Source organism: Bombus bifarius, unplaced genomic scaffold, assembly GCF_011952205.1.
Source record: "Bombus bifarius isolate JDL3187 unplaced genomic scaffold, Bbif_JDL3187 scf7180000008038, whole genome shotgun sequence".
Lineage (NCBI taxonomy): Eukaryota > Metazoa > Arthropoda > Insecta > Hymenoptera > Apidae > Bombus > Bombus bifarius.
The window spans coordinates 148,650-209,597 of NW_022884408.1; the positions used below are offsets into that span (position 1 = coordinate 148,650).

The 60,948-nt window shown below is 33.4% G+C and overlaps 3 protein-coding genes and 1 long non-coding RNA gene across 11 annotated transcripts; 3 read left to right on the forward strand and 1 right to left on the reverse strand.

Annotated features, from left to right (window-relative positions):
• Window positions 1-19,083: 19,083 nt before the first annotated feature.
• On the reverse strand, window positions 19,084-29,387 carry LOC117207550. The gene is made up of 14 exons (XM_033447861.1): window positions 27,090-29,387; window positions 26,664-26,852; window positions 25,801-26,036; window positions 25,404-25,615; window positions 24,766-24,842; window positions 24,426-24,622; window positions 24,081-24,241; window positions 23,565-23,733; window positions 23,099-23,292; window positions 22,889-23,018; window positions 22,619-22,808; window positions 22,397-22,539; window positions 21,541-22,061; window positions 19,084-21,437 (listed from the first exon to the last, which is right to left on the reverse strand). Exons 1-14 carry the CDS (start codon window positions 28,609-28,611, stop codon window positions 19,967-19,969), a joined length of 5,412 nt encoding a protein of 1,803 aa, XP_033303752.1. The 5' UTR covers window positions 28,612-29,387; the 3' UTR covers window positions 19,084-19,966.
• A 3,869-nt stretch (window positions 29,388-33,256) lies between these two features.
• On the forward strand, window positions 33,257-39,894 carry LOC117207551 (cytochrome P450 6k1-like). 3 transcript variants are annotated; one of them, XM_033447862.1, is made up of 6 exons: window positions 33,257-33,528; window positions 33,843-35,057; window positions 35,411-35,981; window positions 37,304-37,525; window positions 38,533-38,784; window positions 39,274-39,894. In XM_033447862.1, the coding sequence occupies exons 2-6, from the start codon at window positions 34,722-34,724 to the stop codon at window positions 39,438-39,440; spliced, it is 1,548 nt and encodes a 515-aa protein (XP_033303753.1). In that variant the 5' UTR covers window positions 33,257-33,528; window positions 33,843-34,721; the 3' UTR covers window positions 39,441-39,894. The 3 variants fall into 3 exon arrangements, with proteins under 3 accessions (XP_033303753.1, XP_033303754.1, XP_033303755.1); XM_033447863.1 differs by having other exon boundaries at window positions 33,257-33,466; XM_033447864.1 differs by lacking the exons at window positions 33,257-33,528; window positions 37,304-37,525 and having other exon boundaries at window positions 34,527-35,057.
• Window positions 39,895-40,623: 729 nt separating this feature from the next.
• On the forward strand, window positions 40,624-51,842 carry LOC117207554 (phosphatidylinositol 4-phosphate 3-kinase C2 domain-containing subunit beta). Of its 5 annotated transcripts, none has more exons than XM_033447867.1 (26): window positions 40,624-41,026; window positions 41,469-41,716; window positions 41,801-42,010; window positions 42,110-42,347; window positions 42,444-42,494; window positions 42,679-42,940; window positions 43,022-43,242; window positions 43,323-43,428; window positions 43,509-43,667; window positions 43,753-43,982; window positions 44,055-44,154; window positions 44,253-44,672; window positions 44,758-44,959; window positions 45,097-45,270; window positions 45,340-45,600; window positions 45,680-45,868; window positions 45,982-46,207; window positions 46,281-46,427; window positions 46,513-46,761; window positions 46,833-47,269; window positions 47,342-47,498; window positions 48,113-48,348; window positions 48,463-48,663; window positions 49,573-49,769; window positions 49,846-50,093; window positions 50,186-51,842. In XM_033447867.1, exons 2-26 carry the CDS (start codon window positions 41,469-41,471, stop codon window positions 50,357-50,359), a joined length of 5,343 nt encoding a protein of 1,780 aa, XP_033303758.1. In that variant the 5' UTR covers window positions 40,624-41,026; the 3' UTR covers window positions 50,360-51,842. The 5 variants fall into 5 exon arrangements, with proteins under 5 accessions (XP_033303758.1, XP_033303761.1, XP_033303760.1 ...); XM_033447870.1 differs by having other exon boundaries at window positions 42,113-42,347; XM_033447869.1 differs by having other exon boundaries at window positions 40,624-40,947.
• A 2,390-nt stretch (window positions 51,843-54,232) lies between these two features.
• Window positions 54,233-57,502, forward strand: LOC117207563. 2 transcript variants are annotated; one of them, XR_004487553.1, is made up of 5 exons: window positions 54,243-54,410; window positions 54,518-55,005; window positions 55,599-56,691; window positions 57,180-57,213; window positions 57,302-57,502. It is a non-coding gene; the product is annotated as an uncharacterized LOC117207563 (long non-coding RNA). The 2 variants fall into 2 exon arrangements; XR_004487554.1 differs by lacking the exons at window positions 55,599-56,691; window positions 57,180-57,213; window positions 57,302-57,502 and having other exon boundaries at window positions 54,233-54,410; window positions 54,518-54,791; window positions 54,869-55,467.
• The last annotated feature ends 3,446 nt before the right edge of the window (window positions 57,503-60,948 follow it).

The window sequence follows — 60,948 nt, forward strand, 5'->3', positions numbered from 1 at the left end:
ACATTTAATTAATAAAACAAAGTGATTTTTAGGTTCTATTCCTTCAAATAACTTTATAAAGATATGAATTTTTATTAATAATTAGCAATTGTCGAACGAAAATTAAGGTAGACAAATCTAAGCAGACAGAACATAGGTATGGTTCATTGATTTATTTACTTTTCATATCCATATGTCTTTCTGTATATCAGATTTCATGATCAGTTATTCCCAAATAATTTCTTAAATCAAATGGAGTCAAGAAGAAAATTGAAAATGAGTTATATATAATATTGCGTATTAAGCGTTTTGAAGCTTATACTAACCTATTAGAAACTAACAGAAAAAGATTATTTACTTTTCTACAAATAAATCAATTACTCTATACATATATCAAAAAACACTTCAATTTCAAGTCATCAGATTCTAATTCCATATCGAGCATTTTCCAAAACAACGAGACAACTTTCAACTTTTCCTATAGACGAACTATATAAAAAGTATAGAGTAAAATATGAAAAACATGAAAGGGCCAGCTGTTTCGCTTGTTCCGCGTCCGATAAATATTATTCGAGGAAAGAGGCGGCGACACGAACCGAAATAACGTCTCTCCCTGTACACTGTACACGGTGGCATGTATCGTGGTAAAAGTGAATTTGGGAACTCGCCCAAATGTTAGCTCATCGGTTAAATCCATGCGCGGGCGAGAGGTATTTAATATTGTGGCAGCAGAGGTGGTTGCGGTATAGGCAGCCGTGAGCTGCCAGCGGACCCCTCTGTTTACCATATAGATGACTCGTTAGCGAATGTTAAATTACTGTATTTGCCTAGTGGAGATTTATCATTCATACCGCGGGCCAATCTACCCAGTCGTCGCGATAATAAGTCAGCTTCCATTCTCGTTCCACCACCACCTATCTGAAATACGCCCACGGCGTGATGCAGGTGGCAACCTCTATAATCGATTTACCACCGTACCGATTCTTCCATCGATTCCTCGCTAAAATGTCGCGCTAATGCCATCTCCAATCGTATTTACGACCCCGTTCACGCACATCGTTCCCGTTTCGATATCCCAGCCAATGAAATTGACACGTTTACGCGTTTACGCAAAATTTCATTGTTACTCTTTCACGAATTTGTAGTAAGTGTGCAATAGTGTGCATGTCTGTATGGAGGGAAGATAATTAAAGAAAGATCCTTTAGCATTTAGGCGATAATTCTAATTGATCGATAACTATTGTACTATATTCAATGGAAAGTTAGATAAATATAATTTATTTGTTAAAGTAACTTATATAAATTTCGAATATATAGGAACGAATAATATTCTATAATTTAAAACATTCCATAATCCTTTGCGTTTCGAATAAATTTTCTGTTTTATATTAAATTTACTTTTGTAAGGGTTACGGGTTAATATTTGAACCAAATTGATCAAAGCTGCATTTTTGAAACTAATAAACTTGCGAACGCATAGAAACGAAACGCTTTCGTTCACTTTCGATCTTTCGGTCCGATTCGCTTCACGGTTGGCTCAGTGTTCCATCGACTTGCGAGTAATAAATAACGATTTCGAACGTCAACCAAGAATTCGCCGCGGTCAAATTGATACCATAGATCAAGCTATGGAAAAATGGCCCAGGCATACCTAGCTCCTGCCCTTCTTTCGTTCGATAAAGCTTTATCGAACAGCCATCTCTCCCTACTGGAAAAGACTTTTCTAGAGTTGGACCTTGAAAATGGATACTGTCATCTGAATCTGCAGATGATAGACATCCTATACTTTATGACTAACTCTTGGAAGGAAGAATCTTATAATTGCACGATAATAGTGTCTCTCACGAACTTGATCTCTAGTAATCATTCAAATAAATATTAGTAGTAACATATAAATATGGGAAGATTATTCTTGGAATTTGAAATTTTCTAAAAATTCTATCTTTTTAATAGCATTTTTTATGAGCTGAATGTTTACTGACAATTTCGATAAATGTCAATAAGAGCACAAACAATTGAAAAGTTTGTAGAAATTCTACAAGTATTACCTTTTCGATGGATTAAGAAATTTTGTTAGAATTAATTTGATCTCAGTTATAAATAAATGATTAATAAGATATTAAGTGATACTGTAAAGATATTTTTATGAGGAAGTTATTATAAAACGTACAAATTTCTGGAAAAGATTTGAAAAGAATTTCACATTCAGTTCCTTTCCACATTGGACATTCTCCAAATTACCAGGAATTTTGAGACGGGATGTTGGCATAACGACACCAAGTATAAAATACGCACCTATAATTAAGGAATCTCATTCCAGAATATTTGTTAAGTTCTTTACCACTACTATTTTGGCGCAAAATTTATATTTTTATCAATAGAATTAAAGAAATAAAAATTTGTGCCATGCTCTAGACATTATAACATGTATTTTATTTTTGATATTTTTTTATGTATTATATATATTATTCTCATAAATACATAGATCCCTATAATACATAAATATGTCTATTAACAATATTTCACATTTATACGTGATATAATTTTGTATTACGTACAACCTTAACATACATACATAGATATTTTTAAGTACACGTTTAATATCACGAAGTTGCGCAGCCCCAACAGTTAAAAGCTGGAAACATTCACAAGAGGGGCTTTGAACATTTTTTACTCTACTTATTCACTAAACAGCCTGGAAAATATATTTTTCACACAAAATTTAAACCCAGCTAATGTCGAAACCTCTTTCAAAGTAGAATTTAATTTAAAAACATCGCAATTACAGTTGGTGATAAATCTATTATAAATATCTACTATATACTATAAATACCTATCCTTGAAGATTATAAAAGGAGAACCTACTAGTTTGTGGTAAATATATTTCTAGTCAAATGGTTCATTCATTATCAAATTTTTATTTATTTTGAAAATACGAGAAAAACGAAGTTCCCTGTAAGAGCAATTATAATTTTATCAAACAGAAATAGGAAAGAGAATTGTTATAGAGAAATGCGTCGAACGTTTTACACTCTTAACGAGTCTGTCATCAAAACTTAAATACGGAATGAGTACGTTGTTAATTCTGCACTACAATTTTCCAGAAGCACCGGCCCGTTTCCTAGCACTAATTGCAGTTATACTTTCATACGTTCAGGGTTGTTACAGCGTTTAGCTCTGCTTTCCTTTGAAGTATACTTCACGACCGAGGCACCCTCAGAGTCAAGGTGAAATTTAACGAGACCTCTGTCACGGTAAAGATACAAAAGCTAAACGCGAGACGCATCACAAACCTCATATAATTGGCCGAGAATTTAGCAACCGGTAAACAAAGCGGATGCACCAGCCCGTGAAACCGCACTGTTTCTAGCTCGTGTGTTCGAAATTAAAGCGGTTTCCATATACCCCAAAAATTTATTCTTCCTCTAATATTCCCCTTCAAAAGTATCATTTCTTACATTTTTTAATAATATGTAATGATAATTTCAGTTTTATTTCAGGGACATTCGTCTATCTTAAACTATAATTGAAGTGTGATTGAAAGCAGAACATTAGATGGTGAATTTTTAAAATAAAATGTACTGAAGTACGTAATAATAGTTATGTTTCTGCTTTTTAGTAACAATAATCGAGATTTTATCTCAAACTCTTGCATTTATTTCAAGTTATAATTAAAATCTAATTAGAAACCGGACATTAAAGTGGAAATTTTGTAATGATTAAAAGCCAAAAATGAAGTCTATAGGAAGAATTAAGGTTTAAATAAATAAGGTTTAAATAAAAGAATTATATATAAGACATTTATAATCACAATGAGTTAGGTCAATGCAAGTAGAACATTCTATTGGTCTGGCCTACCGTTAGTAGTTAGTATCATGACGCGTTAGACATTTTACTCTTCCTCAGCCAAACAATTAATATACATCAATGATACGTATGCTTTTCTACTCACACAATCTAGGGACATTATTATCGCACCCCATATGAATTCCAAGTACTTCGTCATATATTTATATAGATATCTATCATAATTCTCAAAGAGACATAATACGAATGACATATATCATCCAACATTCAATTAATTGATCAATCAGTCCAACAATTACCAATAAGATCTCCCTTTAATCAAATGCGTAGTTGAGCAGGTAGATAAAGCAAGGATCTATATCGTTGCGGGAAACAAATCCAGGATGGCGGGTTTTCTTCAAGGCAAGAAAACCTTGAAAGATTCGGAAGGTTGGGGTAAGAGCGAACCGCTGTACCATGCAATGGATCGGATTAAATATTATTATGAGGAAGAACGAGACGTGTCGTGCGGCACGGTACAGCCTTCGTTCCTCGTCGATCCTCCCTTCGTTTTCCCTTAACCACCGTTAACCACCCTCTGCACCCCCCGTTTTACCCCTTTTCGCCCCGCTTCGTTTCTCACCATTGAGAAGAAACTGCGCCCAGGCCTGTGAAAACCGAAGTCTCGAAAGTTTAGACCCTTCCCAACGGTCCACGCCATCAACTATACCGCGAGGAATGCATTTTTCATATCCTTGCGATATTATCGCTCCCGTTGGTTGTATTAATCGGTTTGGAAAGGGAAATAACGAAGGGAAAACTTCGCGGCCGCCTACGACGCGAATTCCGAAAGAATTATGTAAACGGGAATTGCTCGCCTGGATCGCGAATTAGGCAAGGGGAATTTCAAATGAGACCATGAGTGACGCGTTATGGCGCGAATCTTCAACACTTGAATACTAGAGAATACCTAAAACGTCGCTCATTTGCTCCAACAATAGTCATTTGTCTCTTATTTGATTCCAAATTTCCATTTACACTGTAGGTAAACTTTTCTAAGTTTTTGCATCTAATTCATACAACAATTCTCTCTTATATTCTTATAAATTTTTGTTTCACTATGGTGATCGATTAATTACCATTTCGGTAATTCAACTATCAGGAGATGACCTGATACCTATGAACCGAGGTATACCTGAATGGTATAATAAATAGGGTTTCTGATCGATAGTAAATTTTTAACTACGTGGTTAGTCGATGTCTTGGCATTATTCAAGAGTCTGCTGTATACATAAATAGAGGTCGACGACATTCTAACGTAGCAGTCGAACGGTACAGACGAAAGAAAGAAACGAGGCTGTACTATCGACAAGTAATTAAAGCTGCTCACCAAAGAGCGAAGGAATTTAAAGATCTTTTCTTCGTCTTTGAAAACGGCTTCCTTGTTCCGTTGGTCGACGACCACCGATAACCAAAGAACAGAGCGTCCCGATTGGTCGTTAGAAGATCGCAGACGATCTCCAGGAAAGAGGCTTCATTTCAGGAAACGATAGTCACCCGATAATTCCGCGGAGAGCTCCAATAATTTTGATATGTAAATACAAGGTGGTATCCTTGTCTTGCGATATCGACCTGATTAAAATATCCCGAGGTTCGGATTACTCGTTGGATTCGCAGAGGTTGCCCCAGACATCTTATCCCTGCTTAGGAAACTCTTCCAGTATTCTCTTCCATTTTACCCTTGTCTTCTTCCTGCTTTAAATTTCATTATCGAATCATCGAAACTCACTGCTGAGCACGCTATTCCTATTTACCGATGCAGCCGTGTTTAAGACTGCTTTGTCTTAGGAGTCGACGCTCATTTTTGGAGGTAAATGGGAGGATCTGCATTATTATCGAATGCAATTTACATTATGTTCGTGATTGATGGTGGTTTCGTCAATAATCTACATTCTGATTGTAAATTAAACGGATATTGATTTAATTTTGTGCTAAGGCTATTGACGAGGTCATCTGGTTCGCAGCTAATAACACATTCATCTTTTAAATTTGTTAATCGAGTTTCTAAGTACATATAATATATTCCAAGTATTTAATATGTTTCTTTTTCCTACGTCGTTTAATTTCCTTCGAAAAAGATCCACAAATTTTCCTTTTTTTGGTCTTTACCATAGTAATGAAAATGTGATGATAATGAAATAATCGCAGAGTGATGAATTACATTTTTCCACGTTTGTTGTCGCATCTTTGCTTATTATAACATTCTAGCTTTATTCGTAAAAACTATCCATTATAAAATTATAATATTCGTCGATAGAGTTAATTATCGTAACATACCATGCTCTATACTATAGTAAAAAATATATTTTATTTGGTATTTCATCGTTTACGAGACACTTTGTTCTATCTAAAATCTGAAATTAGTCGCTGTACAATCCAACCTGTAAATTACGACTTCAACACCATCATAGTCGCCTCCATGCTCTGTTATCAGGCTAACCAGGAAGTTGGAAATTAAACGAGACTTCGCGTTCGAGCAGATGAAACAATTTTTCGATGAACCAAGAAGGGTAGTAGCAAAAAGGGAGGAAACTGGAGGCCTCTTCGGCTCTGGCTAGAGGGTAGGCAGAATTAAAGAGGAAGAAAGAGGAGATCGAAGGAAACGGCGAAGCGTAAGAGGGTAAGTGGGTGGGATTTTAGGTGGGACGCTATCTCGACTTATTTTCACGGATCGGATTTCTTCGGGCCAGGGGTAACGGTATCAGCGGTTTTCACGTCCCGCGGCAATTACATTAAAAGTTTCTTTAAGGGGCGCGAGAATTGAGCGGGAAGACTGGGATAAAGAGAGAAAATCTCAATCTGAGCGAGATACCTGTTCTGTGGCTCGAGTGAGAAAGATATTGAACAAGGAGCGAAAGAGTCCATTTAGCGAAGGGAGAGAAGAGTAGTCGGAGAGAGAATAAGAAATGGCCGAGACGCCTGCTAACGATCCACGAAGGTTTTTATCTCGTCATCCCTTAACGGTTCCCGTTGTTATTTAATGCCTCGTCATTATAACTCGGGCCCGCTCGCGTTTCTTATTCCATCTTTACTATTAATTGTCCATTCACCTCTTATCGAGACCATGCGCGCACGCTTCGCCCTTTTCCCATATTCATAATAAGTTATGACAGATTCAACGGTCCTATAACAAACAATTTTTATTAATACGAACGATTCCACGACGAGTGAAATTTCTTCATTTTCTACGACTAAAATTGGAATACTATAACGAATAAAGGTGCGACAACTACTCTTTTTATACAACTGTTTGCTTCCGTTGATGCTTCATCGTCTACGTGATTCTACTAACTTCGCACGAAATAATAAACGATAAACTCACTGTCGTAGCTATAATGAGATTAGCAATCGCCGTTCGCTAGAGGAAGCCAGCATTAAAAACTTCGGAACGTTGTACACTTTCCTTAAAGAGCGAGTCAAGCCGGGAACTTCGTAATTGGAGCACCGTCTGTGTTAAATTGGAGATCATGGGCTGAGAGTTGATGCAATCCTGAGATAGCTTATTCAACTATTTCTCCCGCGATAAATGTTTTCACGGAATTTGGCCGAGCATGTGTAATGACTGCTCGCGATAATGACATTTTTCGAAGATCGGTTGATTTTTAGAATATCGGCTAGGCTATTTAGTCGATCGACTATTTCCTTTCCGCTTGAACAACCTCTTATACACCATGATTTTAAAGATCATGGTAAATAGTCTAAAAGAAGCGTTTTTAAGCGGAGATAAGAAGAATTACGGTTAGACGACGAAATGGCTTCCAAACGATCCCATTCGCGGCACTTTCATTCACAGTATACTATTACCTGATCATACGTTTTATTAATTAAACGACATACGTTAAGGTAATATGTTATGGGGTGAATTTAAACTTTCTATTACTAGTCCAAAAAGGCTTTAATATATTCTTAACTACTATTTTTGAAGTTAATTCCACTTTCTGTAAGGGGCCTAATATTCATGAACGGAGGTATATGTTGTAAATCGTCTACCCTATAGTATGCTCAAATAACTGTTAAAACTATTCATGCAAAAGACGTACACGAATGTAACGTTGATACCTGACCGGCTGGTTGCGCGGTCGGCGAAGGAAGTAACGATACGTGTAACGCAATCAATTTCGGTCTGGTCGCGTGTCAAATGCTCGGTTCCCGCTCATTCCCGGCGGAGCCAAAAATTCCGAGATTTTCCACGGAATAAACGGCCCGTTTTTTTGCGCTCTGATGCGTCGCGTAACGGGCAAACAACGCCTAAATCGTTTGAAAAACAAGCGTCGGTGTTTTGTTTCCAGCGCGTTGAAGCGGTCATGCCGCGACCCACGCGCCGCCAATCTGTCATTGACGACAAAGTGACTGACGACGAGCAATTTTGCTAGACGAGGCTTCCCGTGGACACTGTCGAATCTGCCAACCTATGTCACAGGATATTTCCATCTGTTAGGAATAATTAAGGGGATTTTTGGAAATAGAATCCATAAGACAAAATGGGAAATTGAATAAATTGCATTGGAAATTTTAGTTCTAGTTTTTTAAGATCTATTAGCTATTTATTCTGTTGAATTTATTTTCGTTATACGATGTGACTTACTTTTTTATTGAAACAAACTGAATCTTCACTTGTACATTTTTTATCACCGCTAAAGCAGGATCCTAGTTACAGATGCAATATTTTCTTAAATCGTTAGATTAATCGCAGATTAGTTTTTTCATAAATGACTAAACGAATTTATAAATTGTCACTGTAACCTCCTAAGATATGAAATTCTTCGTCACAATATAAACAACCATTAACTATGAAATTTCTTCGTAACCCATACTCTCTCTAATCCTTCTACTAATAATTATCTAACACCATATCTAACCAGTATCTAACACGTTCTCCAATTATTATTGTTCATCTACGTATATGGCTAACAACACGATGCAACACGTACTATTATACATAGTTATACATATAGCACTCTTGATCCAACATCGTCTACAGTGAAGTAACGAAAAGAGGCTAGCTGTTGGTAGTGCCGAAATACCTCTAACGATATTATTACAAGGTTCATTTAAGTTAGATAACAACAACTGTATAGCTCAGTCAGCGGCGTAGCAAGGTAACAGGCAACGTGCTATAATATCCGCTACATCTCTCGCCTGCAGCCTAATTATTTTCCGGCCTCCGGCACCGGTACCAACGGTAATACCCGTAGAAGGAGAACCGCTGCAGTTACAGACACCATCTCCATCGACTTACTGCCATAACCTTCGACATAACACTCCGCGTTACTTCGTTAGATAGTGAATTCCGAACAGTTTGCATGAAGTCGCGAAACGAAAAACTTCTTCATGTATCTATATACACATATCTGTTCTTTTTAGCGTATCTTCAATTTTCTTATAACGTCATCATACAAATTTCGTGTTGAAATATTTCTTTCAGTATCATTTCTTTGCGAAGCGTATTTCACTTTCATTGTTATCTTCCAAATCGCGTTATACGAAGGCAATAGCATTTTTTTATGTTTTAGCGTTATACGTGGTCCTACTCTGTATTTGGATTGCTCCTGCGTCTCTAACGCTAGATGTCGGAACGGAACGCGGCGCTCTATGCTGCGAACGATAATCCTTCTTCCTTTTATTTTATTTCTTATGTTCCAGTTTAATTAGTTCCCCGATAATACCTGCTATCTCCTCCGTGCAGTGGAAAGATCAGCCCAGTCTCCGCCCTACCATTCCGTTTCTACAATACTACGCCTCCTCTTCTGAACGAGCTTTTTGCACCCTCGAATCGTTCGAAGACACTCGTTCGACTTGATTCCACGGATCGTTCGTTAGTTCGACTTTAGAAGACCTCTGATATATCTCAGATTTTATGCTGATGAGACCGAGATTGGGAAATGATGGAGAACAGTAGGCAAATGAAACACCAATGAAAATCGAGAATAGAGGAATCGCTCGTTTTTGGAATTGGGGATTCCAGAAATCAGTAGATGGTATTTTTATCGTGTTTTGAATTCCTCGTTTGTAGTTCGATTTGGACTACTAACTTGAATAATATGAATAAATATATGTAGAAAGTTAAAAAAATATTTCATATGAAATAAATAAATATAAAGCCCGTGAATAATTCAAACGATACTTTGCTATTACAAGATTAGTATAATCAGTAATAAAATAGAATTAACTGAATTATAATAAAATCCCAAACCAAAAATCACGAAGCTTCCCAGCAACTGAACCACCCGAAAATTTCCGAAAAGACAGAAACAAAGACACTTGGATATGGCGTGATAATATAATAAAATTCCATAGCTTTGTGTTTTGTACTTAATACAAAAACATTACCAATCTTTGTTACAACCCAATAAAGTATAGTCCTAACTAAACTACAATAAGCCAAAAATCACGAATCTGGTCCACAAAAACTACCAGAAAATGTCTAGTGGCAAAAATATCGAGCGTAAAAACGGTGGCGCGTGATCGAAATGGTTCGCGGTTCGATTCGTTACAAACGAACGGCAAATCCTGGTTCGTCTGGCCACGTTGAAAAAATAACGAGTATTTGGAATCGACGAGTTGCGGAATACGAGTAGAGTGAAGTTGACGACCATAACTCGGCTTGGCCTTCCGTTCAACGAAGTTCGTGTCGATTTTCCAGGGCAGTTTTCCAACGAGAAAACGATTCGTGCCGTTAAAGTCGTATGTTTGTTTTGGAAGTTGCGCATCGTCGCTTTTCAGTCCACCGCAGCCGCCATCTCGACTCTTCACCCGGGCAACCGGCAATATCTCGTGTGCTTGCCACCCACTGGCTGGCCACCCATCCGATGGTGGCTGGGTGAAAGAGCACCCTTTTGGGGTTTGTGATGCGTGCAGATGGCCGTGCAGAGGGAAATCACGCGTGGCTGCGCTCAACTGCACGGTTGCACCGAATACATGCCGACCACCGGCGAAACGTTCGACCAACCAACACCAATTAAGCCAATGACGGTCTCTGACACCGATGATAATGCTAACGCTATGCGTTTTCGAGACCATGTATCCTATAACATGACACCAAAGAGTGTTGTTGCGAGGGAAAAGATGGTAGAGCAGGGTTGAAGTTATGATTTTAGCTTGTGAGATCTTTCATGGTGAGGCTTAAATGTGATTACTTAATAGTTCAGGTCACTTTTGGAAATAAATAACATATTTATTCGTACATTAAGTGTGTCTTTCTGATGACAAAATTTCTTTCTGCTTTTAAAAACTAAGTAAGCTTTGAAGAAAATATTGACGATAGTTTCGATAGAGTTGATAATACTTCTTATCGTTTTTAAGCAAAGAAACAACAAGTTAAAAATTTTAATTGATACATGCACTCTATGAATTTTACCATAAAGAATTTTATTACATACATTGACACAATTTCTATTTAAATTTTATGTTATAAAATAACAGTTTTAAATAGAAGGTTTGCATAGAAGGAACATTTTCGAAGAGTGAGAATTGGGGCAGATTTTAAGAGTCTTAAAGGCAGATTTCTACAGGTTATATTAACTCGAATAACTTTTTTTGAATTGCATTGGAAGTTACAATTATAATTATTTTCAGCTTTAAATTTATCCAGCACTTTCATATTCTTCAATTGAAATCCCATCTACGTTCTTTGATATTACAGTAATTTTTATGAAAATACAATTTCATATATATTCTTCAACAAATTTTTAATACACGAGGCTAGTGAAACATGAATAAATATGAAAAGTGTATAAAATAAGACTAAATAAATACATTCTACATTCAGGATTAAAGACGTTTAAACTTTAGTCCCTAACACTAAGAAATGTGTCTTAAGTATAAATAGAAAATCATCTGTCTCGCGATATTCATAATCCAAATCATTTGAAAATAAATTAGAAAAAGTTAGAATAAAGAGAAGCTATCTAATTCGAGAGATTGGACCGAAAGTTGAAGGTGCAACGTTCTCGAAATAATCACAAATCGAAGGTAATTATCGCGTTCAGATCGATATTCGTCGATTGAATGCTGGGATTCCCTATTGAAGCCGTTTTTTCATTGAGTCTTGTACTTTCCTTAATAGACACTCTCCCTCCTTTAATCCGGATAATAGCGTTGCGAAGTAATTAAGCTCTTTGTCTTCTGTCTTCTTGTATTTAGTTACAAAGAAAACGTCAGGAAGCTTCGTGACTTGTTGCACAAACTGTCATGTCACACGATGGAGCGTTCTGTATAGGAGACAAAGCACCTTATTCGTCGCAAAAGGACTTCCCATTTTTATAATAGATCACCAGATCAGCCTAAGAACCAACATGTTCTTTACAAACTTTCTACCAGTAGAATTCTAGCTTTGCTATCCTAACATTTCTATTCTATTTGTAAATGCGTGTCACAATTTTTCATTGACAATTTTTCATTGTCAAATAAATATTATATATATATATTAAAATATATAAAATTATTTATGAAATAACTATTTAAATGTGCATTATCGCCCTGCTGCTTTTTCCTCGATCATCTGGTTTCCGGCATTCGGCATTCCAACACGTTTCAAAACAGTTTGTTGGGTACGTTTACGCATCATGCGTTCCAGTAGATAGATCCCTGTGCAGTTGCGTGCGGTTGAATTTTATTACAGGGCAGGAGGGGTATCGATAATTGCGCGATCGGTGCAATCAAACGTGGCCGACAATGAACAATATATAATATTCGTATCACATCAAACGGCGGGCTGATCTCGAATGCCTCGCGAAATTTTCAGACGCATAATGGCCGATTGCGTAAAGCAATTTCGCGGATCATTGCCACTGAAAGGCATCGGCCCCTTCAGCCGTCTCGATGAATCGATGTCCTCGTGGGCTCCACTAATTTTTCCGTTGAATGGTTTACATCTCTGTAACGGTAAGGTGTTACAATTTATTTTCTCTTGTCTAAAATGAAGTTGCTTTCTTTTATTAGCGGCAAATTCGTAGAATTATTTGGAACTTAAGAAAGTAGCACAATTAAATATTAAGTTTTATCACATATACATAATGTAAGAAGAATATAATATGTAATAAATAATATATATGATATATAATAAGAAGTGGAAAATTCAATTGAGAAATTACATACGAGATTTTAGGTAAACGTCTCTGGGTTGCGCTTCTACTTTGTATAAAACTTTTCTAACAACGTTATAATATGATTCTTAAATTATATTCAAAAACTGATCTAATACTTGTGAACGCGGATGTACATCAGATTAGAAAAATCGAGATCTAAAAAGAGAAATCTTAAATCATGTCGTTGTAAAACTTTGAAATACACAAATTTTACCATGACACCCATGACACCAAAGTCAAAGATCCCAATAGAGAATCAGCCGATTCAACTACATACAATCGCCTTGAAGCTCACCCACGGTCCTCAGTTCTCGAGTAGCCTGTGACGAATCCCTTGGCTCCGGGGTGGTCCGTGGCTAGTGGCTCGACCTCGGCGTGGATCGAAGCCGCTCTCTCGACCTCGAGGTTATCCGAGTAGTTACCGCGATCTTGAGGTCATGGTTGCTGGGCTATCGCGACTCCCGGGTGGTCCGTAGCTAGGCGAGATCTCCAACTAGTGCTACATATGTTTTTCAGTTCGTGGTTCCTCCCTAATACTCGAAATTAATGGGTACCAATAGATATCGCAAAGCAAAGTTATGAAATTTGAATATTTCTAAGCTCAAATTTTCTCGAGGTTAGTTTTTTGAAAAATTGTAATATCTCGCGATGTTGCTATGAAGATAGCGTAGACTAAATTGTATGCGAAATAACAAATTCTGGTCAACTATCCAAAGGTAATTTATTATACGACGTAGGAACATATATTCTACAAAAATTAAAGATTCTTATGGTAAACATTTATTTAACACAGTTTTTAAAGCTGTTCTGAGAATACTAACAAAGCTAAAAATTATAAAATTCCATAGCTTATTATCGTTATCAATACATATTTAAAATGATTGGTATCATTGCCAATCTAGATTTACAGAAAGGGAGAACCGTCAGATAGAGTATAACGGAGTGGTTGAGTTGGGATGGAAGAGCACCTTTTAGGAGCTTAGAGATTACACTTGGGACGAGCTAGTAGTAATGCAGAGGTGAATCTCGCAAGAGCAAGCCGCTCATTCCCACGAAGGATTCGACAGAACTTATAATACCTACGATGTGGGATCGGTTGCGGCACGCTTCTACCACCTAACTGTCGCCCTCTTGACGCTATCGTTTCGTCTTTAGACACCCTTCCCTTACTCGCGTCGCTACGCATTCATAATTCAATGTCAAGCGCCACTTATCGAGCCCCTGGACCCTTTAACTCTTCAACGAATTTGATTTATTTCCTTTCTCCGTGCCAGTCTTCGTAGAAGCGACGATCATATCGAATTGAATGAAAAAATTGATCCATATATCAACAGATCGTGAAACGTACAGTTGCTATTAATTGTTCGTTTATAGATATTTGTAGAATTTTTCTGCATCTTCTATCATAGGTAAAAAGACATGATAAATCCTTTTTTTCAATTTTAATTTAATGCCACTTTATGCCTAAAAAAGGATACTATTCACGTTGAACATATAAGTAGGCTACGGATGTTTATGCATTTATGGGAAATTTAAAAGTACAGAAATTCACTGAATTCGTATAATATGTAAAAATATATAAAAAATGTTAGCATAGTACATATTATAATATTTGGTAAATAAAACATATTTCTATTTAGGTCCTGCTTCTTACATTGTATTTAATAAAACATAAATTTGTATAAACATCCGAAATCTATTCATAAGATATCATTTGCCAACGACCATTTCCCTGGTCGTAGTAAGTTTCAATTCGTCGAGCGACGTCAAACACTCGCTGGGAGGTCTGCCACCCAATTTCCGACGCAGCAATTTCCCTCAGCGTGGAGAGACGACTAAACACGAGACATCTCCTTAGGAAAGAGTCGCTTTTGGCTCATCTGCTCGAGCCAATATTATCAATCGATTCGTCGACGCTGATAATGAAATAAAACTGTCCGCTTATTTTCATCTTCCGTGATGCAGAAAAGTCTCGTAATGTTACTTTGTACCGTTTTACCAGACGAGTTGGATAATTGCTTCGATTATTTACAAGATTTTCTCTCTACAGATTAAAGTAGTACTGGCAGTTACGCGACGGTACTTCATCTACTTTGAAGCATACTCTTCTTCCTCCTTTCTTTCATCTTCTACCTCATCTTTATCGCCCTCTGGCCCCTTCCAATCGTTTTCGTTACTCTATCTCGAACTCGATGCAGCCTCTCATTCTGTCTTTCAAGGCCTAATCCGATTACGATGGAACGAGGTGTTCGTTCGGGTGTAACTCCGTGATAATGGATATTGCTATTCAAAGTATTTCTCGCGTTAAATGAGTTCTGCCTGGATTCACCGGAGGAGAAGATTTTGCGGTTCGATGCGACACTTAATTTCTTTTCTCCCCAGATGATTTCTAATATCTAAGCAACCTGAACCGTTTTTGCGCTTCAGATGATCGAGGCGTGTGCGTTAAATGAGAAAGTATTCCGACTAAGAATATGGGTGTCTTCTTTAAATACCAACGTCATCTCGCACAATTGAACTTTTATTATTAGCGAAACCGAAAGTGTTGAAACTGTTGTTTCATGTTATATTTTTATCTGATTATATTCACAATCTTAGTATTAGTCCGAAATTTTAATAATTAATTAATAATTAATATAATATTTATATTATAATACAATATTAAAAGACATATGTATGTATTTTATTGTGTATAACGTATATCCTTTAGTTTAAGTATCATAGGAACTGAGAGTTATCTCGAGATATCCCGTATAGACATATATATATATTTAGATCGTGCAAGCACAAGACAGTCCTTTTCTCTCCATCGCACGCGACGTGGCCAGACTGCGGAAATCGATGATTTCCACATTGCATTCCTTTACCGTTGCGTCTGTAGCGTTTCCAGCATGCACACAACAGGCTTCCTCCTGGAACCGTTGCTCGACGTACTTGCCAAAATAAATACCGTGCCACAGTAAACTCGAGGCACGCCTCTGTCTTACCTGCTACAGCAGACACTTCGCCCATTCAGCTTCTGTGCAACGAAAGAGGCACTTCTTTGACCACTAAAGATGTTTTCTTTGGCTGAACACGTATGTACATACTCTCCCGTTCATAAGTATTAAGTATTTTTTGCTTTCATATAAGATGTGATAATTCATTTAAATCGTCGAGTAAACGATTAACCGACCACGATTTTGGCTTCTGATCGATTCAATTCTTCATATTTTCGTTCCTACAAACTAATTATACGCTTTATCAGTTAAACGGAATTCGTATGAAACAGAAGCTGTAATAATAAAGAGGCGTTAGGTGGTAGAGAAAAAGAGAGAAACGTCTAACGAAAAGGGGCCTCGAGTGATGTTCAAAGACGAAGAGAAACGTCTAATGCCATAGTGGCATTTGCATACTTGGGTATTCATGCAAGGAAAGCTTTCGTCGCCGCATTACACGATCCGGGATTGTTGTGCGAATACGCAACAGCTCTCGCAAAGTAACTAACAATAACCTACAAGTGGCTGTAGGTACGTTGCAGCTACCTATAACTTACTGCGTGGAGTACTTGAAACTGTGCGTATAACGTACAACGTGACGTCAATCAATAAAATATCTTCATATTTTATATTTCGCTGATGTTAAAAAACAAATTTCATTATCCAGTGGCGGATTTCATTATTCGTCTGGATGCGGATACGCATTGCCGTCTTTGTTACATTTTCTTTCTGTGAAATATTAAGATTTTTTGTGCGACTCGATCTTATTTTGCACGATTCTCGAAAACCTATTATGCATAGCGTTTTGATAATTGATAGATAAATTGCACTATTTACATTGTATTTTGAAAATTTAATTTTGATAATTTTCTGTAATGCCATCCTCATCTTTGAAAAAAATGCTGCCCACCGGACACGTGATCTCTTGTCTGTCGCCTCGTTCGTAGGCTGCTTATCCGCTTTCCTACTCGAGAAGTTACGTGAACATCGTGTTTCTCCAGCGTCGTTGATTTTCAACTTCACGTCCACGTGTACACGCGCTTCTGTTGATACACGTGCACGTACGTACACGAATACCGACAGCTGTGTACATGGTATCTCTAGCTACGTTTCGTTCCAAGTAAGCTCTAAACTGACAAGCTATGATGTTACACAGCTGCTTGGAATAAGCTACGCACAAATATTTTAGTGTATTTTTAATAACATCTTTTGTTTATTTGTAGAAATAAAAGTCATATTCAGACGTGTATTGAGGCGTAGGTCAAGGATTAAAGTCAGAACACTCAGTCAGATGTACTTTTACGCAATCTACTTTCTTTTCCAAAATATAAAAAAAAATATACGCTATTGGAGTATAATATGTTATTATGAAAACTAGCAATTGACTTAAACTAACCCAATGAAGACGAAAATTTGCACTAGCCAGTTTTCATCGATGATTCGAGGCAAGAGTGTAAAGATAAGATTCTTATTAATGAATTGTCATAGAATCGGAGCACGTGAATCGGAACCACGGTCGCATTCCTATGTTATGAAGGGTCATGCAGTTCGTGGCCCTGGGTTCTAGAATCTCAAGGGTTCCGTTCCAAGCTTTCGCTCACAGCCACGGCCTCGTGAAGCATGGTAGTCCAAACTGCTAGGAAGTGATCCGTGGAAGGTCGTACCACTCGCGTTTCGACCGTTTCGAATTCCTCGAACGTCCGGGTTCGCGATGGCTATGCCATTTTGTGGTTTCATACCTGAGAAACGCCTAGGGACCGGAACCACTTATCGAAGTCCTCGAGTATTCGTATATTTCGTACTAGAATTCTGTTAGATAATAATTTGGTAGAACGTCTAGTCGATGCAGAGATGCGTTTAATACGCATATAAATTCCCAACTACATTGTAGGTTATCGTGTCTGGTCAATTGAACCTGAATAATCGTCAGATGAATTTTGATTCATTCTTTGAATCGATGAGAGAATGACAAAGTTTCGAAACATTCGAATATTGAATCTATACTATAATATCCCAGTGCTTAAGTTTCAATTGGAACTTTGAAATTATACGAAAGTTCAATCGTACAAGAAGTATACAAGATTACACACGAAACTAATATTAGCTCAATTATACAAAATAGCTTGAGCAAGTATTGATACAGACTAAAATAAATTTTTCGACTGATTTATTACATTATTAATGGACCGTACTTTATATCGTATTTGTACTGTATTTTTATAGAATTACGATTTCCAGGGAAGGTTGTAGCTTCAAAAGTAAGACAAAAAGAAGAGATTGCTTTGCGGTACGTTGTTTTACGACACAAAGCCTCGTAAAGAGTTCGTACAAGCGCATAATGGCCGTCGTTTGCTCGTAAGTTAATTCTCGGCTGGACGTTATCCGGTAGTAGGTGATGTACGCGTGCGTTTATAGTGCCACGGGGATTACTTCCGTTCAGCATAGACACCAACCGCAGAAGACAGCCGCTTACGGTGCTTTTCATTACATCGCCTGCGCGATCGTCCGTGGCTCGTCCCGTTTACGCCTGTCACACGGGACCAGCGAAGTCTTCATACCGTAGACATCCCACGAATCGGTCAAATATCCGTTCGCTCCCCGTAAATTCATCGAAAGATCACGTCCTCGTCGTATTTCATGTTTACACAATTTTATCGGTTCCTTCGCGTAGGTTCGCGTATATGTTCCCTTAGCTTCATTTGGTTTTTCTGAAGGGAAATACGTGGGTATATTACCCGTATCAAATTAAAAAAAAAAATATACATATTTATAAGTAACAGTACAATGAAAGTAAATTAAAGTTGTAGTGTTTTAGAGTATGCAATTTTCAATCTGTGGAAGATAATTGTCAATATGTTAATATGTAATATGCCAGTGGTCACGTTAAATATGTATAAAGTCGTGAAAGCGCAGCTAGAATTCATTAACTAATCAGATTTTGGGTTGGTTACATCGTATGTTAGAATAGAATAAAATATAAAATAAAAAATAAAAAATAATAATAAAAAGATGTCTTAAAATAGAATTTTAAATCTTACGACTGATTTGTCTAATACAGATTCAAATAAGCATTTTTTTCTATTTGTTATAATAATAATTATAATATTCCAAATGAAATATTGAAGCATTGAAAAAATATTGAAACAAGGCTGTAAAAAGTGAAATTTCGTTAAGTTCAAAAATTTCATAAGGAAGACAATTTTTTAGCATAATTTTATTACCAGTATCCTTCGTATCCTTTACAATAAACAAATTCCATCAAATGTAAGAAGATAAGGAACGTCATAAATACCGAAGAAATACGGAATTTTCCAATATTACTATCTCATTCATTCACGATGCTAATATATGTATATTTAACGAATAATTTATTATACTCTACGGAAAATGGTTTCGTAATTTGGTCTTGTCATTCGCAACGCTTTTAACATGTATTGTAATTCCACAATTACATTCGACTTATGTGTTTTGACGATAGATTTAAATACAGATAAACGATCTTGGGCTTGAAACCAGAAACAAGAGACAACTGCAGAGAAGATGTACAATCGGTCACAAAATTCTACACATCTTACTCAATTCTCATTAAGACATAAAATGAATTTGATCAATATATTAACATATTTCTAGAAGAAATTAAAATAATATTAACATTTAGCTTACAAACTCTTGGGACGAAATTTTAATTTTAAGTTTATCAATACCAAAAGTTAAAATTTTATTTAACTCGTATACTCGGTTTCTGTATAGCTAATGTATTAGAAGCTTTATGTGATTTATAAATAGCAGTGTACGTAGACTTCTGATTGACTGTAATAAAACGATTAAAACTGTAATAAAAGAATAAAACGATTGTAAAAATACGTTCTTTCTATTCTCTCTCACGGAACGATAATTAAATCTATCAATCATCAACTCTTCAATGATCCATTTTTCCTTTCAAATCCTCACTCCTTCCTTCCCAAAATCCAGTCCACTTCGCTTTCCCCTTCCCTCTCAACCAATCCAAGCAGAATAATTTACCTCATTATATTTAATTTATAATCATTTTTCTTACTCCATAACTCACTCACTTCATCAAGTCTCTTCTCTTTCCCAGTTCCATTCTGCCTCCTCCGATTTACTCCTAGGACCGCTTCTATAAACTTGCTCCTCCTCCGATGGCCAATTAGATCTCAGAGAATCCTCCTCAACGTCCGATGACTTCACACTATTTTTCTTAGAACTCTTACTCTTCTCAGTTGAAACTGACTCCGTTTCTTCAGACCTCGAACTCATTCTCGTGTTATCATCAATATCACTACTACTATGAGCCAGCATAACCGATTCTGACTCATCATCAGCAAACATGCCAGTGTCTTCATACTGTTCTCCACTAAATTCCTTTCTAATTTCTTTAGTTTCCTTAATTTCGTCATCTTTCGATTTCATTTCTGTTTTAGATTGTTCTTTAGATTCTTTAATAACGTATGCAGCGCTATCTTCCTCAGACCTAGATTTCTGCATCTGCCAAGCTTTCTTAAAAGGATGCTCTCTCTCCTGCTGCACCAATTTTGGCCTTTCGGGAAGAAGATACTCAGGATCTTCTTCACTAGCCTGGCTTTTAATAATCGACTCTCTTTTATACAAACCAGAAGAAGACCTAAGTAAACCTTCACCCTCTTTCTTTCCAACAGTCAATTCAAACTCTACAAAGTCAAAATCTTCCTGAGGTAACCTAGAAAGGTCCTGAACAGATTTTCTTTTACTATCTTTTGTTAGAACGAAGTTATAAGTATCAATATCGTCGTCTTCTTCAATAGAAGTCACCTGACTACTACTGGTATAAGATTTTCTTGTGGAATCCCAAATCGCTTCTTCTTCGCTTTGGGTGTCTTCTCTTGGAGGCGGAGCCTGTTCACGATATTCTCTTCTTCGTCGAATATAGTCGTCTTCAGGTTCACTTCGTTCTTGAGAAGAGCCTAATTGAGCAACACGCGAACCTACACTAACCGTCCAGGAATCCATATTGTCATCTCCTGTTGGATCTTTTAGCAATGCTAGCTTTCCTTCCGCTGAAGATCTTCGTAAAGAAACCAAGTTTTCTTCTTCAGATGCAGGATCTCGTGTCGCCAGTTTTTCCATGAATTGCTTTCGACGTATTCTCAACTCGCTCTCCCAATCCTCTTCGTCACTGATCCTTGGTTCTACGTGTCTCTTTTCAATTCTTCTCTGTTGAGGAAAATGTTCTTCTTCGCTTTCTGAGGAAAAGGTTTTTGAGACTCTTGGTTGTCTTTGTATAGGCTCGCGTTCTTCGGATTTTCTGGAAGGTCTTTTGGAATCTTTAGGAAGGTCCCAGGAACGATAATCGTCCGATTCCCTGATCACGGATCTTCCTCTGGATTGCGATCGCCTGTACCTCGGATTATTTTCGTCTTCTTCTTCATATTTGGTTCTTGGATACTCTTCTTCATCCTCGCTGTCCCGTGTGGATAATTGTTTAGTGTCGAGGCTTCTTGACAGAGAGCGTCTGCTTCGTTTAATTGATTCTTCTCGCTCTTGTTGCGCTCTAGAAAGATTTAGGGTAGAAGTTATGGTTTTGATCGTATATAACTGAATTTATATTGAAAAAAGTTCAATATAAAAATGTTTTCCAACAAATGAATAGTCACCTTAAAGCTTCGTTCTCCTTATAATCCCTTTGACTGCTTTTGCTTCTTCTTCTATGATCTCTATAGTCTTCAGTATTATTTGAGAATCTTTTGTTATCGTTCTTTAGCCAATATGACGGATATTCGGCTTCAGATGGTTCACGACTAATAAGTGATCGTCTTCTGCCACTTGATTTTTTTAAAATAGGCATGTCTACTCGTTCTTCGTCTTCTATACTCTCACTGGAGTATTTTGTACCACCATCTACTAAGTCTCTTTGCCAGTCCCAGCCTGTTGAAGCTACTTCGTCTTCTTCGAACATTTTCTTTTCATGGAGTTCTGATTTTGGAGCTTTTGAGGTTTTCGAGATTTCTGAGATTGAAGACTCGACGATTGCTGATTTCTCTGATATTGATACTTCTGCGTTCAGGGAATCTGTACTCTCCATAAGCACGTTCTTGATCTCTTGCATAGGGATATCGAAGAATAAAGTTAGGATGATGGAGATGATTATGACTGTTGCTGCTTCCAGAAGATCTAGCTGGAAAGGTACACTTTATTTTAGTATCCTAGTTATTTTAACCTATTAACTAATTCATCTTTTAAATGCAATAGTTCGGAAAATTCATAAAATTGAATGTTAATTGCAACAAATTAATTGTAATTGTTTGCAACAGAAAATTTAATGTTTCTTCTCCTTAAAGAAAAAGACATAAAGACGCATTAAGAAAAAAGTCTCTATCTTTTTTTAATTTTGAAAGGAAATATAGAAATTATTATATCTAAGAGATTAGGAACCTGAGTGACAAGTTAATTCATTTTACTCGGTTAACAAGAGATGTGGATGCTGTTTTTCGAGATTCATATTGTACATACGCCTCTATGAAGATGAAATTCGCTAGAGTGTCTGGTGGTCCCAACATTGTAGAAAAATACTGCGAATTGTGTTAAATATACAGCGTACGATATTCTGCTGAAGAGTAATAGCCAGTAGTTCGAAAGGAATCTATTTAATATACCTATAAATAAAAATTAGCATTGTTAATAAATAATCGAAATTGTGTGTTAACGCCTAATATTCAACAATTTAAGAAAGACCTCCGTGATTGGTGTAGCACGCAAAAATGAGCCAACATAAAGCCAAGGTCCAAAAGACTGGACTGATCACAACATAATTGGTTGCTTCTTCAGCATCGTACACATAGTCCCTTCTGGCTAAGTGCCATGGTGAAAATAACGACCAGGATCCCAAGGCCATCGCGATCAACCATCCCAAGATCACTAACACCTGAAATTAGTACGATACATCTCGTTTATTTGGTGGGTATTTTGAATTGCAGAATAAATCTTATCTGCAGTCTACTATACCTTGTGGATTCTGACATCTTTTCCTGTGTGCCGTAATAACACACCAAGTCCTACACCAAATATATACGGCGTTGCTCTATGTAATGGTAGTGCGTAAACTAAATTGGCAGTCCTGTAAAGATGCTTCAATCTAAAACCAAGGACTTGCTCTTAAAATGATTGAATATAAAATGCAGAAGCTTATATTGAAAATTGGCAAGATATACTTACGACATTCCATGGAAAACAACAACGGAAAGATAATTGCTCATCGTTGCTACGTAACGGAGTGTAGCTGACAATAAGACGAAGAAAAATATTACAAGAATCCCAATGATAGGCCTGCATTCTAAGAAGAATACCAACATTGGGGCTAATAGTGACAATTGCATGTCTAAAGCCAACTGGTGGGTATGAGTTGCACACTATCGATCAAGAAAAATTTGTTAAATCGAATGAAGTTGACTGAAGTTAATCAAGTTGATGAAACGCAAAGACTAATTTTATAATAGAATTCAAATTAACGACGATTGGTGCACTAATAACATTAAAAGAACGCAAGATCTAATTGTAGATGAAAACGAAGTTAATCTTCTAGAATAATTTGGAATGTTTGTGCTTATGATAATCGATAAATAGGATTATAATTGTGATTATGTTGCCAAGTCCTCGCACAGTTTCAGAACAACTTATATACCATCTCTTCGAAGGGGAAGAAATTTTGTATGTATAACAAATTCGTCCACGCGTTGCTTTTGCAAAGCTCTGCATTTGGTACTATGACGCTATTCCATTGTGGTCCCGATCCAATGTGCTCCATTATGAATGCGTACCAAAATACCACTGCGAGTAACGCTGGGGTGAGTCTAAAAAGTAGCATCGAAAGAATCAATATACTTTAATAAAAGTAATTTACAAAATGAAAATTCAAGAACTCGGCGTTAAAATTCAAATTGAGATATTTAATTTTATTATCCTTTTCTTATACAGTGAAATATTTGTAACGATTTTGGTTAAATAAGAATATAACTTTGAAGTCAAATATAACTTTTCAAAATTTTCTAAAATAGCGAAATTATATAGAAGAATATTTATACGCTGATATAAAGAAAAATTTCACTGTTAATAAATTAATAAATTAATTTATTAGTGAGAACATGAAATAAAATATCTGACATTGCTTTAATAATCAAATGAGTCAACCATAACTTACCTGATATATCTGGCAATAAAACGGCAAAACCATCGAATCTCGCCCCGTGTTATAAATTCGTGCGCCATGTTGAAAGCAGCTAGGACACCGCTAAGCAATAAAAACGCGTCTGTGTAAACCATTGACACCCTCATTATCGAGCTGATAGGAGAGTTCGCTACCTATTTTAACACCAGACATTAAACGCAAACTTCAACGACACAGAAAACCAATGAAAAGAAATGTTAATTCTATTTCTCTAGTTGAGTTCACAAAAACATGAATTTTCATAGAAATTCGCGGTATTATAATAAAGAATTATTTGTCTTAATATGTTTGAGCGAATATGTAAATCTTTATCCTTACCTCTGTGAGTTCGATTCGATTGGAAAATGGCAACATCGAAATCGGTATGATTTGATGACCAATGTAAAGCATAATCGTGACGAGTGTCCTTATTCCATGAATGCATGTAATATCGACATAGCTGGATCCTTTACTGAATAAAGATCTCAGGGTTCTCCGTAAGGAAAAGGACATTATTATTCTCTCCGAATAGTTTCCTGTAAAGGACAACGATCGTGTAATAAAAATTTGTGATATCGTACGTAGAATAAAATATTTGAAACGAAACTACTTAAATAAATTTAGAAGATTTTTTGAGCGCATTAACTTGCAGAAAATATAGAATGTTATGAGAATCTACCTTTTCCTTCCGACACCACTAAATAATCTCTCGTGGTTGCTACAGCGACGAGACAGACGATCATTGCGTAGAAATATCTGTAAAAAAGATTGGAAAGAAAAAAAAAGAAATTAAATATTTCATTTTAGCATTGTTATAATTTTTAATCAGATAATATGAGAATTGGAGAATTTTGTAATATCTGAATTTTGTGAAGGAACCCACAATTGGCAATAAAAAGAAAATTATTTTCATTCTTGCCTACTTTGAGAACATAATGCAAAAACGGATTTCTGTAGTTTTAATAATTTTATAAGAACTTCTATAGGAAACATAATTATGAAATAATCTGATAGTTCTAACGTTTTAATAAAATTGTTTTAGTAGTCTCTCATAAGAATGGAGCTCGATTGTGAATTCCTTAAATTGATTTAATTCGATAATTATAAATATACTGCGGATTTTTATGCAAATTTACATTTTTGTGAACTCAATTGGAGAAATGGAAGTTAAGCGGAGATTTATTTCACCCACAGTAAGTATAATGAGTATACTTTGGTGATTTTTTAATATTATATACATTCTGTACATTTGTATACCTTTTAAATTTCACATAAATGCATAAAATCCGCCATTTAATTGTAAATATAAATACATACAGAACACCGATCGTCTCTTTCGAATAGCTTCGTGATTTTTGTTTGACGTAGCACATGTTAGGATTGACATCTACCATGAATGTAATTCCTACGGTAGAGTTATAGTCGTTCAATGCTTCCTCGACAACGATTCGTGCGTCTTCAGCGGAACACGCCGCTGGAAGACACACTGCCCAGTTCACTGTCGTGAATTTTGGAATGAAGTGACCAGGCTGAAAAAGTGAACGTTCATCATAATAGAGTTTCTCGGAAGTTTGATCATTCATTAATCTTCACGGTGTGAAAAAGTAATTCGAAAAAGTATTCACTGGTATTGAAAACAATGTGCTTTTGATTGCAGCGAGAAGATCAATATCGTTGATAAAATACAAACAAAAAAATACAATCATTCACTTACGTCGTACATACTTCCTCTTATGAAAGAACGTGCCTGCATCATATTAACCGGAAGCTTCATGTCCGGATGAGACGGATACAAATCTATATTGGCCAAACAATATTTGCCCTGCACCCTTATCGTTTTTTCATTCAATTTCACGTGCGCCATCACACCCAAACACTCGTCAAAATCTCCAAGTTGGTTCACGTTCCCTCGCAATAGACCCGATGGAATTTTTGCGCTCGAATCTAACACTGATCCCATAGAGACAATGAAACACGATTGGATAAAATATTGACAATATGATTCGGAAAATTTCCAAACGAAAAATCAGAGGAAGAATACTTCCGAAATAAATTACTTCATTTTCGAAAATATAATACGTTGACTATTGGGACGAAATCACGTGGCTTTTTATTCTAACTGAATTATTTCTTTTCAAACTCGTCGACCATTCCGATGCCATTTGAGAATTATTCGTGCGTGACGCCAACGTAATGTCATCAATACTCAACGTGACAGAATAGATAAAATTTGTTAGAACGAACTGTTGAAATATGAATAATTTTCTGTGCTGGACTGGGTTAAATGCGTATTAGAGATACTTGTATGTGGGTATCAGTGTGTGGAGGTATGTGTGTGCGCAGCGTCTCGAAAACAGATGAATGTAAACTATTCAGTCAGTTAACAGTCGGGTATAGAAGAAAGTGCGGAGACGCGTGCAAGTGTGTATCGATGAATATATAAGAAATCATCCATAAAATAAATATATAACTATTCTAATATTAATCCCAAGTGTAAATTTAGTGTTCCTATAACATTATTTCGGCCAAAGATCCACAATTCTCAACACGAACATATGGAAAAAAGAGGTGACTTACTTTGCAACGCCCATAATTTATAACCCCGTAATTGTCGTAAGAAGATCTTGCCATGCTGCTGACATTCGAAGTTCTCAACGGCCGTGAAATTTGGCACGAATGTCGGTACGCGTAGTATCGCTTCGTTCAATCGAGCCAAAGTGAAAGAAGCTTCCACGTGCGTTTTCGTTTTTACTTTCGACTCATCTTCTGCAACACAATATCATACTCATTTTACTCCAAAAATTCGACAAAGATTTCTTTCTGCGATGATTTTCTCCGTGGACAACTGGATAAAACACGATTTACATTATACTGGATGAAACGATTTACATCGACGTAATTCCAATAACTACATTTAATCTTGTATTTACAAATATTGTGTGTTCCGCAAATTCCAAAGAACAAATCAACAAATCACGACATTCAATCTTTCACGATACTCACTATCGGATCGCTTAACTTCTGTAACTTTAGCCGGAGCTTGAGCACTCGTTGTTTTCACTTTTGCCGGTTCCCGTGTTTTCGACACTTCCGGTTTTACCTTCGTCCTTTCTTCCGTCTTCACCGGAATCTTTGTCCTTTCTTCCGTCTTCACCGGAACCTTCGTTTTCTCCTCTGTCTTCACCGGAACTTTCGCTTTTTCCTCTGTCTTCACCGGAACCTTCGCCGTTTCCTCTGTCTTTACTGAAATCTGCGCTTTTTTTTCCGGCTTCACGACAATTTTCGATTCAGGAGATTCGATTTCAGCTTTCGTTATTTTCACGGGTTCCACTTTCTTCGTGGCTTCAACTAGCTTCGATGGTTCTTCCGTCGACTTCTTTTCATATAATTTTTGAATCTTCTTCACGCTTTCCTCTGGTTTCTTCTCTACTTTTGGTATTTCCTTTGGTTTTTCTGTAACAATTGCTATTTCTGCTGACCTAATCTTATCTTTGTCCGCGTGTCTAACCTTTTCTAGTTTTCGTGGTGGAGGTAGAACAATTTTTTCTTCTTCGTCTTCGTCTTCGTCTTCATCTTCGTCTTCGTCTTCGTCTTCGTCTTCATCTTCGTCTTCGTCTTCGTCTTCGTCCTCGTTTTCGTCTTCGTCCTCGTCTTCGTCCTCGTCCTCGTCCTCGTCCTCGTCCTCGTCCTCGTCCTCGTCCTCGTCTTCGTCATCTTCAATCTTCTCTTGCTTCTTAGATTTCATTGTCTCTTTCAATCCCTTTTCTAAACTTATTTTTCTCTTAAAATCCACTTTTTCACTCGTCTTCTTATCTTCCTCTGTATCTTCTACAAGTTTCTTTGCAGCCAGTTTTCCATGAACATCTCTCCTATATTTCTTTCCATGTTTTTCTTCTTCGTCCTCATCTTCGTCTTTTTCATCCTTTTCTTGTTTCAAACCTTTCTCCAAACTTACTTTCTTCTTCGAATCCACTTTCTCGCTCTTCTCTTCATCTTCCTCAGTATCCTTTACAAGTTTCTTCATAATTACTTTTCTATCTTCTTCTTCATCACTATCACCATCATCATCATTTTCACTTATTTCCTCCTCTTCCTCTTCTTCATCCTGATCCTCATCGTAACTCACAATTACTTCGTCAGTATCTTCTTCTATCTCCACGATCACTTCGTCATCCTCATCCTCATCCTCTTCAAGACTCTTCTCTATCCAATCAGAGACACGTTCACCTCCTTCATGTTTTATATACTTTTCTTCTTCTGTTACTCTATCGTCATCCGTCGACGTCAGCTCGACAGGTGGTTTCCTAGGAGCACTGGCAAGCCGCGAAGTGTCGTGCCACTTTTTGTTCGACGTGGCCGTGATCGTCTTCTCCTGGCATCTGCCAAAGATGGAAGTGCAGGTGGCGCGATGTGGTTGCTCCGTCGACGATGGATGATCTCGAATACGGAAGCCATAGCAACAACTATAGAGAAGCAACACCAGAGCCAGTAATCCAACGCACTTGCCCAAAAGGGCGGCAGCCATGTCACCGCAACCTTCGCATGGAAAAACCCACGATTCACCACTGGAAGCTTCAAAATTTGCTTCTTTTCTTCACTTATAATTACAGATACAAACACCTATTTCGTAACAGTTCTCCTTAATCTTCGCAAGTTTATCAACCTTTTAATTTGAAGATTTTTAAAATCTTAATTAGATGAGTAAATCGCACACCAATTTTGACACAATTCTTCTAATCGTCACAGGTTGCTCAACTTTCTCGTTTTGAGGAGAAGGATTAGTAGGCAAGTAAATAAATTACTAGAGTTCCGCAACGATTCAACTTTTTTGGATAGACGCAACAACGATCGTTTCTAATCGTCATCAATTTGCCAGCCTTTCGTATAAAAGTACTCGCAAACGGGCTTTCTTGTATCTCGTATCAGACGACCAATTTTTCTGTTGATCGAAAAAATTTCCCCGAATTATCACCAATTTTTCAATTGCTCATGTTGAAGGACTTTCAAAGAGATCTTTTTGTTTTTCGCCGTGAATGATTCTAATAGTCACCGACCTTTCCGTGTCTCGTCATAAGCGTACGAGTTCCTTCGTTTATCGAAACGATTCTCTATAATTAACACCGATTTTTCCTTGTTTGGTCTCGAAAGACACGTTTTCCCGTTTATCTACGTGTAAACTTCCCTCTCCTTGCCACGAAGAACAGGTAACCCGGAGAGAGCTTCGAAAGACTATCGAATCATCCGGCTCGAAACGACGCGGCGGACCACGTCCCGGGCTAGCGATCTGCCTTCGTGAAAATTAGAACGCATGGCATCGTCCCAACCAGCTAGGAGTTTTATTTAGCATCAACATTTCGGAGTCTGCTGAGCCACGACGCGCCGGCCAGCGAAACTCTTCTGCACGTGCGCGAATAATGGTCGCCTCCGTGCGTTCCCTCGCATTTTCCACTCTTCAGAATAATCTACAGTTAACTGTTCCAGGTCGTAACTTAGTTATCAGTGCAGTTAGACAAAATTCTCAAAGGAAGAAGATGAATAGCTGAAAGGATACTTTCGTAGAACTTTTCTTATAAGTGCAATGGTGCACATGCATACCACAATTGTATTATTTTTTTCAATAAATAGTATTATTAATAATGATATAAATAGTAAAAGTTCCAGGATGAATTTTGCACAGAAATGTTGGTAAAATATTGTAACTATTTTTTTTCGTTGTAAAGTTGATTAGTGTGGTTTGTGTGTGTTCGATTGCGCAATGGTCCCCTCAGCTTGAAAAGTTAGGTTTCACCGAGGTTTCCCACCGTACAGTTCGAAAATAATGTTTCGTGGCGAGTCGAAGCGACGCCCACGATCAGACGAAGGTTACTCGAGATCGCCTTCGAGCATCTGGTTACGAATTTTGCGATAAAGTAGCGCGACGATGCGCCGTCTGGTATGCAGCCTTTGGGAGCCATCCAGATGTTGAGAATCGAGGATCATGAATTGATCGAAATTTAGATCTGACACTTGATGTATTAGCTTTTTTTTGGCGGAAAAAAGGATAAGAGGTTTTGGAAAAATTTTTAAAGAAATTAAATCGCTCTTCTTCATTTTTTAATGATGGCTTGATGATAGGTTCAATTTATTGACGTACTCGTATATGTAGAGTATATTTTTTTAATTAAGAAATTTGTCGACTTTATTGAAGTTTTTGTTTCGAAAATAGAACTGGTATGATAAAATAAATGAAAAGGTTTCAAGGGCCTTGAAAAATTTTGCTCGAGTATTTGAAAGTATGCTTGACTTATTGCTAGAGAATTACGTGTTCAAAATATTTCGTTGTTCAAGCTAAGATGGGAAAAAATAAATAAACGAAATACGTTTTTCTTTTCGTAGAAAATTTTTTCTGCGTATTTTTGTTCGAAATTATCTTCGATTTATTTCGAACAATACACAAAATTTTCGAAAGAACTTAAGAAACCTATATGTAAATTATGATTCATGCTCGGTGCCTTCCAAAAATTTTCTAAATATTGCTAATTGCTAAATTTGTCACTTAATAATAATATAGACACACATCCTTTAAATACGTAAGATTTAATTTGTTCAAAAAATTAGATGAGAGAGAGAGAGAGAGAGAGAAGTCGATGTCATTATCTTAAAAATTAAATAGTTCTTAATAATTCTTAAACTCCCATATTAATTCTAACGATATTTACTCCATATTAGACAACTTGCATTTAGCGTACAATATCTTCACGATATACTTGTAATGCAAGCCAACTGTTACGTATTATGTTATATAATACACTGTTGAGTACGGTTTTCCAAATGAAATCGGGAAATATAATTTAACGCTACCTATAAGAACAATAAACTATAAAAACAAGTATTATATATAAAGTTATAATATTGTAACGAAACTAATGTAAAAATTATTGTATTGTTGCATATCGTAACTTCTATAAAATTACTTTACGCTTGTTCTCCTCTATAATGGTAATAGGTTACTATAATAAAACACAATATTATAATGTTTACTATTAAATTAAAATTATACAAATGACATATTTGGAATTTTCTATGTTTCTTACATTTTTAGTAACTTTTCTGCTGTAATTAAAATTTAATTTTTATAAATAAGAAGAGCGAAACTTTATACTGGAATTATACGTAATTGTTGAAAGGATTGAAATACAGAGTACAAGAGAACAAGAAATTTTTTCAAACAAAAGAGAAGTAGCATAATAAATACATGCATGAAATAAAATACATAGAAAATTCTACTATTTTGAAACTTTTTAGTAACAAAATTCTGAGAATTTGAACTGAAACGAATAGCCACATCACGGAAAATAGATAAAACACTATTAAAATATGAATCTTCTTACTTATATATGATATAGTAGAAAACTAGACTGTAACATATATCTTTTATCGATATCTTACCGACATTTCCCACATTTTTACGAATACAAACGAGATATAGTCAATGAAATTGACTTGCAAATTTCGAAATCGTATTCATTATTTGCAGCAAAACTTGTGAATTATATGTCGTCACTGGATTTATTTTATAACTCATTTGCATTGAGATTGTAGAGAAGATGACAATCCTATGTAAATCTTATATAACCTTGTTTGAAGCGTATAAAATGTAAAAAAAGAGTATAATATATTAACAGTTATTGATAAACATTTACCATGTATAATCAACAAGTTAAATAAAAAGCAAAACTCATTAATAACTTTATATGAAGTTAGAAAAAAATAAAAAGTTATATAATGCTTGCGTAATACGAGTTCTGTACTATTTACATGACACGAATCATATATGAAATTGAGCGCAAAAATTAAACATATCTACGATAGGAGATTTGCTAAGCTTATGTACATAGTCCATAATTTTTATGATGTAATCGATCATGAAATGGTATAGATTCTATCTGTTTACATGAAGAGTAAAATTTGTCATACTTTTAAGGGCGAATTTCAATTTCAGATTTATGAAACATACCAAAGACAACCAATTCTTTCTATAAATATCACCCAGCAACAACTTGTTCATAAAACATACACGCATGAGCATTACATCTATGCATAATGTAGAAACCTAATCTAATCTTAATTTACAGTATTAAACAAAACCTATCATTTCGTCTAATAAATAATAATAACACGAGGAAACAAGTTGCGAATGAAAAAAGAATCGGCTGCATATTGTGGCAACGAGTTTTCATTCGCGTTGCTTCTAATTTTTTTCTTGGTAACCCAGTCGCATACATCATAAGTAGATAGAAGGTAGAGAAAGGCACGCAGGAAGGAGTCAAACCAGGTCCCCCATGCTCAACCATCTGTTTTCATTCTAAAAGCAGTGGAAAGAGAGATCACAATCTCGTAGTAAAAGTAAGATCTATTTTCATTTGTTACAGATTGTCGACAGACACGCGTTCAAAACGAAGTAGACTACGTTATCTCTGCATATAACGCATTCTGAAATTTCCGCATGACTTCACGCTTTCGCGGATTAGTCTTTCTCTTTTAGTTGCATTTCTTGCCACTTCGTATCATATTTTTACGTGTTCGTCCTTATATGATATCATTATGTGAGTCACAGATTAAAGTAAAACGTTGAGTTATTTAATTTTATTTCATATTTTACATCCGAACGATAAAATAACAGCTACAGTTAATAATCTCCCCTGTATAAAATATGAAATATAAAATACAAAATAAATAATTTGATTAACTTGTTATATTTTTTATGTTTATCTAAGACTTGATTAGTTGAAGATACAAGAATGCACAAAATGCGTATGATATGCAAAATTACTACATTTCATATAATAATAATAATAACAACAACAATAATAATAATAGTAATAACAAAATAATACAATATTATGGTATTTAGTATATATTATTATGGTAATTGATACTAAATCAGCTAACGCTAAACTTTTAACAACTAAAAACACTCCTAAACACCAATTTCAAGATAAAGATGTTAAAATTACAAGAAAATCAAATTCTAAAAGAACAACGATACTAACGAATCATAACCATGTAATGTAACCATAAGAATTTCTCATATAATAACATCAAAATTTTTACCGTTATGACAGCAATATAATACAGCGTTTTTAAAAGATAGTAATTGATAGGCTCGGTTTATTAACGATAACGACGAATAAAAAGTCTCACGCAAACAGAAGCTATACAAACTTAAGATGATATCGATCATTTTTAAACGGAAATTCGTGCGTAAAAACGAGCATACGTCTTGGGGCTAATTATCCGGGTGGCAGGGAGAGGGAACGAAAAGCTGTTGAAGATAAACGAGCGGCTCTCGACCGGAACATGAGTTTGGATACGAACCCGAGCCGGAGCAGGAGCACAAGGTCTCTATAAATGCGTGCATGCGTACGTTCATGATTTCCAGTCGGTGGGAGGTCAGCTTTCGGTGAGAACGATAGGCGTCCTCTTCCCTCTTCTTCTTTCCTTTCTTTCGCTCTTCTTCCTTTTCCTATTCTTCTTGTTGTCCTCAAACTTGTGCAGTATGCCTTAACCTCATTAAATCCGATACATCTTGCAATCGTCTATAGTTGCGTAACTTCGATAGTGAATTGTTGTGAATTTATGTTGTTGATTACATTCTTTCCGCCTAAAAACTAACGTTGTTTTGTATACGTGAAATAGACAAAAGTGTGGAATTAATTCAAAGTGATAACCAATTGCAGCTTGTAGGGAGTTTTAAAATTACGTACGTTGTTTCAGTGATCATAGGAAGCATAACATCTCGATTCGACGTTCAAAATCGACGTGTAAGTCGATAAAATGCACACGCAGTAAAATTACAAGAATCGATTAGTGGAACGATATTAATATTCGAAATGGTGTTAAACGGAACGAATTAACGCTCGCTTAGCATTTGAACGTTGAATTCGACAGTCTGATAATCACGTGCTTGCACGAAACGTCAGTTGCGCGTGCGAACAGTGAACAGTTGAACGAGCGTTCATCACTGACATTTCACTGGGAGAAACAAGAGAGTGCAAATACTGTGTTCGTGAGTCAGTCGACAAGTGTACTTCTATAAACAACTCCAAGGATTCGATCGGAGTATCGAACTGCGTAATTCGAGAACTGCCGCGACAAACGTCGAGTAATCCTTTGTTTTATACTGTTGACCTCGCGACGATAACGTTGAACCGATATCCGCCGCTCCAGACGTAATGCATTATGTATACGACTGTTGAATCAAAAAAGGAAAGAATCTTTTAACGCGGTTCATAAAAGTATCAGAACACTTGCCATACACAATTGCTATGTATTATATTGTACGCGTTATATGAAACATTTGTCTCATAGCTGCTTCGTTACAATGCTAATGAGATTGTAAAATATGAAAATATAACACACATAATACATTCGTAAAAGATTGCTATACCAATTACATGTTTGATCTCGAATATATATATGGTGTACGAAAATTTATTTAAAAAACAGAAAAACAACGAAGATTATGAGATGACATGTAGCGAATATATTGCTCAATTTTATAAATAAGGAAGGAACAGAAGAGCGTCATAGTTATTGATTTGGAAAAATAATCTTATATTTGTATTTCGAAAAGAACTCTGTAGCGAATTCAAAATGTGGAGCATTTTGGAGCAATTTCTATTACTAGGATTACTGCTAGTTATTATATATTGTTTTTTTACGTCGACATTCGATTTTTGGAAGAACCGTGGCGTCCCTTTCCGAAAACCTATAGTATTATTTGGAAATTTTGCGTCATTGCTATTGTTCCAAAAATCGTTACCAGAAGGTATAAAAGATATGTACGAGTGGTTCAAAGACGAGAGGTATTTTGGAGCGTTCCGTGTTATGTCGCCTGTACTGATCCTACGGGACCCAGACCTCGTGAAAGACATTTGCGTGAAAAGCTTCGCTTGCTTCACGAACCGTGGAATACCGGTAAACTCACAGGTAAAAGGAAAATGTTTTGTTATGTAAATTGGTCGTGTCCATAACGGGTTCTAACCATGATAAGTATTTTAAATATGAGAACAAATTTCGTTCTGCTAAGGTTAATAGAAAACTTGAATGAATTTAAAATTGAAAATTTAGTTATATTTAACGATAACAATACAAAATAGATTAGGATCTTATTATTGATATAGATTATTTATAAAAAATGCAAAATTGAAAATCGACGTACGTTGTAACAAGATATACGCAGAATATTAGAATAGATCTGAAATAACCATAAAATAATACATAAAAATACATAATAGAAAAACATAAATTATAATTAATTTGAATGAATAACCTTTTCATAGAACTCGTTATCCGCCCACTTGTTCAACCTAGAAGGGAAAAGATGGAAGAGCCTAAGATCCAAACTGACCCCAGCCTTTTCATCCGGCAAATTGAAAAGAATGTTCTACCTGCTAGCCGAGTGCGGCGAGGAGTTTCAAAAATTAATCGACGCGTCCTCCGAGACCCATCGTCCATTTGAGATTCGCGAGCTAGCGGCGAAATTTACGATAGACGTCATTGGCAGCTGTGCTTTTGGCATACAAATAAATGCTCTCACCGATGAGGAATCCGAGTTTCACAGGACTGCTAAGAAACTCTCGAAACCAAGTTACACAGCTACCCTCTGGAGAATGCTCAGGACAGCCATGCCAAAATTGTACAAATTTTTGGATGTTCAAGTGATAGATCCCGAGGTAAGCAAATTTTTCAAGAATGTAGTGTCGCAGATGATTAACGAACGAGAGGAACATGGTATTAAGAGACACGACTTTATGGACCTGTTAATTGAATTGAAAAATAAAGGAACATTGGATGAGTGTGGAAGTGGACAAGTTTGCAATGACGAAGATGAGAGAATTACTGAAGAGATAGGTATGTTGATAAATATGGAGATTAGTAGTGTTTAAGTTGTGGATGTTTATGTATTTATGGGAAATAAATGAATAGTATAGAAAATTAGATAAACACAATGTTTAGAAGTACAACATAAATATAGAAAATGAAATAACGTAAACAGCTGATAAAATGCACGGAATACGCATTTTCTCAATTACGTTCATAAAAATGCACATTCGCATAAACATTCACAGCCCAATGATAATAGGTAGAATTCGAAGACGAAAAACACAAAAACTTTTGCGAAATCGTAGCAAGTAGCAACAGAATAAACTGTCGTATGGGTGTATCGGCTTGCTCCTATCGTTTATATAGATTACTTTATACGAAGATAAATCGTACGCTTTACGAGAGAAATGTTGTCGTTCGCCTTAACATGTGGTCTGGTATGTGCTTGATACTGCTGCACCGTTTTACTGCGACACACATTTTTTTGGCACACCAATGCCAAGTAACTTGCACGTTTTTTATACAACTATACTTGTTATTAGAAAGTTGTTATATCAGTTAATATTTTTTGTGTAAATGAACTTGACACTATACAAAGAAATATCGATAAATGTAATGTATTCGCTGCTGTTAGCGTTTGCTCTATATTGGCTTCTATCGGTTCTGAATAACTTAATTGTATCAATGAAGGAAGAGAGTTATATAATTGATAAGTCTCCTTCAGTCAATAAGTGAACTATTTGCTGTACACTTCCAGTACTTGTAATGACTAACCACAAACGATAGCATTTTGTTACAAATTAATCAGGATAAGATTGACAGTAAATGCTTTATTCATACGGCCGCTGCAAGATTCACGTAATGTCAGTGAAATGTAGCAGCTCCTTTAATGAAACGTTTCATTAACTACGTATAAGAGGAGCTTTATCAATTCGTAATTAGAATTCACAGTTAACGTTGGTTACCTCACAATGTTACGTATATCAATAGCTTATTTATTAATTTTCTAACAAAATTAGTATTGTCTAAAATAATTAGAAGATTTTATATTTGGAAAGCAATCCAAAATTACTTTGTTAATTTCTTATTTATTTTTTATTTACTTTAAAAATGTCTAAAATTATATTTTCCCTATACATACCTTTCCATAAATATTCCAAAATACGTCGTTTCATAATAATCTAATTCATAATTATGCCGATTCACGATTCACAATTAGCGATCAAAAATTACAGAATAGCTTTCTTCTTACGATTAGGAGTGTTCATATTGAAAGTTTATCAAACTGGTGACCGATAAAGAAATTTTTTGTCCACATGCTTTATCATGTATAGTATCGTTATTTATAGAATTGGACGAGAACAGCATTGCAGCGCAAGCGTTTGTGTTTTTCGCTGCCGGTTATGAAACGTCCTCGAACACCATAGCTTTCTGTCTTCACGAGTTGGCGTTAAATACAGAAATTCAGGAAAAAACGAGACGCGACATACAAGACGCCATTGACAGCAGAAATGGCAAACTGTCTTACGATGCTATCCAAGACATGAAGTATCTTGATATGGTTATTGCAGGTATAAATGCATTTTCTTTGACCTGATTGCACGTAAATTGCATACCTTGAAATGTGTCATAAGATATTCTTGTAATGATTACTCCTATTATTTGCTGTGTTGATATAGTATGTTGCTTGTCATCGTTAGTTTCACGATTTCTTCAAGTTACTTATCTCTTTAGAAAGTTCGAAAATATCTATCTCGAAATATTACTAGAATTTCAACAATTTCTCGATCTTTTAACAAAATTAATGAATTATTTTATCAAAGTTACTTTATAAAATATTACTAGTACAAAGCATAACAATTATAAGTATGCCATAAGTTTTATTACAATTATCCTTGTTATAACTACCAATGACTTGGCGTACAAAATTTGTTAAGATTAGAAAATTTAGGTGATAAAATAGGCAATAGATCTTTATAACAGATTTCAGATTTTATTCAGATTTGATATTCCATATAAGTGTTTATGTATACATGTCTTCATCCTCATGATCGTAATCTTTTTGTGTTTTACTATGACCTTCAATTGCACTGTGTCATTGATTAAGTTCTTATTCCACCCACAGTGAGATATAAATAGAACGATTTAAAAAGAGACGAAGTTGGCCTTGTTTACTTAACACCTCCACGCGAAAAGCAATTGTTTTCGTCATACACGTTATTTCAATAGTAAGAATTTCGTGCTTAAATTGAGCAGGATATTGATTTAACTGAACAAATGAAAAAAGTTTTTAAAATTAGGAGCTAAAAGAACCAATTGAAATAAGAAATATTAAAGAAAAAATTATTTTTCCTTCAAGGATTTTTGTTAATTACGGAATATCAGAGTTATAGGTGTAATACTGCAATTTATTATAATAAACTAGGAAATAAATGCTGGAAAACAAACTATTTTATTATAGAATTATTATTATTATAATAGAATTTCATTATTAAATGATTATTTATGTCCAAAATTCATCTAAACTTTTAATGTAATATTACTGAAAACATAGTGTAATCTACTAAATTCTTCTCAGAAACGCTACGGAAATATCCTCCAGCTCCAATGCTATCCCGAAGATGCGAGCACCAATACCAAATACCAGGAAGTAAGGTTGAATTACCAGTAGGCATGCGGGTAATCATACCGATTTATGGATTTCACCATGATCCAGATTATTACCCGGATCCAGCAACATTTGATCCCGAAAGATTCACAGAAGAAAATAAACGAACCAGACATCCTTATACGTATCTTCCATTTGGCGAGGGACCTCGAAATTGCATAGGTATATTAAATATTATATTTCAATTAAGTTTACTGTTTAAAAATAAGCTGAAACGTTCAAAAATATATAAATAATATTTTTAAAAAATTATTTTTGAGATAGTGAACATCATAGACTACAAATATTTTAAGATGAAAAATTGTCCACTGTGTAAATTTAAATATGAGAAGCAATAAAAAAAACTATCACAAAATTCCATTTAAAAAGATATCTTTACTTATCAACAAGAAATTTAAAATTTAAATGCATTTTTTGCTGTTTGTCAACTCGTTTAAGTCATTATTATCAATTATATAAATTATACATTAATTTTGCATTTATCACGCAATATCGTAGCATACTACAGTGAGATACTAACACGATTTATTGCGATCTAGTATAGATCACAACTTGTAACAAATCATTAGGGATGAATAACCTAAAGTACACTATATCAAATGACGTCAGAAAGATTACATCGTTATATTAACGGTACTTCATTTGTTTCAGGTATGCGGTTCGCATTGCTACAAATCAAAGTGGGGGTAATTTCGTTTCTCAGAAAGCACAGAGTGGAAACATGCGAGAAAACGATAACGCCGATAAAATTTAGTAGACGAAGTCTCGTGACAACTAGCGAAAAAGGATTCTGGCTTAAAATCATACAATACTCTTAAACTTGCAAAATTTAAAAGAGAACACCACCAATGTCTGTTGTGTACTTAAAATACCTCAAAGAAATTATCAATATTATTAACTACCTTAGTATTAATGCGGCCAGTAGGACAATTTTAATCTCACTTTTTATATTTTATTTTTTTTTATTCTTATATTTCATGAATATTTATCAAAAATTGTTAGTGTTACTTTCTACAATAGTTAATTTTCAGTGATATTTTAGGTTACCATCAGTAATATATTTATAATTATTAGTAATTATGAACAGGATAATTCACTTTGTACATTCTTAATGGGTCGTATTTATAGTTAGTGTTATTGCACTATTTTTGAAAATGATATTATTACACAAATGAAACATTTATATTTTTGTAAACATTTTATCCATTAGACATTATAATGTATTAATATAATAAATATCATACGTGTATTAATACACGACAGATATCTGAATCTGTGTATGTGTTATTGTTATAGATAATAAATAACCGATATGAGAAAGAGATCAAATGTTTCGTTTAGCAGATCGATTACAAACGAAGACCGATCTTGACAATCTATATGCATAAAATCGGGATGCGTGATCCAATGTATCGACACTACTTGACACTATTTGACAAATTTTCAATTTTTATTTTCTTGAAAATTAAGCACCATATGAAAAAATGTTATTCCATATTTTCGGCTTATTTTTTCCCACAAAATTATCCTCTTCTCTATTATACCACAACTAGACATCTTGTATTAAAAAAGAATAAAATTAACGGACATAATCTTTCGCATAAGAAGGTTCACATATAGAGCTATACATATTACTAACATATATATATATATATATATATATATATATATATATATATATATATATATATATGTATATATTGTATATATATTGTATATATATAATAATATATATAGATATATATATATATATATATATATATATATATACATATATATAGATAGATAGATAGATAGATAGATACTCCTAACTGTAAACAATCCTACGCGTTTCATGTATAAATCAGCTTTAATCAAATAAGGTTCGCCGTTCAGGTTAAATAGATTAACCATCCAAATAGTCGATACACCGGAAAGAGTTAATGTAACCTAACTGTATACCGTCACCACTTTCAATTACATCCGCACCATAACCAGTCTTTCGTTACATCGCATCGTTGTATTGATTGTAAGACGTATCGTGCACGTATATACGATACATTCATTGTATGTACATACGATACACTTATTGTGTCTTCTACTTCTACTCTACCAGTACATTGTCTATCCGTGGCAGCAGCTTCAAGTCAGTGCACTTTTCGATTTGTATACACATAGTATCTACGTGTGTACAGTTAGTACATAGGTTGTTTGTACACGACAGCTAATTATACGATTGAAAATGTCATTTCCTTGATTAGGTGACAGTGCTTTTTCTCAGACTGTATTGGTCTTTTGCTTGAAGATTTTTCAACAGTGAGACACTTCGCTGAAAATAATGCTAGGGTGAGCCGTAAATCTGTTTACCTAGACGCATAATACTCCTGGAACTTTAAATTGATAATGCAGCCCTTTAAATGATAAGGTCTATACCAACAATATGTTTGTTTCACTTTTATTAATTCATGTGATACATGATTACAGCCAATGTTGAGAAATTTCTTTTTGATATACTTTTTTTATCTTCTTCATCACATAATTTTAATACATAGAACTACGTTATTAAGATATATATGTGTAAATTAGTAAGATATATAATAATAACATAAAACTATGTTATTGTATTAATAAATTAATGTTATTGTTTAATTTAGTTTCGTTAACAATGTATGAAAATACTTATGTGAATGCACTTCAGGTATAGGTTAAAGTATATTTAAAATATACGTATTGTGTCTATATTATTAGTAGCTTACTCATACTAGTTTGTCATATTTACATCTTGAATATACGTACATATATATATTAATTTTCTTTACGCTTCCGTCTTTCTATAATGTGGTAACAAGCTTTTAATTTAATTTTAGATGTCACACTACAGTAGAAATACAAGTACTCAAAGATCTGCGGTGATTGATTATGAACGTCAATTCCAAAAGGATTTAGAACTTGCTCAGGCAATGAGTTTGGAGAGTTTGGCACTAGAAAAATTTAAGTTACAAAAGCAACGATCAGATTTTAATAATATTCAGCAACAATGTGTTCCACAGAGTGATGGAAACAGCACTGTACATAGTAGTTCATCAGAAAGAGATAACACACAACAAACCGAAAAGTAAATGAAATTTGTATCATTTTTATTTTACCATATATTTATTGCACAAATTAAAATGAATTTATAATAACAAAAATTATATAGATTTCAGTGTAGAAGTAGGCCAAGGCCTGGTTCCTGTAATACTAATCAATCTAGAAATGCTGTGATATTAGCACCGCCACCAGTTCCATCTAGAAGAAATTCAACAACAGCCACCACAAGTCAAGAACATACTGTTGATTTGATTACATTTACAAGTCCAGTGAAGCAAGATAATTTAAATGATTATTGTTCACCTCCACCTCCACCTTCGTAAGAATACAATTAATCACTTTGACAAATTATAAATTTTATAAAAACATTGGAGAATTATTAATTAATAGTTATTAATTAATAATTATTTTCACATAGCAGAAAAGCGACTGTAGAGCCAAGATGGGAAACTCATCCCTCATTATTGAAAAAACAAGGGAGAGTGTCACGTAGCACCAGTTCTGCAGGTTATCATTCTCGAGACTACCGATATCAATCACTTTCTCCAGGGCCTAGATCTTCCACTGCGCCTTGTACACCAGGAACTCCAAAAATTAGTCCTGTTATGTCAAGATCTAGTAGTATTAACAGTAATGTACCTGATATAACACCACAGGTAAATATCATAATATCTTCATCAGTATTCAGTGGTTAATGTGGAATATGTTTTTTTTTTTTGTTGTAACGATAATTTTGTTAATGATTCTTGCAGCCTGCATGGAATCTTAATGATTTAAAAAATTTTTTTCTTACTCATTCTCAGGTATATATTATGTATAAATCTTACATTCAGTTTAATATCTTCAACTATCAATTTAATAATGTCAGGTATAAAAATATTAGTTTTAAGTTTATTTATAACTTTTTTTTAAAGAAATTTTTTAAAAGACAAACATTCAATAATATTCATCATTTTTTTAAGAATAAATATTAATAATTTTTTGCAGATACCTCCACTACCTATGAATTATAGACCAAGTATTACTCCTTCTATATGTGGTGTCCAAAAACCTACATTTTGTATGGATGACGAACAGCTGAATGTATTAAAAGTGATAGAAAAGAAGCCAAATAATAATCTTATAGATTTGAGTTCTTTTGATCAAGTAGATGATAAAACAAATGTTCGGGTTAGTGTACTAGAAGCATTTGATCCATTACTTGTTAAGATTGAAGATCAGAATGATAGCACACAGGGACATAAAGATGGTAATATTTTGTTAAAATTTATAAATAAAATAAAGTAATTATATAAATATCTAATAATAATAATATGATTTGTTTAAGCAGAAATACAATCGCAAGTGAGTGGATCAGTGTATGATCCATTCGATCCTTTTGATTACATGTATAGCACAAATGAAAGTGTTAATTCAGATCCAGTATATGTTGCTGTGGAAAAGTCTGCTAAATCTCCAGCAGTATCTCCAGCTGCACCACCACCACTACCTCCTAGAAATTCATCAGCTTGGAATACTATTGAAAGAAGAAGGACTTCCTTAGATAGAAGAGTAAATATTCTAAATGTTTAATTACTTAAATAAATAATTGATAACTAAAGTTTTAATAATCTTCATCGTTCATATCACAGAAACGACAAACACGCTTGTATGAAAATGTAACAGTGAGAAAAACTAGACCATCACTTCATGATTGCGATCTTAGAGCTTTCTATGACATGATCAAATCTGTTCGAAGTTAGTAAAGTATAAGTAAACAATTTAGTATTTTCATAGAATTTACAATACATGTATATTAATTGACAAAATATGTCCAGGTGAATTTCCATTCAATGATCCCAGTACAAACATTGGACATGTAATCAGTCCAATGATGGAAAGTTTATATCCTGAAGGCACAAGTATAAAATTAGTTGTACATCCACAGTTAATGGATTCTGACGAAAATACTCCGTCCATTTCTTTTACATGCGATGGTAAATTTACACACATAGAATTTATAATAAAAAATTTATGAAATAAATTTCAACAATTTAACATATAAAACACATCTTTTTTCAGTAAATTGTAGTGTTGAGCATGTTATTCTTAATGTCGCTTGTTCCTTAGAAGATGAAGATATAGTAAATATAGAGAAATATTGTCTGAGGGTATGGGGTTTAGCAGAATATTTTGCATCTAATACAACTTTAGCTCAGTACGAATATATACATCAATGTATCAAATTAGAAAAAGATATTGAATTAGCTATCCTAACTAAAGCGCAAATAAAACGGTCTATAACACGAACAGTAAGTATTTTTTTGAATGTAAGGATATTTTAATTAATAATTAATGTTATACGTATACAATTTTGTTTAAAGCTTCAAGATGATAATCGTGATCAATGTCTCAAGTTAGAAGATATTCTTCCAAATGAACCAGTACAACCTATTTCTTACGATACACTTCTTATTTTATTAGGTATGAAAACAAAAAATAATTTTTATGAAATTATTATTATACAAAAAAATGTGACATATTTAAGTAATAGTTACGCATTTTCATATAAAAAATTGTAGAAACTGTAGAAAAAGAAATGGAACGTGTGGAAACTGCTGCCATACATTTAGCAACTACTAATCATGGTTCCAGTCTTTTACCACAATTGCAACCCCGTAGTGTTGTCCAAGCGGTAAAAGCAGTATGTGCGTTAATGGGAAACATAGAGACATTTGAAATTACCGAAGCTGTTGATAATTTCGTAAATGCATGTTGTCAATTTTTACCACAAGTTCATACAACAAATATAGAGTGCAAGAAACCAGAAATTCTGCATGAAGATGGTGATTATTCCGTAGTGACATTAAGAACAAAATTTCCAGATGTTATTGCATCTCATTGTCGAAAAATTCGCGATGCAATTCAAGATCTTGTAGAAACTTACTGTCATGCATTTAGGGTTGATTTTGAATTAAATAGCAGGGGAGAAATTCCAACAAGTAAGAACATTAGAATTATAAAATTTCATTTTAACAGATAATGAATTATAGAAATGATTAATTTTATTATATTTTTGTATAATAGATACATTAATATCGTCTGAGGTATTAGATACCATCCTAGTTCGTGTTGGAGCATTACATAGACTGCCAGGATCATGGAAACATGACGATTATATCATCGCAGCTCAAATATTTCATGGAACAAGACCTGTTGGAAATCCAGTTTTATCCGAACCTATGGCAGTCAGTTCTAATTTTCATCCAAGAATTTTATTTAATTCATGGTAATAATATTAAAAGCTACTATTAAATAACATTACTATTACTTTTAATTGATGAGAAATATTACTATTATTTTATTACTTCTATTACTATTAATAATAAAATTAACTACTACTATATATTCTTTTTTGTATAAAAGGTTAGAATTTCGTGGGATAAGCGTATGTCAAGTACCAAGAGAAGCAAGATTAGTGTTAGTTTTATATGGTCGTACATTACAACCTACTGATCATGAATCTAATTCATCAGCAGAAAATACCATGCAAAAAGAAGAATTGGGATGGGGAGCTATACAATTTTTCGATTATGAAGGGTAATTGATTACATCTATTAAAGTGAGAAAGTATTTTACTATATGTTTTTTTTATATTTTTAATTACAGAGTTATGAGTCAAGGAAGCTTTTTCTTGTCACTTTGGCCAGCAATTGCTGATAAAAGATTAGGCCCTGCCCCAGCAGCTGGGATTCATCCTCATGGAGATACGCATGCTATTATTGGTGTAGAATTACCTGATTATGGTGGCAGAGTATTATTTCCTACAGAATTACGTGATTATGATGTAGAATCTCTTGATTTTAATTCATTGGATCAGAACACACAAGAATTGTTAATAGATATCACACAGCAAACTACATTTTCAAGGTATACATATATTTTTTAATTACAAATATTAATACTAAACTATTGATATCTATTAATTAATTAATTAACTTTTTAATAGACCACTTGTTGAAGAAAGAGAAATTTTATGGGAAAAACGACATTATTTGCACAATAGACCTGAAGCTTTACCTAAAGTACTTTTAGCTGCACATAGTTGGGATTGGGCATGTTTGCCTGATCTTCATGCATCTCTTAGAATTTGGAGTCCTTTACCTCCTGTCCAAGCTCTGCAATTATTGTTACCTTGGTATATATATATTTTAATGTTTTAAATATATATGCTCCAATGTTCTAAATATATATATGTATATGTATGTGAGATTGTTGATAATTGTACAACTAATCAAAGATACTTTATAGTTTTCCAGATATGAAAGTTAGAGAAATGGCAGTTGGATGGATTCGAGAACTGAGTAATGATGAACTTGTAGATTACTTACCTCAATTATTACAAGCGTTAAAGCACGAAACATATGAAACGTCCCCTCTTACAAAGTTTTTATTAGAACGAGCTTTACTTTCTCCGCGGGTAGCTCATCACATCTATTGGTTACTAACGCAAGCGTTACCAGGACAAAGTCCTCAAGTAATTCAGATTGGAATAATTTTCTTTTACTTTAGAAAGTTAAACAAATATATTTAGTGTACTCTATTTTCAGAATTCTGCTGAAACTACACCAGAGGATGATAAAAATATTAGTTCAGCACGTTATCATAGAAGGTTACAATTGATGTTACGAGCGTTATTAGCCGTCATTGGGGATGCACTAAGAAATAGTTTTCTTACGCAACAATTACTCGTTAAAGTAAAATTTTTCCTCTCCTTCTTTCTTTAACGTATATTTTTGTATAAATTAGCAAATGTTAACAGTGTAACTCATAATATTGTAGAATTTATATGAAGTAGCGGAAAATATTAAGCAAACGAAAGAATCATTACGACTAGATGCGCTCAAAATTGGTTTACAAAATATACATTGTCAATTAATGGAAGATGATGGCACCTGTTTACCGTTGTCTCCTAGTAAACAAGTATTTGGTATAAATGTACAAAGTTGCTCATACTTTCCATCATTTACACTTCCATTGAAAATCAACTTTATTAGCTGTGATGATGTAATTTGTCCAGCGATTTTTAAAGTATGTTCAATTAACAAATACCTACTGCTATAATTTATTATGATTTATTCTATACTAAAATAATCTTGAAGGTTGGAGATGATTTACAACAAGATATGTTAACTCTTCAAATGATGCGCATAATGGATAAACTTTGGTTAAAAGAAGGTCTTGATCTTAAAATGGTAACATTTGCTTGCGTACCTACTGGATACAAACGCGGGATGATAGAAATGGTTACAAATGCAGAAACGTTGAGAAAAATACAGGTTGAGTTTGGCCTAACTGGATCATTTAAAGATCGACCTATTGCCGAATGGTTGGCAAAACATAATCCTTCAGAGTTGGAGTATGAACGAGCGGTAGAAAACTTTACTGCATCTTGTGCGGGTTATAGTGTTGCTACCTATATCTTAGGAATTTGTGATAGACATAACGACAATATTATGTTAAAAACATCAGGTCATCTATTTCATATTGATTTTGGGAAATTCTTAGGTGATGCTCAAATGTTTGGAAATTTTAAAAGGTAAATGTATCCTTATTTATATATATTCACTACTTATAAAACTAAATTATAATCTTTCATGTTTTTAATTAGGGATAGGACACCATTTGTATTGACATCTGATATGGCTTATGTTATAAATGGTGGAGATAAGCCATCAGCCAAGTTCCATCATTTTGTGGATTTGTGTTGTCAAGCATTTAATGTAGTGCGGAAGCATGGAAATCTAATTCTTCATCTTTTTGGATTGGTACGTCTATTCCTGTTATATTGTATATGTTAAGGATTTTGTGTCATTACAATTTAAAAATTTATATCGAAATATTATTAAACAGTAGTCTATTCGTTTACTATAAAAGACCTAAGTTGTTTACAAAATTGAATTAAAAGGCAAAAAAATAGTTTGAACTTTTTTGCCGGTATTATAGTTTAAACCATTACTGTGTTATGACAACAATAAAACCGCAACGGAAGGACCTATCCACGCGTTTTATCGGAAAGTGGTCCGCCTATCACGCTAAACTATATACAGTGCGTAGTTAATTAGCGTTTATCGTCTGAGGTTCCGTAATATCGAACAATGCAGCAGTTTTAATCATTTATGCGTAAAGCAAACAAGCGACAAACAATATATTAATAACAAACGGTTATAATATTAACTTTAAAAATATCGTAGAAGTCATCGAAATATCGAAATCATTTTAACAGACAAGGACATAGGTGTTAAAAATGGATGATTTATTGTTTCAAAAAAATAACATGACTGATTTATATAAATCACATGTTATACAACAAAAGCTTAGTGACATTGAAATCAAAGAATTGGTGAACAAATCTAAAATGAATAATTATACAAATTCACAGATGACTTCGTCTGGCATTCCTGGTGTGACTGTGGATGCAGTTAGTTACGTACAAAAAGCTCTTCTTCCAGAGCAAACAAATCCTGAAGCAGCTGCAACATTTGCCCGAATGATAGAAAGTTCACTTAAAAGTTGGTTTACACAGTTCAACTTTTTTCTACATAATTTAGCACAACTTAGATTTTCGGGCGACCATAATGATGGAGCATTATTATCTTTTATACCACGTACATATACGTAAGTTTGTTAATATACTTTTTAATATTTGCTCGTAAATGTAAATTTAAAATTTAAAATTATACTTCTTAAAGTACATTGAATGTTTAAAAAATGTCTATATGTTCACTGTAGAATGCAGCAGGAGGGTCAGTTAACAAGTGTTCAAGTGCACGGCTACCAAAAACGATATGATCCTGAAAAATATTATATGTATATCTTGCGTATACAACGAAAAGGTCATGCAGATCCTACTTATTTATTCCGATCATATAAGGAATTTTGTGAATTCTATCAAAAGTTGTGCATTCACTTTCCTCTTGCAAAACTTGCTAGGTAAGTAAAATATATTTTATTGCAGTTTTATGTTATGACACGATTTTTATAGTATAAATTAAAATACATATTACAGTTGTTAATCAACAACAATATATTAATAATAATTCATATAATATCATATGTGATTCATATCTGTAGAGATTATACATATATAGTAATTTAATTTATCTACATCATGCAGAAAATTTTATGTCTAATAGTCTAGATTATTCGACATATTGAATCCAATGAAATCACTTATTAGTTTATCTTATTTCTTTATTGTTAGGATGAAGACTTGGATTGTTTAATATCAATGCTAACAGTTTTCTTGTTATTTATATTGTTATTTATGTCTTTCTGCGATTGTGATGCAGTTTGTGATATTCTTCGATAAAATTCAGGCGCAATCGATTTTCTAGACGAAGTTTTTTGTATCAATACTTGAGCACGGAAACGTTTAATAATACCCATTTTTAATTTAATATTTTTTCCTAAAACAATGCAGAATTAAATCTTATGTGTATATATATTTTTTAATTTGATAATAGTACATACCTACTTTTTAGTATAAAATGTATATTCAAATACTTCAAACAAATGTACAATCAATAGTACAAACTTCAATAAGTGTAAACATAAAATGATAATGCGTTTTATTATTGCTACTTGAATTGTTTGATAGATTTTTATAATATGTTATCAGAATTTTGTGCTATCTTATATTTCGTATTATCTAATCAGACTAGTATCTTTGATATAAAAAAAGTTTCTTTGAAGCCAAATTTACAAGAATAATTTAGATGTTACTTTATCTTCGTGAGTAATCGTAATTAATCATAATTCATGAAAAATTGATACAGTTTATTTGTAAAATATAAAAATAGCATTATATGATTAATGTAAATAGATATTTATTTTACATAGCTTACCAAGTGGTATAAGTGTTGGAAGATCTAACATAAAGCAAGTTGCTGATAAACGACGAGCGGATATTGAGAAATTCCTTGTAAGTTTATTCAAGATGGCACCAGAAATTTCTCAAAGTGATTTAGTATACACTTTCTTTCATCCTTTGTTGAGAGATCAACAAAATGCAGATATTCATTTACGTAAAGTAAAAGGTATACACTTTTTTTTACAATATGGCTATCTAATATTTGAAGATATTGTAAATGTTATTATCATCTTTTTTATTAGTTGGCAATTGGTGGGCTGAAAAACGTGTAAGAGATAATGTACAGAACGGACAAATTAAGATGTCTCTTCACTATACACGTGGAGCATTTTATGTGATGGTCTATCATGCAAGAGGATTACCCAAAGTAGCAAATTGTCAGGAACCAAATACATATGTTAAAGTTTACCTTAAACCTGATCCTACAAAAAAGACAAAGCGGAAAACAAAAGTTGTAAAGAAAAATTGTCATCCTTCGTTTATGGAAATGGTAATGAATTTAAATAAACAAATCAGTAGCTGCTGTTTCTTTTTAGTTAAGTTAAAATTCTTGGATGTATAATATGTATATGTTCATCACAGTTGGAATATAGAATGGCTCTAGACGTGATTAAAGAGAGAACTCTGGAAGCTACAATATGGAATCATGACACATTACAAGAAAATGAATTTCTTGGTGGAATACGCTTACCTCTTGGACGTATCGATTTAACAACCGAAACAATTGAGTGGTTTTCGCTTGGGAGTATTCGATGAATGAATCGTTCAATGAACTAATTAACAAATTGAAACGATTTATTAATGCTCACGATCTGTTCTCGATAAGAGTAAACAAAATGTAATTCTATCGCACAATACTAATTATAACATTTCTATACTATGCACGCAATAGTGCAATAAAAAAATAGTGTTTATGTATCATTATGAATGACATTGATACATGCTTTCATGTTTAGGGAAGGCGTTTCTTAAAAAGTTAGCTAACGTCGTACAATCCATTATACATATAAAATCATATTCAATTGTAACATTGTAACAGCACATGAACAGAAGAGGCATATTTCATAAAATTATTCTGCCTTTGCAAGAAATTGCCAAAATATGACAAGTAATGAATTTAAATTTTGTTTTACAAGTATTTGATGGAAATTATTAAAAAGCATAGACTGGTAAGTTTACAATAGGAAATTTTATTGGAATCTTAATAAGGATTTGATAAACAGGTTCTTATGAAAGATATTTTATGCTTATTCTACCGAGAGACACTTTCTAAGTATGATATATATTAATAATTGTAAATTAAAACTTTACTGTGCTACTCTATTGTAACAAAATCAAATACAAGATTTCCTAAATAGCGAGATGTAACAATATAGATCTTTATAAGTGCGTAATATTGCTCGATTATAAGTTATTTGCCTACAGTGAAGAGGGGAGACATTTTTTACTTTCGTATAAAAATTTTAAATTATATATAAAAATCAAAATATATCTATATAAAATAGCAAAATCTATATAAAGGGAAAATTGCATATGTTGGTGTGTATTTAAGGGATATTTTATCCTGAAAAAGGAGAATGAAATTATGTAAATATGCTTTAAAATTTATAAATGTTTTGTAATCAGTCTATGTATTGTGAATATATTTTACGTTGATTCTTTAGATAAAGAGTATATACTATAACGAAAATGAAAGTTTGTGTTAATACATTATCGACGGGAGATTGTTAAATATTAATTTGATTATACATGTAATACATTAATATTTTTCCATCACTTTTATTTTATAGAAGAATTTTATTACGGAACTCTACTATGAACAGTTTGACTATCATAATTTATTATGAAACTAATAATATTACAAAGCGCAAAATACAATTAATATAATTCTTCTATTATTACATTTCTTCTAGCCTTCTGTCGTTAGTGTATTAATGTAATTAATTTCGATCTAATCTTTCGTTATAAATATGTTCAAAATACAATGAGATAATTTCATAGTACAAGTTGCACCGTTTCTTCGCAATTACAAAAATTTTTAATATTATAATTGTGAGAAAGGAATTACGCTAATAAAATGCTCAAACTTTTTGCTTCTGCATTATAAAATACTTTTGCATGTGCTTTCTATAATCTTTACATTGTGACATAAAATCATGTAAATTTGGATAATTTATTTATATTTTGAATTTACTTTTGTTTCTTTAATCATGTGACATAAATATAAACAAAAATAATTCAATATTGGATTTCAATCATTTCCTTAATATTTTCATGGTCAGCCAAAAAATTAGAATCTTTTTTACGCCCTCCGTAATTCCCCACGGCGAACATAGCAATCATTATAAAAGATTCGTCAGTGCTAATATCACCGATGAAGTACAGGATAGATGTTACATTTATGATGTCGATTTATCAACGTCTTGCTGGTCTATCGGTATAATTGCTAAGAATTTTTGTATCTGTCAATGCTCTGAGACACCCGAGGTGTGCGAGCGCGAGCACTGTTGTCACCTTTGATATCTGCAGCCATGAAAAGCAAAGTTGAACCTTTACATAAGCCAGCCTCTCCCCTACGATGGTCAAAGTATAAAATGACCTATCCCTCTGGTTTTTGAAACTTTATTTTTTCATTACAAAATCTCCATTATTTACATTGTGTTATTTATCTACATTGTGTTATTTATGTACATTGTGTTATTTATGTACATTGTGTTATTTATGTACATTGCGTTATTTATGTACATTGTGTTATTTATGTACATTGTGTTATTTATGTACATTGTGTTATTTATGTACATTGTGTTATTTATGTACATTGTGTTATTTATGTACATTGTGTTATTTATATACATTGCGTTATTTATGTACATTGTGTTATTTATTTACACTGCGTTATTTATTTACACTGCGTTATTTATTTACACTGCGTTATTTATGTGCATTGTGTTCTTTATGTGCATTGTGTTCTTTATGTGCATTGTGTTAGTTATGTACATTGTGTTAGTTATGTACATTGTGTTAGTTATGTACATTGTGTTAGTTATGTACATTGTGTTATTTATGTACATTGTGTTATTTATGTACATTGTGTTATTTATGTACATTGTGTTATTTATGTACATTGCGTTATTTATGTACATTGCGTTATTTATGTACATTGCGTTATTTATGTACATTGCGTTATTTATGTACATTGCGTTATTTATGTACACTGCGTTATTTATGTACACTGCGTTATTTATTTACACTGCGTTATTTATGTACACTGCGTTATTTATTTACATTGCGTTAGTTATGTACACTGCGTTAGTTATGTACATTGCGTTAGTTATGTACATTGCGTTAGTTATGTACATTGCGTTATTTATGTACATTGCGTTAGTTATTTACACTGCGTTATTTATGTACACTGCGTTATTTATTTACATTGCGTTAGTTATGTACATTGCGTTAGTTATGTACATTGCGTTAGTTATGTACATTGCGTTAGTTATGTACATTGCGTTAGTTATGTACATTGTGTTATTTATGTACATTGTGTTATTTATGTACATTGTGTTATTTATGTACATTGTGTTATTTATGTACATTGTGTTATTTATGTACATTGTGTTATTTATGTACATTGTGTTATTTATGTGCATTGTGTTAGTTATGTGCATTGTGTTAGTTATGTGCATTGTGTTAGTTATGTGCATTGTGTTAGTTATGTGCATTGTGTTATTTATTTACATTGTGTTATTTATTGACATTGTGTTATTTATTTACATTGTGTTATTTATTTACATTATGTTGTTAATGTATTATATTAGTGCATTACGTAGTATATAGAATTTGTAATATTTGAATTAGTCTATGTCGTCCTTTATTACTACATATATAGTTTCAAATACAAGTCCTTATCAATAATTGAACACTCTATAAATTACTTAACTTTATTTCATTTTTGACATTAAACTAAGACAATTTGAAACGATAAATTCGATATCTAAAAATTTGATATTTAAAGCGAACTACTGTTCGGTTTTTTTTATTTATTGGAGATTCCCCTATTGCAGCTCCTTGGTATTACAGCAAGGTCGATTCTGTAACATACAAAAGAATAAAGTTTATTAACAAATTGCGAAATGTATTAACACATAGCGTAAGATTTATTCTAGTATTGTTGATTAGATGAGTTTGATTGAATAAGTTTATTCTAATATTAAGTTTTAAGTAAATTGTGTGCGAAAACTTGATGAATCATGAAATTAATTTCAAACAATAAAATAAAAATTGATTTATAATATTCAGATAATCAAAAAAATTACCACTCCAATCTGTTGTATCATAATAGGATTGGATTACAATTAAATACGTATTGCAGAAGTATAGAACTCTATACTCAATGCGCAAAATGTTCTGTTCTCTGCATTATTTGTAATTTCATAAGGAAACAGTATGAAACATCAGATAACCGTCAAAAAGATGACACCAAAAAGTATTGAATATCAGATCTATTCTGTACCTCGTTGGTGATATCGATCTTTTTATCATTTTCCACATTACCGATTATAGCGCAGAATAAGATTACAACATTCACAGCGGAGAAAATTGGGACTAAATACATGAAAATTTATTTATTTCTCAAAAATAATATGTGGAAAAATATATAGGAAAAAGGTATTGTTATAAATTTGATCATAAATAAGATATGAAAAACTTAAATCTCATATGAGATATTTTACCGGAGAAATTGAAATACCGACCGAGTAAAACAGTCAGTGGATCCATAGGATTTTTCCACCGCTTGCAATTCAAAGCGGTGAGTTTATCAATTATGTATATATATTGTATGCAATCCTAAAAAATTATAGAATTTCTTCTCATTTGAAACATTTAGAACCAAAGTAATGTTTTTAAAATTTTCAGTTCAAGAATAGAAGTGATTATGTAGCGAAATCATAAAGAATAACGCTATAAACAATTAAAATAATCTAAAGTTATACAAAAGTGTCATTCCGAGGTTATGATTTGCTCTATATCAAGGAAACGTCACTTCCGATATCATATTTATACGTATATAAGCGTTTAGAAACGCAAGGTGTATGATCTTGTAAAATTTCAAACTAACCTAAAACAGGGGAACAGTATATGTTTTCCTTTAGGAAAATATTCAGGTCAGGGTGCTACCTGAGCGCTCAAAGTAAGGGCGCGTACTACTGCAAAAGGATTTCAGATACATACGCAGGTCGGACGTTTTATTACAGTTTTCATCCGCAGATTAGCCCCTTTGGAACCATCGATACTCGATTCAGGAACTTTATAGCCCCCCATAAAAGTATCTATTTGGTGTTTTCGACTGGACCGACTGGACCGAAACGCAACTCGAACAAAAAGCTATCCCCCGGAATTTCTCGGTATACGTGAAACGTTGTTACGTCTCGGGGTCCAATTACGTTAGGATCGCCGACGTACCTTTACAATTTCAAAGACGTTGCGCATCCCTTTCATTTCCTTTTTTATCTTCCTCTACAGATCCTGATTTTTACTATTTCATGGCGCGATACTGTGAAACTTAGTATATACGTATATACGTATGTATGGGAATGGTAAAAGCTTGTGGTTATATGATTAGAATTGTATGTGTGAGTTTTGAAGAAAGAGGAAGCACTTTTTAACTTCTTTGTGTGCTTAGTGAAGTTTACGGAATCGTGGATTTCTACGCTTAGATCTTTAGGTTAGACTGTTCCTTTTTCCTCGTTTTGTGTAGTAAAGATTGTAAATCATAGATATTGTGGCATATAGAGAAGAGGTTGTTGGAAGCAAGCAACATGTATATAGTTTGATGTTGTGTTGAGTTAAAAGGGTTTGTAGAGAATATATCGAGATAAACATATGCTAATTTAAATATATTAAAGAGTATTTAATACTTATCGTACATATATTTATACGTAGTGTTTAGCCATATATACGATTTTCTCATAAGTAATGTTTTTCTTACAGTTGATAGGTTTGTGAGGAAAATAGCAGGAAAATATCGTAACCGTAAGAGATAGAAAAGAAACACAGCGAATAGGACGAAAAACGAATAAAATAGACTAAAGCGAAGTCAAGTAAACTAATGAAGACGAACAAACGTATCAAGAGGAAAAGTACACGAAAACATAAACAATATTTAGAAGAAGACTGTTCAAAAGAACAAGGATATAAAATCATAATACAACATAAAAAAGGAATACGCAAGAAACAATACGTATATGTATATACAAAAAGAAATGAAGAACGAAAAAAAACAAATATGACGAGTAGAAGATGGAGGACAGAGAAGAGAGGGAACGAGTACTTGGTAGCGTGTAAGCCAGCAGGGGTTGGTTTCAGGGGATGAAGCGTGGTCGGGGTTGGACATCGATCTGGTAGTTAAGTTGAGGGCTCCCATGGGACTCGTTGCCACCTTCGCAGCTTCGTCTCGTCTTGCTTTATTTGCCCCCTTTCTCAGTATTCACTGAATACACACTTTGGAATCGGTTACCGCGTTGCCTGGCCATTCGCATAAACCGCATTACACGTTTTTATGCTTGTATTTATGTACGATCTAACGAGAGCCATTCGAGAGCCGTCGTCGAGACAAACCAAGGAACTTTTCTGTATCGCAAACAAATCGTCAGGTCGTAAATGATACGTTACCATTCTACAGATTTGACGATCTCCAAGAGCGTTTCACGATCGAAAATTGACCTCGTTGAATTTTAGTAGAATTCCAGTAATTACCGGTCGTTAACGATTTGTATTTCTAACTTATTTATAACGTATTTGCAAATTCCCGTTAACAAGCAATATATAAATGAGTACAAGCTCAAATATCGCGTCAGTCGTGTGCCAAGAGTGTACAAACATGTTTCTTGTAACATACGATCGTTCTTATATCAATTTAAAGGTGTACATGTATTACGTTCTACATTTTATGACCCTGATCTTCGAGTTTTAATATAACGGAATTTAATAGTTTTAGAGAAGAGACTATTAATCTATACGACAATCGTTAAAAATGAATGGTCCTATATAAATTGGTCTGAAAAGAAACAAACATTTGGATTACGCAATTGGTATTTATACGATTAGATATTGTTAATACCGTGTAATAATGTGTAACAGTATTAATTGCCATATATATTACAAACAATTTAAATATTCCAATCCTATTCGTTATCTGACCCCTTGTTGCAATAATTTGGTTATGAAATAAAATTAACGATTTTACAAAAATTGAAGAAATTAGAGAAATGAAAGAAATTAATCTAGAACTGGTTAAAGAATAAAATGTCTCCTACTAAACTTTGTGAACGTAATACCGTGTACTTTGAAATTACCAATGTATAATGATCACATATCAGAATAATATTAGGCTTAACGATCATATAACATTCACAGTATATATTATGATAATTAATTATTATATAGAATAATTTAAGAAATGCTTACGTAAATGTATTTTCACATAAACCATATGAGATTTTCCGTAGAATACGTTACGACTAATCTTGCCATTTCTTCACATACACATTCTATATTTATACTAACGTCGTAATTACAGATTACAAGCTTGCAAACACTCTTGAAAGTACACGGTACGTAAAACCGCGGAAATTTTCATTTTCTGTTCTTCGCAAATATCGTTCGTTTCTTTTATTGTCGTTAAAAATTCGAAATATTCAGGACCGATGAACTCAAAACGTGTAGCAGTAAAGCCAGCATAAAACGCGTTAACACGAAAAGAGTGGAAAAAGGGACGAGAAGAAAAACAAGTCCAGACGCGGATTCTCGAGATGGTAATAAAAATGAAGGATTAAAATTGGCCATGATCAGAAACAACAATACATGCTAACTTTTCTTATGCTCTAAGGCATGTTTCACCTACGTAGGTAGGTAAATTTTATAGAATTATATTATTATTATATTGTTCTCCTCATATAATCAAATATCTTATCTATCTTTGTTATATGAACATCCTAAGAATCTGAAGAATTTGAAGAATCTGAAGAATTTCAAGAATCCTAGAATTTGATTAAAAATGTCGTGATATTCTGTATAATATAAATTCTCTATTTCGAAAGTAAGAAATAAGGGGCTAATACTTTCATTTTGGAAAGTGAAGAAAATGCTATATAGGATATTTTAACTGATTTATAAATGCGATAATTTATATATATATAATATATATTATATATATATAATATATATATATAATATGTGGTGTTAGTATGTAAATAGGAGAACAAATTCTTATATATATTAAATCGAATGCAATTTAATATAATTGAGCCGTTCGAAAGACAAATTAAGCCTCTATCCTCTGAATGATATTTTCAGAATTGGTTGCTAAATGCGAATTTGATATGATCGAACACTTAGTTATTTTATGTTTTTCTATGACGTAATTAATTGAATTTATGGGTGAATATTTTCTTTTAACTATTCGTACGCTCACCACTGTATATAGCATGAGCCGATGAATGAAAAATGAAAAATTTCGTGTTTTATCGCGTTTACTTTTCGATCCTCTATTCTCCCGACTTGTGTGACTTAACGAATTTACGATAATATGGCACGTATGTAACTACACTATTTTCTCTCAGATTGGGGTACGTAAAAATTAGGAACGATGAGTATTAATAACAATACACTTCGTGAATTTTATCTCAAAAGTTAAGTATATAAAGACAAGCTTGTAAGAAGAAATATTCCTTGAAAATAATTAATTCGAATAATAATAATGACAGTAGAAATAACAGTAGTAACAACATTAATTATTATTATTATTATTATTATAGTATTAATAATAATAATAATATTGATAATATTAATAGTGATTATTATAGTATTAATAATAGTAATAATAATATTGATAATACTATTAATAGTGATATTATTAATAATTCAATAAATATCTAATTAATTCATAAAATTATTAATAATCAGTCGATAATTAATTAAGATACTTCTGTATCATGGTCCTACATAATCAATAAGAATAATTAAATTATAAAGAAAAACTTCGTTTTGTATAAAAACATGCTTAAGATTAATCTTATTGTTGTTAATTGAAAAATCGATATTACATGGTAGATATCTTGCATTATAATTCACGAAAGTGTTAATTTTACCGTTGTTATTAATCAGGGTGAGAACAGAAGAACATCTGCACTGTAAATCATATTCTGTCGTTTTCTGCATGTCAACATGTTAACACAATGTAAAAACACAAATTTGTATTAATTTCAAAATGAGTTCATAAACAATTCCGAATTTAATCAAAATGCATGGCACTTGTTTAGAAAGAAATTACGCTCCTTATTATAACGAAAAAGTTTATTTATCAAACTTTATATAATAACACGGGACGGAAAGTCGCTTTTTATTATCAACAATTAAAAATTCTCTAAAGTCGTTGTGCTGAATCATATTATAAATTTAATATATTCGATATTTTTGTACTGTAAAATTGTATAAAGAAAATTGCATGAAATAAGTGATTGGAAAAGAAGATCAATTTGCACACGAATTTTGTTACTTCCCGTACGAGAAATGTTTTTAATTTCCTTTTTTTTTTCTTCTCGTTTGCGACGTAATGCGCAATGCGTACGCGTAATGCGTACCAAAGGGGTTGTCAGCGTGCTAAACTCCTTTCTATTTACAATTCGCAACGAGGTGATACGTTACAAGTACATTAATACAATGTTATTGATGTATTTGGTATAACTGAACAAATGGATGAGATAAAACGAATATAAGATCTTCGATCTGTGTAACTTCTCATCTTAAGATTGGACAAAGGTGTTTTAAAATATGCGTTAAGCATGAGATATACGTAAGGTGGCCCAAAACTATCTATCGTTATGATCATGCCATAATGATCATCTCGTTAGAAAGTATTTGGAGAACCTAACAATCATATTTACGACAGAGAAGTTCTGGCTATATAACGAGAGTAATTTGAAAAAAAGATCGAAGAATTTTTCGTTCATTCGTCTAATATTCGTTCATTCGTCTTATGATTGGCGAAGAAGAAAGAGGAAAATAGAAAGGAGTATCCAAGTTTTTTATAGGAAAGATAAATTAAAAAAAAACTAAAAGAATCGACGCTAAACATCTTAGCTTGTCTAATTTGTACAAGCGATATTTAAATAATTTTTAAGATATATATACAAAAACGATCTTCTATGAGGCCCCTTAGTACGTACTAGTACTAGTATGATGTACAAATAACTAAAAAAAAAATATATATATATATATATATAATATGATATATATATAATATATATATATAATATAATACACACACATATATATATATAATATAATATATATAATATAATATAATATATATATATACATATATTTTTTATCATCTTCTTTTCTTTTTCTGATCTCTTAATTACAATTTTCGAATTCTGTAATTCAACACATTAATCGACGTGCACGAATACGCCGATATACACAGTGCTTCGTAATTTAAGGCAAACGCTGGACGTTTCTGACATCATTCGTGTTTTGAAAATATCAGAAATTTGATTGTCATTCGATAATCTAAGAACTAATTATAACCGAGGGTTTGCATTAAATGCGAACAAACTGTCATACTTTGCAAAGCGTTTGGAAAAATTTGTGCACGATATATTTCGGAAAAGTATATCTATATTTATTTTATAAAAATTTTGTATTCCGTCCCGAATGTTGAAAATTGAAATAATTTTGTTTATAAAAAGTAGAATGCGGATTTATATGGAAATTCATATTTATGCGTACAAACAAAAATTTGACTTTAATTATCAACTTTGATATTCATTATAATTTTGATTAAATAAGGATTTTTTTCCTTATTAAAGACCACGGCCATTTTTTTGTCAATTTTGCCGTATATTTTTAAAATTTCTAAATTTTTATAAATTTGTTTTTATAATTTGAAATGTTATGCAAATGTATTAAAAGCTGCTGTTTAATATAATAAAAGATGCGAAACGTCGAGAGTTGAACGTATAATATCCGATTCCAACAAATATCCAAAGGATAAAAAAGAATATGCGAAAATCTAATATCTCCTACAGGTTCTTTTTTGATTTTTATAATTAAACAGCAGATTTTCATACTATTTTGTATAAATAAATAAATAAATTTTAGATAACTCACTATAACTTAATTTTTATACGCTTTTTGAATCATTGTTAACTATTCGATTTCATCTTATTATTCAATTTTCTATTACTAGAAAATTTCTATCACATTTTTTTAAGAAGAAATCGTGAAAAAATCGTGAAAAAATCGTGAAAAAATCGTTCGTTAAAAGATATTTAAATTTCAATATC

Excerpts from the sequence above, each read along its gene's own strand:
- LOC117207550 (XM_033447861.1), bottom strand. The coding sequence starts at position 28,611 with ATGGCTGCCGCCCTTTTGGGCAAGTGCGTTGGATTACTGGCTCTGGTG. Across the intron at positions 26,853-27,089 it reads AGAAGTTAAGCGATCCGATA|AAGATGAGTCGAAAGTAAAA; the intron begins GTGAGTATCGTG and ends ATTGTGTTGCAG. Across the intron at positions 25,616-25,800 it reads TAAGAGGAAGTATGTACGAC|CCTGGTCACTTCATTCCAAA; the intron begins GTAAGTGAATGA and ends TCACTTTTTCAG.
- LOC117207551 (XM_033447862.1), top strand. The coding sequence starts at position 34,722 with ATGTGGAGCATTTTGGAGCAATTTCTATTACTAGGATTACTGCTAGTT. Across the intron at positions 35,982-37,303 it reads GAGAATTACTGAAGAGATAG|AATTGGACGAGAACAGCATT; the intron begins GTATGTTGATAA and ends CGTTATTTATAG. Across the intron at positions 38,785-39,273 it reads GGGACCTCGAAATTGCATAG|GTATGCGGTTCGCATTGCTA; the intron begins GTATATTAAATA and ends CATTTGTTTCAG.
- LOC117207554 (XM_033447867.1), top strand. The coding sequence starts at position 41,469 with ATGTCACACTACAGTAGAAATACAAGTACTCAAAGATCTGCGGTGATT. Across the intron at positions 44,155-44,252 it reads TACACTTCTTATTTTATTAG|AAACTGTAGAAAAAGAAATG; the intron begins GTATGAAAACAA and ends AAAAAATTGTAG. Across the intron at positions 46,762-46,832 it reads TTTGTCCAGCGATTTTTAAA|GTTGGAGATGATTTACAACA; the intron begins GTATGTTCAATT and ends ATAATCTTGAAG.